This window comes from Branchiostoma belcheri, unplaced genomic scaffold (assembly GCF_001625305.1).
Source record: "Branchiostoma belcheri isolate BF01 breed outbred unplaced genomic scaffold, Haploidv18h27 scaffold141, whole genome shotgun sequence".
Classification (NCBI taxonomy): Eukaryota; Metazoa; Chordata; class Leptocardii; order Amphioxiformes; family Branchiostomatidae; genus Branchiostoma; species Branchiostoma belcheri.
The window spans coordinates 464,291-520,603 of record NW_017802836.1 but is presented as its reverse complement, the minus strand read 5'-3'; the positions used below and the strand labels follow the sequence as shown (position 1 = coordinate 520,603).

The following is a 56,313-nucleotide window of genomic DNA, read 5'->3' as shown; positions in this document are numbered from 1 at the left end:
ATTTTTCAAGCCAATGTTTCGATGACCTTCTGTCATCCTCATCAGGACAATTCTGACTGGTTTACTGTGCACTGACACTAGTGTTGTGATAGAAAGAACTTTGCTATTCAGTCGTTTACCAACCTGATGAAATTATTTACGGATATTTGCATTTTTTACCGAATTCTAGGATCCTTACCCCCGTAGGAAGGTCTGGTGGAGGCTAAGATTTATCACTAATAGTTCAAACGCTATCTTAATCATGCGGGCACCATTGATATGACTTATGCAAATGAAGATCTTAAATGCATGATCATTGAGAAACTTATAATTCATCAGTCATAAACGATAGCATTCTTTCGCGAAGGTATGCATAAAACTTATTAAGTTGCTTTCTATGGAAGGGTAGGAATTTCATACGTGTCTAATTTCTATAAAGGAGTCCACAAGTAAAATTATGAATATTTTTGTACACTGAAAATACAGAGAAATTGTTTAACAAAATTACATATAGGGATATATCGCGGCTGCAATTCATGAGCAACTCAAGGCTGCCAAAAGTCTGTTACACTCACATATACACCACTTGCCGGAATTTATAGTAACTTTGATCGTATCTGCACATCGCACATTGTTTGTTACATATCCGCTATTCAATTCAGCGTCATTCCGATACGGATGTTTTATCTATGCAAATGTACCTTTAGAAGTTGGCGCACGTAGTAACATACTAGTATATGTTCTGTATTTTCCTTTCATTGAGTATTAAAGTAAAATAATTTGGCTACACTTGACTGCATTGTTTTCTGGACTAACTTCTTGTCTTCTTCTTCTTTTTGTCCAGATATTTTGGCGCTGCAAGACAGTATCAAACCGGCAAGACAGTACTAGTATCATTGGCAGGGCCAATACGCGTTAAATTTGGCTGACCAAAGATACCATTGAAAGAAAAACGCCTGATAAAAGCGCCTAAAACGTGTCAAAATTAAGCCTATAACCTCAGCTCGTAGAGTAGTACCTGAAGTGGCTTAATTTCCTACTCTCCAAGCAGAGGTTTGGGTTTTGGCGTATATTTGGCGCGTTCTAGGCTTTCTTTTTTGCACTGGTATTTTCTTTTCGCAAATCACTCTCTCACTCTCTCCCATAGCTTAGTCAGCCGTCGGGGCAGCACGATACTAGTGTAAAAAAGAAAGCTCGATAAAAAAGTCTAAAACGCGCCAAAACTAAGCCAAAGCCTAAACCCCTGCTTGTACCTGAAGTGGGTTAATTTCCGGCATCATGACTTCACCGCAAAAGTTCGCGCGCACGAGCACCCTCAGGCAAACCGTCATTACATCCAGCCTTACAAAACCTGTTAGCCGATGGAACAGGTCTTTGTGCATGTTGTACGTGTCAAGATAGGCAAACGCACAAGGCCTAGGCCTTTCACGTCAGAGGGCTTTCTTCGAAGACGTAAGGAGGCAATATCCATGGCTTTGTCTGGTGATCTACGATAAGGAACGAATTTATGAATAAATTTCTGTCCCTAGTCCCTAGAATATGAATATGCAAGTGATTTTGACATACATATCATGGTCTTCTTCAATTAAAATTGACCATGGCCATGCACACGCACACGTACATGCACATGACATGCATCCGCGCATGCACACGCACACAAAAAGCACACGCGCGCGCACACACGCACACCAAGGGTTGTCCACGTAAGCATGATTTAGGCGATAATTAGGTAGCTCACAAGGCCATAATATCGCTCGAACACGCCTCAGTTCTCCTAAAGACCAGCCATTCTGCGCCTTGTCCGTTTCTTTTGTGACGCGTTTGCGGTTAACCGCCGCGAGCGACTGACAAGCCTGATTAGGCAGTTGACAGAACAAACTTAATTCCAGCCTGCTTAGAACTACTCCACGTTGCAATCTTTGCAATCTCGCTTGCGACAACTTCTACCCAACTGGCCGCTCGTCGTCGACTTCCCTGCATGCTTGTGAATGAAATCATTAAGTGGCGAGCTATATGATAGCCATACGTCACCGTGCAGTGAGTGAGAGCCTGCGTTCTGCTTTTCGGGGTCAGTGCTCAAGCACAGCCCGTGTGTTGGATAATTGACAGGCGGAGGCCCCGCCCACATATTGTGCATTTCCATTGTTGAGCTGTCAGGTATTGTGGATATTGGAACCACCGACGGAGGGAGGAGGCGGGCGATTGGCTGCCTGCGGGCGCGCTCGTCATTGGTGGCGCCACTAGGGGGTGAAGTTGACAAGTTTTGTCGCAGTAGAGAGGAGACTCCGCCCCGCCCAAGTCACACCGTGCGTGATTGTTGTTTTTATTGTCACTCACAGCCCGTAGTTTCCCGCGCTTTTGAGTAGGTTATCCTGGCCCTGCATCGTGGCTTTCTGCACGAGCGTTCTTCCTACGACTAGATGCATCAGCGTCGGCGAGGACTAGCTCCCCTGTGGGGGACGATCGCGGTTCTAGCGATATGGAGTGTGGCCGTTCCTGCGCGGGGAGCCGTGGTAGACATGTCGGAGACCGAGAGCACAGAGAGCCTGGGGGCGAATTCGAACAGAGAGCACCCTGTGCCGCAGCCTGACATCGAAGTCACGCCGCAAGAAAAGTACAATCCAGGTGGGTGAAAAGGGGCGTTAGGCTGCCACAGGAAAGGTAGAGAGAGCACCAGAAAGGTGTAGGTGTGTCGGGGACCCGTGGATTTTCCACTAGCGCTGGTGTATACCCACATGATTCTTGAGACCAGTGTGGAAATGGAGCCTTCTTTACGCAAACACTGGAAGCTAGCATATAAACAACTCCCCCCCCCCTCTCCTAAAAAGAGGAACGCGACTCGAAATGCGTGGGAGGTATGGTCTATTTCTTCCCTGTGAAAATACACTGTATTGTGTCCAGTTGCATAATATTTGCGTCTTGCAGGCGTTCCACTTCTGGAACATGATCCGAGCTCATGAAAGTAACATTACTACCGTTAGACTGCACACACCGGGTTATTTTTGTCACATCGCTAATGCGGTTTGGAGGGGAAAATACTTTCCATTGTGTGGCCTGTCAAATTTTCGTCTGTCACGTCAGCGACAATTGTGTTTAGACCACTTCTTACATAAGTCTAGCAAATACGCTAGCTAGCTAGATCTTTTTGAATAGGGAAGGGAAACATCAGGTAGGTAAAATGTGACAAAATGTCTGCATGCATGCTCAGGTCGCCCCAATTTGCATGGAGAAGTGCTTGAATTAAGGGGGGGGGGGCTTACAGGTGATACGAGCTAACCTCGTCCTACATTGCCTTTCGCAGGAGACCTGCAGATGGGGTGTCGCGAGCTCAAGAGTAAGAAATATATCTCTGACGGTTTCTGCACGAGTGTTCGCCCGATCAACGAGGTGGTTTGCGCAGGCCAGTGTCTCCCAACAAGGCTGCTTCCCGACTACGCCGAATTTGAGAAGTACTGGTCCACAAACAAGGTGCGCGAGTGGCGCTGTCTGAACGACCAGGTACGCACCAAGAAAGTAGACTTGATCTGTGAGAACGGCGAGATGAGGTCGTACCCGATCCGAGTGATCAGATCGTGCAAGTGTAAGCGGTACAACAGTCGGCACAACGAGTCCAGGCTAGAGGATCCCCGCACTACCCGTGGCAGGGGAGGGAAGCGGAAGAACCGGCGAAGGGGAGAGAAGGGAGAGAAGAAGTCGCAGAGACGACAGCGAAGGCGCCGGGGTCGTAGCGGGAAGAGAAAGAGGCAACAGAGCAGGGATTAGGACCGACGTTTATGCTAGGAACTGTACAGGGAAAGTGTGCATCGGTTGGGTTCTACACACGCCGAAAACAGCAGCTATTGAAGCATAGCTCACTGCCATGATAATATCTACTGACCTACAGATTATATAATTTTCAAGCAGATACATGGCTTCGCCATATTTTGTGCGTATTTTCGTCCGTTTTGTATGTCATTCAGCCTGTGCGTTCTTCCACTGGAGGTATTGGTTCGCACTCTGGTATCATGCTATGTTTACAAAACGAACGTAAAAACGCACAGAAGAACAAACCATGCATCTACTCGGAGATTGCAGTTTAGGTACAGGCGTGAAAAAAAACTTAGAAAGGCGTGAAGGAGAAAGAGACACGGCACATAATGACAGAGTGATACTAGAGACATGAGAGAGTGCCACAACACTGAGAGAAGTACATAGTAGCCGTGGAGCTGATTCAAATTAGTTGTCAGCTCAGTTTCATCTGTATTGCCAGTCTTGCTTCGATTGTAAATATGTTTCAAACGTATCGATAGAGTTTAAGTTTATCTTTTTACTTTTAAGTTTTATTAGGTGGATTACAACGATGGTGTATTATTTCATTTCCCACGGAACCGTGGGCTGGATGCTCGTATGATGTGAACTACTGTAGTCTAAAGCTACTCTTATTGTCAGGACCTGACGATCCATTTGCAGTGCCTCATTTGAAATCCGTTCACCTCAGCCAGTAGTATTAGATAGGAGTTGTCGTTACAGTTGATTTTTCTACCCTCGTTGTTTTTATTTTGTCTCTATGTTTTACTGTATGAACATATGGACCTGACTACTGTGTTCAGTGGTGTATGATAATGATCATGAAGTTACGTTCAACATTCAGCCTTGTAATTAATGATAATGTAAAATAACAGAGATAAGAATAGGCGAGGGAAAAATCACTACGTCCAACAACGTGTACCTTTTTGGTAAAACTGCAGACTTCATTGCAAAGTGCTCTGTACTATTTAAGGGGTGCAAGTCATGTGTCCATACCGCATGTTTGCCGGTGTATAGCGACTACAATACTGTACATGCACTACCGTATACCGGGGGTCTTATTTTTTTTTACCCCGTGTTTTTGCAAGCGTTGTGTAGTATATGCATTGTACGCAGGTGGTGGAATTGTACTGTGAACAATACAACCCCGGCTAAAACTGCCCTCCTTGACCTGAATACAAGGTTCAGAGCTTGTAGTATCTAAAAATCTAGCCTCCGTAGCAGGCTTATAGAACTGGAGGTTTCGTGGTCTTCGGCTGTTTTCTGATCAGCTCAGTTCTAACGGGGATAATTCAACCATGCCTATATGTAATCAGAAAATAGCACCTTTAAGATCCCAAAGACCCTGAAGACCCCCAGTTTTTGGCATGCTATGGAGGCTACTAAAATCTACCTGTACAATTTGCAAGGTGTACCTTAATGATTGCTACGCCAGTAAACCGACGTTCTGTATAAAGAGAGGTCACTCCGACTGCTAAACGTGTGCATGGTGTCGCCTAATGTATGGGAACTGAAGCGTGGATTATGTTTTGTCAGCCAATTTCAGCCACGCACGCGCAGAAGGTAAAATGACGTAATTGTGCAGGATGACAGCACCCTTTCTGAGCCTGAGGCAACGGTCTGTTGACGAGTAAACAAAAGCCCAGGCCGGTTGGCGTCCACAAGGGAAAAATAGCTCCCAGGGATGTATAGAATAGATGCAGTCCAGTTCAGTAACTGCACGACTAGCCTCTACCAGGCACCGCGGATACCTGTAAAAATAGTAGAAATTGACCTGTGGGTCGCGAATTGGATCTTCTCTGGCCGGCTACCTCCCCTGGTATATTATTCCTTTATTTCGGCCAATTTGTACAATTTTTCCAGCGATCCGCGGTGCCTGGTAGAGGCTATGCACGACAAGAACAAGCCTATTTGGGTTGAGGAGAGTGACGTATAGCCTTGTCACTTGGCTGGAGGCAGCGGTAAGGTGGCCGGCGACACGGGTCACGGAAGACCCAGAGTCCAGAAAGACGACCCCGCCAAACGCGACCCGGGGAGCACGGGAATAAAAGATGTACACCTTAACAAGTGACACGACTACAAAGAGGGCCTGTCGCGGCCCAATGTGACCGCGTCTCATTGGACAATGGACTAATTATGATTGACGTTTTGGCGCCATTCGTCCCTGGCAATGAGGCCGGCAAACAATCCCACTGTAAGGTGTACATGCCCACAGAACACAGGTGACCATTGCCCAACATCTCTTGTTTTCACTCCGCTGTTGTTTACAACTACGCAGACAATCCGACACACGGGGTGGGGGAGGGGGGTTGGATTTAACACCAGGCAGTGCATGGATTCGCGCCTGTAGTATCCATTTCTTTAGAATCCACAGGTGGCAGTGTGTTGCCTAGTTCATTGCGGTAACAGGTTGGTAAGGAGAGTGAATGCGGGCACATTTGTGTCAAGGGAAGGCGTAAAAAGGAACTTCTGCGTCGCAGATGTGACCATAGCTAGCCCATGACCCAGCCAGACTTTCGACATAAGCACCCCTAAGCCTTGCCTGGGGCCCAAATCCGCGGACAAACAGCCCTGCTTTGTTTCCCGAAAATCGTGTCGAGTGCGCCTGGCGCTAAATAAAGGCGGAGCACAGTGACAATTGGAACACGGGGTCTTCTGTTGTTATTAAGACCCCTTCCATAGGTAAGTGCAATACGGCACATTATGGATCATTCCAGGCTTTTAACACGGGTTACAATAATAGCCGTGCCAGCCAGGGATCAAATTTATCATTCAGAGCACAGTGCCGTGCTTCCGTTGTGGTGTAGGATGTCTGGCCTGCGCGCCAGGTAAAATATGCTTTGTACAGGAGGCCGAGAACACGACACGCGGAGCAAACTAGACAGCGTCAGAACATATTAAGTAGCGGCCTCTCCTGGCTCAAGCTGAGTGAAGGCACGTCAATCACTCCACTGGGCTGGAAATACTGGGTGCATGTGCACCTTAAGTTAGAGCCTTCCCGCGTCAAGTGACGCATAGGGCGGCGCCCATCTCCGTTCATTAGCCCTGGGCCACACACAGAAGTCACTACAGCAGGGGCTAGTCCACTGGTACTGGTGTGTGTTTAACTCCCATACTCTTTCCCAAATGCTGAGTGCTAAGCAGGGAAAGCAGTATGTACCATTTTTAAAGTCTTTGGTATGACTCGGCCGGGGATCAAACTCACGACCTACCGAATGCAAGGCGAACACTCTACCCACTTGGCCATTGCACCGGTCTTGTGCACCTTAGTGCACCCAAATTTGGAGCTGTGCATCCAAATTTTTCTGTGAACCAGTGCACCCAAATATTTTTTTTGTAGGTTTATAGGTATATGTCAAGATGTTAAACTTTAGAGTAGTAGTAGTATTCAGCATATTCTTAACATCTAAGTGTCAGAAAAATAGTAAAATCATTCTTGTAGTGCTTTTCTTTAGAAACAAAACATGATTAGTTTTCATTCTGACATTCTACTTATTTTATCTTATATGGTGCACCCACAGAAAATGCTGTACACCCAATTTTTAGGTTGAGTGCACCAGTGCACTTATTCCCAAAAATGAATTTCGAGCCCTGCCTCCAAAACCCACCTGACCAGGGCCAGGGTAGCAACACGCCACTGATATCACCTATTTACGGCATCGCCTGAAAACACTAGCCTCTACCAGGAACCGCGGATCGCTGGAAAATACTAAGTAGTAGAAATTGTCCGAAATAAAGGGATAGTATACCAGAGAAGGTCTCGAGCCATAGTCGCGAATTGGATCTTCTATGGCCCGGGATCTTCTCTGGCATACTATCCCTTTATTTCGGACTATTTTCCAGCGATCCGCGGTGCCTGGTAGAGGCTATGAAAGCACGCCCGTGTCCTGTACGGTATATCGCCCATTATATTGTTGTGCTGGATACTTAACATGCTCTTCTAGCCTACTTTCTGCAGGGTAAAATCTTTATTATCCATCTGTTGCACTGCAAAAAAAAATACATTCCTTACACACACACACCTGAAAGTCGTATAGTTCCGTTTCTTCCTTTGTGAATACGAACATTTACGCATGTTTTAAGACGGGTTTAAGGTTGGATTTCGTACAGAGTTGGTTTCTTCTAGCCTCCAGATTGGTACATATGTATGTTGCCGTTGCACAGACTTCACTGCGAAAATCTGCAGCACAAAGGAATGGACTGGAGATACCTGTGTCCGAAATACATGCCGCAATTGCTAATCTCTAAGCAGATCATACGGTGGCAAGGCAGTATCCATTGGCCAGGGTACGTAGTGTCCATTAGGTGGCTAATGAATCTGGCCAATGGATACTGCCTTGCCACCGTATGATCTGCTTGGAGATTAGCAACTTCTACTTCTTTACTTCCGTGAGGAACATGCGTCGCAAACTACTTATAGAACTTTATCAAATCAGCAGGAAAAAAGGTCTATGCCATGGTCAACACTACGTCAACTGCGAACATGTTTGGGAAACTTCAGGCTAAAATGATACTTCCTGTTTAGCCCCTTCAACGAAAGGTGCCTTCTCGAGACGGAAATGATCAAATGTGGTACCAATGAGAAGCAAACACATAAGGTGTATGGTGAGCAAGCAAAAACTAGCCTCTACCAGGCTTCAGAAGCGGCTCATAAGAGCGGCAAACTGTACACCTTTAGCGGACCAACTCCCCTGGCATGTTATCTGTCTATTTCGCCAATTTCTACTCTTTCCAGCCGCTTCTGAAGCCTGGTAGAGGCTAACTAAGCTAAAACAACTACTAGTAACTATACTTCGTAAGCCAGGTAGAGCCACTATAGAGAGCAGTCCCACGCGGTCCGATGTAGTTACGTCATACACACAGAACAACTAGCAGGGTCAGCAGAGGCCAGACCACCGCGGGCGCCGATTGTGTTCCCGTGGCTGTGGGGAGGGCTCGCTTTGTTGCTTGCAACCAAACGACGTGTTTTCCGACGGATGATGTTGTCAGCGAGCTAGGTGGGAGGCGGGGAGAGTAGGGAAGGGGTCAAGTTCGATCCGAACCTGATCTGGCTCTGGGTAACACCCCTTTGGTTGGGGTAAAGCGCCCAGGTAGTGGTACTGCAGTTACTGCTTGTTCCACAGGTTTTGGGATATCGCCTCAGCCCTGAACTAGCCTAGTCTCTACCAGACTAACCACGCTGGCTATATATAGGAGAATATTTGCCAGGGGAGTTTGGCCGCCTTGTAGGTTTGACTGGCCGCGGAGGGAAAGACTGTAGTCTCCTCCCCGCGGCCGGACTCCCTTGGCCAATTTTACTCTCTTTTTTGCCGTATTCTACAATCCGTATTCCCGTAGGAAGGCCTGGTGGAGGCTAGAACTAGCCAGTTCTGATTCAGGTTTGTTGTGATACATGGTAACATCCTTTCGGTTGAGTGATACTATAGTTATTGCCGGTTCCTCATGTGTTGGGAGACCTTCACCCAGAAATTAGCCGGTTGAACGTAGACATCGATCATCCGATACAGTTGCCGTACAGGTGGGAGAGTGAAGATGACCTAGCGTACGTGTAGCAAGGGGCTACTAGTACGTATTGCGTTTGGACAGGTAACGTTACATACTAGTATACAAGCGTGTAGCAAGGAACTACATGGCAACAGGTTGGAGGAAGCAGGTTCTACCAGGCTGTTCAGAAACGGCAAACGTACTTCAGCGGACCAACTTCCCCGGCATGTTATCTGTGATTTCTATTCTTCCCAGCCTCTTCTGAAGCCTGGTAGAGGCTAGCACTAAGAGCTACAGTGTGGCAACGTTATATAGTAGGTATACTCAAACTACTTTGAAAATGTAGTTACAATGATAGCTACTTTTGAAGAGAGTAATCATTAGTGTCCTTTTCAAGTTTAATTGTGACAGGGAAAAGGTACGAAAATAAATTATTTCTGAATGCACTGTGGTCAAAGTTGGGCTCCAAAGTTTCCACCTTTTTAGAACCCGAACTATGTTCGATCATGTTCGAACTGGGTAATTCGAACCGAACCCCTGTTCCATTATATATATTTGGGGTCACCTGCGGTCATTTACAATAAACCCGCCTATTCTGTTTCAATGCACCCCAATTTGGGACCAATTCTACGCTAAATATAGTTTCGTTAAGGTCAGCGCTTTTTCTGAGTGTTAGAGATATCCTATGACGACAGAAGATCTGACCATTGCAGTTTTTGGCAACGCCACTGGGACTATTTCTCATAGTATGACAATCCCATCTGAAAATATTTCAAATGCTCCAATTCTGGCCCAATGCATGGCACGACTGGGAAAAATTTATCTATAGCAACAAATTGACCTCCAGGAAGATTTGCAGTGTATAATGATATCTAATGGCGTCGGTAATGTATCCAAAGAATTTAGTACGGTTCTGGTCTCCCAAGAGTATGCACAATTTCCTGCCGTGTTACTGTGTGTATAAAAACGGTGAAACGTCTTCTACCTTATCCAGAATTGTGCCTTATCCAGAGCCATGCTCAGGCACGGTTCTGGATAGTCTCCGCGAATCTAACAACGTAGATTTGCCCCGGGCATGGTTCTGGATACGCGTGTACCATCCAGAACCGTTCTTGAGCAAGGTTCTGGATAAAGCACGGTTCTGAACACGCGTGGACTTTCCAGAATCGTACCTAAGCATGGTTCTGGATAAAGCACGATTCTGGATATAATAGTCTTGAGTAAGGTCATGTTTTGGACCGGTGTACAGTGACAGATCATTGCGTCAATCGGCATACTTCGCATATCTCCACGACCCATATTACATGTCCTCCCGTTAACTCGTACTTCGGCAAGTGACCTCTTCCCCAACAAGTCTATAGCTGGGGCGGGAACGTGCCTTGCTTTCCCATAGATCAAGTACGAGACAGAGTACTGTACAGTATGTTTACCACTTGTGAGGTAAGCCTCTCGTTGTATCGCCAAAAATAAACGGACACGCTCTTTCAAAATTCCGTCCAACTACGAAGGGGGTTAGATACCCACTTCAGTATAATGTGCGGATTCGGTTAAGTGGTGTCGAATGTTACCTTTGTTATGAAACTAAACAGGCCAAAAAATGGGCACATTCCATTACGGTGCCGTGCCGTGGACCTTTTTGCTGGGCCCTTGTGTCGTGGATCATTCTGTAATTCCGCATCATTTTGTTGTGTCCAGAACCGCGCTTTATCCAGAACCATGCTCAGACCACACGGTTCTGGATAGTCCACGCGTATCCAGAACCGTGCTTTATATCCAGAGCCATGCTCAGGTACGGTTCTGGATAGCCCACGTGTATCCAGAACCTTGCTTTATCCAGAACCACACACACAAAAAAACACATTAATGTACCTGTATGCTGTTTTCTTACTCTATCGCAATAGTTTTAGACACCTGAATTACAGAATCGTAGTCGGATTTTATTAAGCCCACTAGCCCCTTGCTGAGAATTATGAAGTCAGAATTATTATTATGAGAAATATATTCTCACGAGATCTGATATTGACATTAACTGCCCTTTCTTAGCCTGAACCTTTCGTCGTCATTTCATACATGAAGCGTTTGAAATAGCCCCAAAACAAGCTACGCGAGCAGACCCTTTACTTAGTTTTTTTGCTAGACAGATCTAGCCAACGATGCGAAATAAGCAACCGTTTTCCGGCAAAGACAACGCATTTTTGCCTCACAGATATCAGTATGCTATATATGAAATAGTAGTGATTTAACTTCTTACTATTACACTTAGGATGACGTTATCAATTTATCCACACATGTATTTAGATTTGTTAGATCTTCAGTTGTAGAAGACCATACAAAAGTCCCTGTACTTTTTGTTGCGTTAATAAAGAATCTCATACTTAAAAAAGGGCCAGTAAATTGACTTTTTAAAAAAATCCAGTTTTCACGCTTTGGCTGCCTTAATTCTGTCCGCTCTCTCTTGTTTCTATGTAGAACATCCTTGCTGGAACAATGTCCATTTCTTTGCTTATTTTGTATGTAGGTTCTATGTCCCTTTCTTTGCTTATTTCGTACGTAGGTTCTAGGTAGAACCTCCTTGGTCCCAGGGACCGTGTGGGTTTGTTTGGCCATGCCTTGACCCCTATGTGCTACGTTTTTCAACCGAGACTCAGTGCCACAATGCCCCGCGTTCGGTTGATTGACAGCTGTCATTGTTCCGCGGAATCACGGATTAGAAGCCTCGTACAATGGAGAACAATTAGAGGTGGAGACAAAAATTACCCTTCAAACAGGAAGCCTTGTTGGTCATTGAAAACCGTGTGCCTTATTAAGTAATGGTAATTAGGGACTGAGTGTGCCTTTTCTCCACGAATAGAGCCCTTTTGAATCGGTGCTGTCAATCATGTTCAGTTTGACATGGCAATTCTTGTCGAAAAGATTTCATTGAATTGGGGACAACAACACGAGTTTTTTCTTCCGTGCGTGGCCTACAATAGAGGCGTGGTTGTTAATGTAGTAATGGCTTTTCAGGGTGGGTAGGGAGGTGTGGCGTCGGGCCACTCATATGCCAAGCGTGCCTCCGTCAGGCTAGTACACAAACAGGCGTGTTGGTATTTTGAGTGGGCTTCTGCTTGCCTGAGTGTGTATTTGGCGTCCTAATGGGGGCCTATGCATTACTTACTATACGGTGTTTCCTTGTGAGTGATTTGGTTTGCCCAATTTATCACTCACTCGTGCGTTAGTTAGCGCAGTACGTTAGGCCATGTTGATTTCATTATATGGATGACATCCGCGCGCGCGGCCGGTCCAAAAATAAAGTTTTCGACCATACTGTAAATCGTAAAAAAAAACAACTGCAAAATTAGCAAATATATGCCGAAGATTTATGCAAAAAAAATATTTGAGAACAATACTAATGTCTTAGAATTGTACAATCAATTGAAGAAAGTGTTAAGAAATGAAAATAAAGATTCTATTATTCACCATACCATACTCTGTGTTTAGTCATTTGTTCAACCTTCATGACCACGCGGATTATGATGAAGGCAACTTTTTTTTGGCCGAACTTTTTTTTATTCGCACGCTCGCATCAGCTTTGAGGTTCCCAAGTGATGTCATCCATATAATCAAATCAACATGGCCTGACCAGTAACCCGCATGCCCTTTTCCACGTAGAGCGTAATCGGCCGTTTTAATTCCACGTAGAGCGTAGACGGACCACTCTTATTGAACATAGAGCGTAATTGGCGCATGTTTTTTGTAGAGCGTAATTCGCTGTTTTATTTCACGTAATGCGTTGTGGCTACCCGGAATTGACCGTAAAGCGTAATCGGGAGGGTTCCTGTGTGTAAGACGTAGTCGACTCTCAAAAGCGTTTGTCGGGACCCCCTATGCAGGCCCTTCCAGATCTCTCTTCCTCTAATTTATTTTCAGTTGGCTGCTTTGGTGTTGTAGTTAACAATACCGCCTATAAATTACAACTTAGCATGTTTACCCGCGTAAGTTGGAGAGACCTTAGCCCGTGTAAAAAAATTGCGTATCGGCGCCAAAAAACATAGAAGTTTGCGAAAGGATAGCTGCATTTTGGGCGGAAACCGCCAGAGGGCTCAACTTAAGACCTACAGTTTCAGAGTGGGAAATTGTACTCCTTAAGTTTAAGACTTTAAGCGGACCAATTCACCTGGCATGTTATCTGTCTATTTAGCCAACTTCTACTCTTTCCAGCCGCCTCTGAAGCCTAGTAGAGGCTACTTCTGTAGGGACTATTATAAAGACAGCCCAGAAAGAAAAAGTCTGGCTACAACATTAGAAGCACAGATGTATCTTATAATTAGTCAAACATACACTAGTAGTAGTCACAATCTACCGTGAAAAACTGCTTCAGTACAATTCTGTCAATTTCCTAAATACTCTAATACATCAAGCCACATTATTGTGGTAAGCAAAAAAACATTTGCCAGTACGTATATATACGTACTACAGATTTGCACCTTTGCTTGCTAGCTTCTTGGCTAGAAATTGTTACACTGACACTATATGCACCATACATATAGGATAATAAGTGTTCATTTCACTACAATTCTAGTATCCACCAGAATAACTGCATTTTCAAAAACAGTAAAATTTAGCCACATAGGGAGAATAATTGGCCAGGGGAGTTAAGCTAAGGTGGAGTTGAAATTAGTAACATTTGCAAAGTAAATGCATAATGTTTACCTTCACATATGGTCTGTTTCTTACTCAAACACATTCATATATATGGTGACAGGAGTCTAAATCCCTCCTGCTATAAAATTACAACATGATGTAACCCAACACTTGTTACCATGGTGACAGACGTCTGGTTCAGGTCATTGACCTTATTGGTTTGGAGAAGAAGAGGAAGAGAGCAAAAACAATATGTTTTCATTCGATGAACATAATGAAACTTTAAGAGTGGACCCATTCCCCTGGCCAGTCAGACTCTATTTTTGCCAAATTCTACCATCCCAACCCCCTAATATGAAGGCCTGGTGGAGGCTATAGCTACTACATTTCCACAACTAACTCTTCTAACTTGAAAAATGCACAACTTGCCTCTGGAATATACAGCATGTTAAACATAATAATCTTCATTTGATGCAACAACGAACAAACATTAAATGTTTTTTTACACTTAGTGCACAGACAATATATGATAATGTATGATAACATACATACTTAAAAAATCTTTTTGCAGATTAATATCAATATTGAAAGGCAGTTCCTACATATAGGAAGGCAGGTTTATCAATATCATAGTCTAGTGTGTTAGACTCAACTCCAGTAAGGCCTAGGAAGAAATGTTGTGTGACTGTCTAAGTTGACTGTCAAAATCAGAAAACACAACTTCTGTTCCTAGGTCTCACCAAAATGCTATCAGAATAAAGTAAGCTCTTTTATATTATAAGCATATGCTCATCCTAATATTGTATAATCATAGAACTTATATTGCACTTAAATAGCATAAATCTATAGTATATAATATATACATGAATGTTAGAATCTTGAGGCTTCAGCCAACTAGCAACCATTGCGAATATCATTACTGCATATCAAAACAATATAATAAAAATATAATATATGTGCCTATAACAATGTACAAAATAAGACGATTGTACTACACTGTGGTACACATAGAAATCTGTTACTGCTGCATTGCAAGCTGGCTGGATCAACATTTTGACTCTTCCTAATTTAGTCATGCTGGGTTACTTTGTGCACAAGTACCAATCTAGGAACATGGGGTAAAAGATGACAAAATTTTCAAAAGTTCTATCTAAGCAACAATGAAATGAAAGCATCCTCATGTACTCAGTATACTAACATGCACACCACACATACACAAATATGCTGAAGACACACACATCATACAAACACAAACACAGCAGACATACATGTGTACAATGTACACACACACACACACGCACACACACTCACTCACCCACCCACACACACACACACGCACTCCAAACACACGCATGCAAACATTCCACACACAAAGTATATAATCATTTATACAATGTACAGTAACACATACACCCCCTCAATCCTCAATGTGTATACACATCCATACAATGCACATACACTTGCACATACACACTGAATACATACACTACCTGCATTCAATTGCCAATATATACAGACCTCATACACAGGAGAAAAGTTACGCAAACGCTGACCTAACATAGCAATACTGTACCTAACCATCCTATTCCTTCACAACTGTTACTTACATAACTACTGTACTCAGGGCTCCAAATACTACCTGCATATTTAGGTACAATTGGAGCTGTGTCGGTATTACGGTACCTGTGAGACAATGCTGTACAATACGTAGCCTTTCAACCCTAGCCTCCATTTGCTAATGTTATTGAATGATTACATGCATAAGGAAGAAAAACAGTAGTAATTCTTAGATACACAGTACTGCATCACATGATTATCCTGGACAGCATAGCTACTAACTCACTGTAACATTGTTTCTCACTATACCTTAAAATCTACTTTCACCAAAGAGTTTGATCCACATCAAGAATTCAGCTATGCACATAAGCAATTCTTAACTGTACAGGATTGATTATGAATGCAATTATGCATTAATTAATACCATTACACACAGGATACCACAAATGCTTGCTGTGTTTCGTTGTCGACCATGCGGCTTCCATTGTCCAGTATTTCTAACTGGTGTCCTCTGCCTGACAGACCATTGAACATTCTGTCGTTCTCTTGCGAGCCGTAGGTCTCTCCGTTTCTTGTATAGAGCTCACGTTTCGCTGGCAACGTCGTACCATTGCTAAGCCTCTGCTCTCCTGTGCTTGTACCATTCCCAGTTTTCTTATTTTCATTTAGTACACTTACGATGGTTTTCCCGCTCACATAGTTGACCTTACAGGCAGACTTGTTTGCCCTTTTCTCTTTTGGAGGAGTGAAAACAGAAAAACTCATCAGGCCTTTCTTGGGAAGGGAGTACGGCGTCTTCGGCCGTTTCTTGATCTTCGCGCTCGGATCTTTCCCTCCTTCTCTTCCTTCTTCCAGTGCCACCTGGTCCATGCCAGACATTTCGCTGACGGCGCGCGGCGGTGGCTGCTCCTTCTGGCCTTGTTGGAAGCAGCTCAGGTCGAGCGATGTTGGTCTCTGAGGCCGACGTGACGTCGGGCACTTGCCAGCGTCAGTTTCGTCTGGCAAAACCAGACTGTTCGCCCGCTGCATTGCACCACCTTTGGTGGGTTTGGATTTCGCAGTTGTCTCTGCTGAATGGGGTGGTGCTTGGCTTTTGGGTTGTGTGGTAGAGTCAGTTGGAACTGTTTGGTTTGGAGCTACACTACTGCGGCTCTCTCTGCTAGCGCTGCTTTCTGTGTCGACTCTGTGCGCTGGCTTTGGTGGCCTGTCTCGGTTGTGAGTGCGTGGCGGACTCATTTTGATCTTTGACGGTTGGTGGCCGTTGGATTCAAGCTTTGCTATCCCCATTTCGATTTGTTCCGCCTGTGCTTTCTTGCATCTACTATTAGATGCTGCATCATGGGAGGAATGGCTACTCTGGCTGACTGCAGGGGCTGCTCTACCTCTCGCATGGTTGCTCTCGACGGGAGCTTTGACCAGCGTTTCTGGCCTAGCTGTTACGGTGTTGATTGACAGCGTTGTGGGACGCTGCGGGACGTTTTCGTGCTTCGCAAGCGGCCCTTGCTTGTTGGGATGTAGATGCTGAGTGTTCATCTCCGCTTCTGCGAGCATATGCTTCACTAGCAAATCCTCTTCATGAGTCAACCTGTCTACACTCATGTTAGGGGGTGCCTTACATGTCATATGGTCCACCGACCCCGATAGACTCTCGTCGCTAGTGTGGATGTTCACATTGTAGTTTCTGCTATGGCGAGCGCGCTCGTTTCTCTCGTACTTGTCCATGGAGCGTTTTTTAGGCAGTTCGTTCAAGTTTTTGCGGCAGGGTTGGGTGTTGGGTGCCTTTGGGTCGGTTGTATGCTTCTCCAGAGTTTCTGACATTTCTATCAGGGTGGTCGTGTTTGCAGTGCCAGAGATGAGATCAGGATAGTTTCCTAATCCAGAAGAGTACATATGTGTTAGTGTGGGTGTTAGTGACACTCCTGTTCTTTTGCAACTTATTACCATACTCAAGGTTGCGTCTGTGTGGTGTAGTGGATAGAACACCCAACTGTCAAGCAAGGGGACCCAGGTTCAATCCCCAGGGTTGGACCCAGACATGTCCAGATTTGCACCCAGACGTTGTGCCCTTGGAAAAGGCACTTAACACATATTTCCCTCCTCAGTTAGAGGGTTCCTGGGCCCTACTAGGGTTTGGGTTGGCGTTAGGAAGGGCATCCAGCCGTAAAAATCTTGCTTCAACAAAAAGACTTGTACTTCGTGCAAGCCCTAACCCCCGGTTCGTGGAAAAATGACGTTAAAACGGTAAAAAAAAAAGGTCCCTTTGCATCTTCTGTCACAGTATTTTTTCCAGGTGGTCAACCCTTTTGCAGGCACCGACATTTTTTTTGGAGGGGTGGAGGAGAAGAGCTGGGTTGGAAACTTAAGTTACTTTACTTACTATAGTGAAGTTTCCAAGTTTGTGCTTCAGACAGGAAGTAGGATTCAGACTTACATAACATTAACAGACCACCTTGTTTTGTGTTGGTATTTTGTACATTGTAGGGAGTAGCGTTCATACTAGCCCAACAGTTCATCTTGGGTTGTGTTGGTGTTTCTGACATTGTACGGAAGTGTAATTCATACTTACCTAAGAGATTTCCAGGGGCAGTGTTGGTGTGTAGGACATTATAGGAAGTAGAGTCCATACTTACCTAACAGATTGTCTTGTTTTGTGTTGCTATTTAATTCAGTGTGGGGAAGTACATGTACACTGAGTTCATACTTACTTAAGAGATCTTCAGGGGCAGTGTTGGTGTGTTCTGACAGTGTAGTAGTTGTAGTAGAGGGGGTGAGAGAGTTGGTGGACTCCATCTCTAAATTATTATAGTAGATATTTTGTTTGTATTTTAGATATTGTATGGAAGTATAGTCTATACTTACCAAATAGATCCTCAGGAGCAGTGTTGGTGTGTTCAGACAGTGTAGTAGTTGTAGTAGAGAGGGTGAGAGAGTTTGTAGTAGAGAGGGTGAGAGAGTTTGTAGTTTCCATCTCTAATTAAAGTAGATGTTTTCTGTTTGTATTTCAGACTTTGTATGGAAGTACATGTATAGTCCATATATATTACCTAAGAGATCCTCAGGGGCAGTGTTGGTGTGTTCAGACAGTGTTGTAGTGGTGGTGGAGGGGGTGAGAGAGTTGGTGGACTCCATCTCTAAATTATTATAGTAGATATTTTGTTTATGTATTTCAGACATTGTAAGGAAGTATATCTATACTTACCTAATAGATCTTCAGCAGCAGTGTTGGTGTGTTCAGACAGTGTTGTAGTAGTAGTAGAGGGGGTGAGAGAGTTCGTTGACTCCATCTCTAACAGAAGACTGGGGTTGGTGGACAGACTAGTGCTCACTGTGCTGGGAGATGCTATCCTCTGGTACCGGCTGCAGAACAACAGCAAATTCAACATGAAGATATCAATTCTCATGAATGCGTAGTCCCAACAAGGTTTCAGAAGAAATTATAGATTTTAAACTTTTAGTATATATATATTGTTGTTTTGTATTTGTTATGTATAATCCGTGACCCCCCCTCACCCTTCTAGAAAAACTGTACAAGAAATCGAGAATAAAGTATTCACTCACTCACTCTCACTCACTCACTCACTCACTCACTCACTCACTCACTCACTCACTCACTCACTCACTCACTCACTCACTCACTCACTCACTCACTCACTCACTCACTCACTCACTCACTCACTCACTCACTCACTCACTATGTAGGTATAGTTTGTGTTGTGTCATCTTTCCTCCTGAAAGTAGTGTGGTATAGCCTGGTGGACAACAACAGCTGTTGATAGACAATACCACACCACATACAGCACGGGGGTGTCAAATTACTATTAATAATATTTGAACACCTGAAAATACAGACACAAAAAACAACCCACATCATCTGGACCCCAATATCAACTTAATCATACACCAAAAATCAAAGAAATCTATCAAACCAATTAAGTTACAGCTGCGAACACATAAACATGAACAAAAACAATACCTTCCCACAGAAAGATATCTCCTTCCCCGGAGGTAGTTATATAATTACCTGATAGGATAGAGGAGTTTTCTTTTACACAAGAAAAATTTCTCACCTAAGTGCTGACATTTCGGTGTCTAACAGACACCTTCTTCAGAGCTCAGACTGGAGTTCTGTTTCTCGCTGCTACTAGTATACGTAGCCGATGTCAGAAGTTCTGAAGAAGGTGTCTGATAGACACCGAAATGTCAGCACTTATGTGAGAAATTTTGCTTGTGTAAAAGAAAACTCCTGTGTCCTATAATGTTACTTTACCAACCTGATGAAACTATTTTCGGGTATATAATTCCTTACCTGCTGCTCATGAAGGGAGGATCGCTACACGAGCTTGCCGACGTTTCCTGCCGCCCACGGTAAGTATTAACATGAACGTTTGTGTCCTTTACGTCCATCATCTCTGTACGCGAGGTACTGCCATCTGACGTGTCCAGCAGGTAGCCCATCCTGTGTAAGGGTTCGGTGGAGGAGTTCTCGTTGTAGAGGCTGCTCCAGCGGAACTGTGGGGCGCTCGAGCCTCCAGTAGACGTGCGGTTCAGTGTGGGGCTGACCTGGGGAAGGAGAATGTGTGTCAGATGTAACATCATGTGGAGGAAAACAGGCATCACATTACCGATACACAAAAGTTAGCTGACTTTTGTTAGATGAAAGGTTTCTGCTTTCAGTACTGTGAACATACAGGTATGTTGATGGCATTCCTGCACGGCCCATGTCAAACATTCCAGACCTTGAATGAGTGACTTTCTTTAGATATTTGTTGGTCTGCAATATTATTAGTAAAACAAAAAGACTCAAATTTTAGAAAAAAATTACATGACTACTTCAGTTTTTGCCCTGTTCTCTTGACTTATCCATCTGTCCATCCATACTATTATGACATTTTACGGAAACCACATTCTTCTGGTTACAGACTGCTCACTGGGAGTAAATGTCTGATTTACCGTTGAGTTTCGAGACCACATGGACATGAGTTCTGCCATGCGCTCCTCCACACACAGAGCTGTGAGCCGGGCCTCGGCATCCTGGTCCCAACAGTCCTCGATGGTCTCCTTTAACGACTTCACAGCCTGCAAAGGATGGATTTATAATTAGGGAAGTCAAAATCATACTTCCATGACTGTGTCAACTATCTACAAACACAAGTACAAGCCCAGGGCTCCAGACTAAGTTTTTTTACTTAGGAGCAGGGTGTTCCCAATTCAAAAAATGTGGGCGCACCACCAAAAATCTAGATGCACCAGAAAAGTGCAGAGTAGAAGGAGCTCCCATGAAAAATTTCTATGTGCACAACCTTATTTTTGGGGAGCATACACTCCTAAAATGAGAGCCAGGCATGTACAGGAACAAGTATGTCAATCATCACTTACAGGTACTATCTACATGTACATGTACATACCAAAAGTAACCACAACCCATCAAACTCTACAAGAGATATTAATGACACTTCCCTGTTGACTAAAGAGTAATAAGTCCAGGAAATGCTTGTACCTGAGGTGTTGTCAAATAGTATTAAACTCTTAGACTGACAAATGGAATGTAAAAGGGAGAGATTGTATTTGCTAGGCAATGATAGAACCGGATTGGCTAGAACTGCTAAGGTAAGATACTTGCATCTGAGGTATTGTCAAATAGTATCAAACCCTTGACACTGACTGATGATTGCCTGACTTGAACTTGACCTAAACTGACCTGGCTGTTCTCCCTCCATGCGTCAGACAGCAGGGGCCGTCTCTTCTCCCGGGACACGATGACCTGCAGCTCCTCAAACGTGGGGTGCTGGCCCAGCTCGGCCTGGAACGGCTGCATGTAGTCTGGAACTGGCTGGCCTGGGGAGACAGAGGAGAAGCTTGTATATATGTATGCAGGGCTGGAAATACTACCTGCATGTTCAGCTTAGTGCAAGAAAAATTGGAGCCTGGAATGACTGCATGCAGTCTGGCACCGGCTGGCCTGGGGAGATAGAGGAGGGGTTTTCCAGGATGTATAAATAGGGTTCAAAATGCCACCTGCACATGAAGGTTAGTGCACGTATAATTGGAGCTGTGCAGGTAAAATCGGTGTCTGATGTCTAACAAACCCTGATATGTCAGGGTCCCAATAGGAGTATCTGTCAATAGAAACTCTGATTGGTATCCCTTCCAATTGTACTGTAAATGTCATGTAATATCTACACTGACTATACTGCAACCATTTTTGGAAAAGGGGGCATGCTCTAACTTGAGATGCTTTTTCAGGTGCTTAAACTCACCATCCTCCATTGCTAGTTGCCACAAAATTGTTAAGGTGTGTACTATGCAATAGAAATGTAACAATACTTTGTAAGTTGTATGAATCACCTACCCATGTACAGATCCTGACACCTGGTGGCTATCTCCCACAGAATCAGTCCTACTGCGTACATGTCCACCTGCTTCAGGGCTGACTCAAAATCTCGCAGGTTTACTGCTCCCTCCAGCACCTCCGGGGCCATGTAGCGAACTGTACCCACCTGGATATAAAAACACAGGAAAGCATTGCATCACTCTGTGTTTACATTGTACATGTACATGTAGGAGGGAACATTGAGATATTGAATAAGTCAGTGTTATGGCTCTGTGTTTGTGTGTGTGTGTACTCAATGTATATATGTGAATGTATGTGTCTGTACATGTATGTGTGTGTGTGTCTGTGCATGAGTTTGTGTTTGCGTGTGCATGTGCATGTGTCTGTGTGTGTACTTGTGTGTATGTGCGTGTGTGGTTGGTTGTTGTAATTGTGTATGAATATAGGGGGAATATTTTGTCACACACACAATGACTCTAAGGCTAATGAGGCTGCTACTGATTTCAAATAAAACATGTATTAGTCATGTCTCCTTAAACTGGTCACACCCCTCACCTCAGTGATGTGTGCTGTGTCCTCCTGCCCAGGGTTACAGATCCTGTTGCCAGTCAGTCTCATGGCAAACCCCAGGTCTGACAGGGCACAGGAGCCGTCTGCCTTCACCAGGATGTTACGACTGGTCAAGTCACGGTGGGCAACTGCTGGTTTACTCTCACCTGGAGAAACAAATAATCAATTGATCAATCAATTAATCAACCAATCAGCCAACCAACCAATCAATCAATCAATCAATCAATTATACATGTACTGGCTCATCAAGACCTACACACCTATCAAATTTCATGACACTCTATCCAAAGCTTTTTGGGTTACAGTACTAAACCACATAATGTTACATACAAAGTACACACATACAAATGCTACGAGAAAACTTAACCTTTTTGGACATATTCATGCAGCTTGAATCAAAAACAGGGGGACATGCAACTGTGCATGTCAGCAGAACATACTGTATCTGCACCAAACCCGTAAAGTATTGCGTCATATTCGTGTATCAAAAGAATGTGTTGGAAAAGTGGAAAACATATTGTGAAACGAGCAAAATTCTGATGCAGCGTTGACCAAACATCCAACAAAAACCATGAAAAATCTTCAGTTTCAAGCAGGCCCAGTTTGTTCTGCTGACACGCTCTGCCACTGTAGCATACTGACAACCACGTACCTCCTTTGACAAAGTCAGAGTGCAGGTGAGCCAGTCCCCTGGCCAGGGAGTGACCTAACCGACACATGCCTGTCCAGTTCACCATGTAGGTCTTCAGGTAGTGGTACAGGGAACCATGGTGGGCGTAGTCCATCACTAGTAAGTACTCCACTGTACCCTCCATACCAATTCTCTCCTCAGCACCTGGTTCATACAAGATGTACAAAATGTTACAGTTTCTAAAACCAGCTTGGTAAAGAGCTAGAAATAGTCATGCCTTCAAGTACCAGAGTTATCAACCACGGATTGAGGTGTTCAAAAACCCATTCTTTCCTAGAAATATCACAGAGTGCAACTCGCTGTCACCAAGTACTGTTTACAGTAAGATGTGCAAAAATCAGGTGTAACAGGTCGTTTGGTGTAACATAGCCAGCTACCACCACACTGTGCATGCATGCCTGCAAATAAAGTTGGTGTGTTTTTTAATACAACTTCTGGCAAAATCTATCATATTGTTAGACTAACCAGTGGCAAGTGCCTACCTATAAACCTGATGACATTCTCATGTTCCATGTGTGGTGTTGTGTAGATGTCTCTCTCATTCAGGAAGTTTTGCTTATGGCAGGGGTTGAACACTTTTACCGCCACTTCTTTCTCATTCAGGGAACCTTTCCAGACACATCCATATCGACCACGATCTGTAGGGAAGCACAGAAACAAACATATTTGACTTGTGATGACTACATTATTATATTATGTAAAATCTAATGCCAGTCATAGGAGTACAAGTTTGCCTTTATACACAGCCAGAATGATGAAAAGAAAGTGCCACCTGGCATGTGTCTCCTGAACTGCAGCAATGTGCAGGCTCACAACAAACTGTCTACTGGGTTTACAAAATATTAGAAATGAAGGATTATGTGGACTTCGTTTGCTAGATTGACCACCTATAAAGTACAACAGAATTAATGGCAATGGTTATGAAAAGTGTTCAGTTAGATCCATTCTTCTCAAAGTCTGAATGGTGCAGCTAAAATATGTCTGGTGCCAGTAATTTTCAATGTTACCTGAAAAGTGTCTAAGATCCTTACCCAGAACTTGTAGCAGTTTTAGATTGTCCATGTCCAGACTAGGAGTAATGGAGATATCGTCTGTCAGGTGCATGGTGTGGTGGACCTCACTCTGGGACCCTGAATGGAGCAGTACAATAAATTGTTAGAAAATGCTTGACAAATGTTACACTATAACTTCTGCAAAACTTAGACATTTTAAACGGTATAATGAAAACATACACCTTTTGGATGCTACTGAACATGATATACATTTGTACATGTGTAATAACCAATCTAAAATCATACTTGAATACTGCCACCAGGTAATAATCTTTCATTTGTATGTAATGACAAAATAATGAAGCATTTGAAAGTCTGAGTAATAATGCAAAGGTCGTATCATGACCTTTGTATTATTATGACTTGTTATCTTCATCTAAACAGTAAACAAATGATAATGGATAGAAACAAAACTCACCTCTTTCTGTCTGTATAAAGGAACAATTAAAATCCATTTTCTTTGCTGCTACATGAATATACATATGCATGCGCATGGTTCAAGCTAGAAGGTCTGACTTACCATGCCAGACTCTGATGAGGAAGTAGACAGCTGAGATAATGATGGCTGTAGAACACACCACAGTCATCACAATGATGGTGGTCTCCTCCTTGTAGGTACTGTGATGGGCGTATGCTGCGGAGAGGAACAAAAATGACACTTCAAGTCAATAAAATAAGCTTCTACTACAACAGTTTAGTGTAATTTCTCATCAGAAATAATGAAAATGTCCAGACACCCTTTAGGACTCGAAGTCCCACCTGCGAATGTAGGTAAAATTGGAGCTGTGTGGGTATTTCTGATGTCTAACGGGGGGTGTCCTAATTCCGACCTACCCCTAATTCCGTACTAGTTTGAAAAATCCTTGTCGCCGCGCTATGCATGGGAGCACGTGCCTATAAATAACCACAAGAATGGACAAAGTTTCTGTGTTGATATCGGTATTCTCACAAAGTTTGTTCCAGTTCGCACGCTCCGATAACAGACGATTGAAAAATCTGTATAAATTCGACGCTTGCTCGGGGGTTGACGAGCGTGTTAAAAAACGCAGCTTTGATTTTGAAACAGCCGCTTTGGAGCAAGTAGCGTAATGGTACAAAGAAGACTTGTTTGGGACAGAAAAATAGTTATAGATTGTTTTAGTCATAATTTGTGTATTTTAGATACCTAACTCTCTCCTCAGATTGGCCTTTGTTAGATACTAGGTCGGAATTAGGGCACCCCTTTTGCGATAGAACGTTCCACCGGCAGAATGACGAAAAACCTGCCGTAAGTTTCGCGAACCATTACGCTTGGGTGCAAGGCGCCACACTAAAGTGAAATACACAGCTATTTAGCTTTAATCGTTGTTATCTTTATCTGTAAATATTATAGCTCGTATTAGGCGGGTTTTTGGTGAGACAAACCATTACCAAAGGTATGTGCGTTTGCATGGAACATAGGTCGGAATTAGGACCCCTCCCATTACTGTACCTTCACCTAAAACCTGCACTGCACAGCTATGGAGAATAAAAGAAATGGTTTCTGGACAATTTTTAGCATGGTCAATGCGTCCCAAATTGAGTGGTGCAGGTAAAATTTGTCTGGTGATTTTCAGTGTTACTTGTAACAGTGCATGTGTGCAGAAAAACATATTTTTAGCCCTGACATCAATAATTTCCCAATTTATGCTTCAGTAAAACTACAATGTAAAGGACAACAAATTACAGTTACAGCGATGTTCTCACCTGGAGTGGGGTAAGGTGGTGCGCTGGTAACAGGAGCAACGTACAGGTCTGTCACATTCCCGTTACACATGTTCCCCTTACAGCAGCAGAACTTGGTTTTGTTCATGGATGGCGGGGAGGGGCCACGGGTGAAGCACTCAGGCTCTCCACAGGCATGCTCCTTACCGGGGTGGTTCCAACAACCTGAAACATATACCAAGTCTTACATGCTATTTCAGCATTTCATGAACATTCAGTGTTACAAATCCTTTGAAAATCATGCATGAAATCAAGTGCACTAAAATGTCTACTGAAAAATCCTAAGCCTCGTTCTTCATTGTATTTAACTGAGGATATTTGAACAATGCCATTTTCACAAGTTCTTTATTCACATTCACACACAACCACTTGTTTATCAAGAGCCCATGTTTCGTAGATGACTGTCTGTCATCTTCATCGGGGCAACTACAACTGGTTTGCAGTGCACTGAAGCTAGGTGTTACTGCTTCACAGTACAATGTGAACAAGTCATTATAGTCCTAATGAAGATGACAGATAGTTATCAAAACGTCAACTCTTCAAAATGGTTGTGAATAAACAACTTTCATATTCCATCATTCACCAACCTGATGAAATTATTTACAATCTCAGTACCTTGTTTGAGTATCTTGATCTGGTCTCCCCCCATAGGAGCCTCCCAGAGTGCGAAACAGATGTCCTTGTCCTGGGAACACTTCATGGTCTTGTTGTCAGCCAGGACCTCGTCTTGTGGGATGGGTTCTCCATAGTCATCCACATCATCCTCATATGTGTAGTCATGGGCCCGCTGGTCTGGGTCGTAGTACGCACAGTATGTGGCTGTCACTGTGGAGACTGCTGCAAAAAAACATGTACAACGCGGTTAGGGTGAAATGCGTTCAAATCATTCTATGGAAGCCATGGAAGCCCGGGCCAATACCGGAAAGTACTGCCCGGTCCAAAACACCGTTATCGAAGATTATCACCGCCAGGGTATGAAATAAAAAAGCTTATTACTAGGTCTAAGACGGAATCATCCACATCATCTTCATATGTGTAGTCATGGGCGCGCTGGTCTGGGTCATAGTACGCACAGTATGTGGCTGTCGCTGTGGAGACTGCTGTAAAAATAACATGTACACGAGGCCACACCAAATTAATTTTATGGATGACAACCACGCGCGCATTGATTTTCGCCTGTTCTCAAAACAAACAAAAAAGATCACGTCTTCGGAGGTTCTAGGCCTGGGTAGTCAGTCCATGGTGGTCAGCGACAATACGGAGCTGGTGGTAACTCTGGAGGATGGCACCTAGATCACCGAAGCTCATCGATGGCAAGAACTCAGTACGCACAGTGCCGATTTATAAATTCCACAGAAAAGCCATCATGTGCCGGCTTGTCGTATACGTCGCTATGCACTGCCACAAATTCACAATACCAGCTTTGTATTCCTGTGGTTAAGCAGCATTTTTATTCTTGGCCGGAATTTTTTTATTCGCTTTGTGGCCTGTTCCACATGACCAAATAACCTATAGAAACGGCACTCCTTTGCGCACTACAATTATCTAAGCGTAACACCTTAACACACCTTACATATCATACATACTTAGGGTCTTATCTGATACGTTTTTCACAATAAACAACAGAAAGTCACGCGTCCGTATTGGAGGGATCTTCGCTTGCGAGAATTTGCATGTGTAGGCCAGTAATTGACGTAACCAAAAACGCAATCACATCAATATATCTTACTCTTATGCCCTTATGTGTTGCTAGGTCCCCCCATTCAGAGCCTCAAGCCATATTGACAGGGTTAGAAGGTTACCAGGGTTTGTGGGTAAAACTCAAAACAACCAACAAACCAAGGATAAGTTCTGTTGCATTCTGCATGTTACTAGCCCTTCTAAATCTTACAGTAGTATAATGGCAATTTGCCAGGTCCCCCCATGCAGACCCTCATGCCACATTGACAGGGTTTAGAAGGTCAGTAGGTAACATATTAAATGACAAACCAAGGATCAGGATTAAATCTAGCTGCATTTCAGCTGAGCAAATATCCACCTCGATTTATTATTGGGATTATCATATTATTGTACTCGCGTAAATCTTACCTTTGTGTGTTGCCAGGCCCCCCATTAATTAGGTTAACCTACATCCAGATACCCAGGTCCCCCATGCAGACCCTCATTCTATATAAGAAGGTTAGTAGGTGATATATGATACAACAAACCATGGAATTGACGAATTCTGTCTACATTTCTTCAAGAAAAACATTAAATTCATGTTTAAAGGACAGAAATATAATCGTAACCTACATCCAGATACCCAGGTCCCACACGCAGACCCTCATGCTACACTTACAGGGTATTAGATAATATAACAACAAAACAGGGAATATAACAACAAACCGTCTACATTTCTTTCAAGAAAAACATTAAAATTATGTATAAAGGACAGAAATAATCGTAACCTACATCCAGATACCCAGGTCCCACATGCAGACCCTCATGCTATATTGACAGGGTTAGAAGGTTTAATAGTAGGTAATATAACAACAAAGCAGGGACCAATTCTGTCTACAAATTTCTTCAGAAAAACATTAACATTATGTATAAAGGACAGAAATAAAATCGTAACCTACATCCAGATATCCAGGTCCCCCATGCAGACCCTCATGCTACATAATTTGACATGTACAGAGTTATAAGGTTAGTACTGGTGATACATGAAACAACAAACCATGGAATTGACGAATTTCTTTCAAGCAAAAACATTAACATCATGTATAAAGGACAGAAATAAAATCGTAACCTACATCTAGATATCCACGTCCCCCATGCAGACCCTCATGCTATATAATTTGACATGTACAGAGTTGTAAGGTTAGTAGGTGATACATGAAACAACAAACCATGGAATTGACGAATTTCTTTCAAGCAAAAACATCAACCTTATGTATAAAGGACAGAAATAATCATAACCTACATTCAGATATTCAGGTCCCACATGCAGGCCCTCATGCTACATAATTTGACAGGGTTAGAAGGTTTAATAGTAGGTAATATAACAACAAAACAGGGATCAATTCTCTCTACATTTCTTCAAGAAAAACATTAACATTATGTATAAAGGACAGAAATAAAATCGTAACCTACATCCAGATACCCAGGTCCCACATGCAGACCCTCATGTACATTGACAGAAGGTTTATATAACAAACCAGGGATCCATTCTGTCTACATTTCTTCAAGAAAAACATTAACATCATGCATAAAGTAGAGAAATAAAATCGTAACCTACATCCAGCAATCCAGGCGATCGCTATGAACAGCGCAGCGGCCCAGACGATAGGGGAGGGCCCAGCAGACATGTTTGGTTGTACCGCCCCTAACAGCAGCCTCCAAAATCTAACGTCAGTCACTGGGAATCACTGTAGTATGACGTCCATCTGTCAAAATATCATCACAAAAATTCGTCAACATTCTCTCGTTTAAAAATACTACTAGCTGGAGTATAATTCCGCACACCGAGCGTACAGTATTTGTGTTAAAATTGAAAGGTAAACATTATAATGGCATTGAACGAACGGCCCCTTTTTACACAAAACCCAGACGCAAACCCAGACAGAGGTTGGCCCCTTGTCCGATACGTTGCAAATTACGTGCCTTCTACAGCCGTTCTGGTGGAATTCTGATTGGCATAATGTGAAAATTCTATTCTAGGAGCTTGCAAAGAGTGAATGTTCAGGAAATGAAGGTTAAGGGGTTGATACGTACGGTATAGACATGGTTTAAACGGCAGTAGACGAGAGCCAACCCTTCCGCAGAGCCTCCACATCAGTGCGTCTGCGTAATGACGTCATCTCATAGTCCCGAATCACGGCCGCAGCCGTGCGATTTAAAATAGCCTCTATCAGGCTTCGTGAAGCGGCTACATTTAGATCTTAAGTAAAGAGATGAGAAATTGGCCAATTCCAAATAGACAGATTATGTACCAGGAGGGTTGTTCCGCGCTATTTTAATAGCGCGGAACAACAGAACAAAAGAGAACAGGGCGGTAAACTCGTCAATTCATAGCGAGGACCAATTTAATTCTCCTGGCCTAAAAAAAAAAGGATGTTTTGGCCAGCTTCTTCTCTTTACATCCGCTTCCCGAAGCCTGGTTAAAAACTATAGAGGCTAGCTTCGGACTCATGGATTTATATGTCTGATATAGCTTCCAATGGCAAAGAAAATTCGTATTCATCATGCAACTAGCTAGTATTGTAAGCTCCACCTGTTCTTCAACAACATAGGGCAACGTTTTGGGATTTTCTTATGGACTGAAGTTATACACTACCAGTACTTCTCCCACCTTGCTTACGTTTCTATGCCTATCAGACATCTTCCTCAGAGCTTCTGACTGGAGTACTGCTTCTGGCCGCTATATGTAGCCGATATAGGTGGCGCTTAAGCAAGGTACATGTAAATAGCCGGCAAATCCCAATATCACATGTTCTACAATCAGTCTAGCAACCTGATGAATTATCTTCCGTAATTGAGTACATTTAGTGGCTATTTGTCCAACTTCTATTCTTTCCAGCCGTCTCTGAAGCCTGGTGGAGGCTAGGGTGAGTGTGTCTGGACAGATTTAGAAGGTTGGACTCATGGAATTTTGTATATTCCATGGATGACGCGTCCTCCATTACTCACACATCGATCGCTGTAAGAAACAATTGATCGGAGAATTATTCAAACCGTTATGCGATTGCCCTATTGTGTATCCGGAATCGAGCTTATATAATTCCTCAGCGTTTCCTAGAACGATCATGAGGTATATTGTAGAGGGAATTCATTCCTCAAGCTACGTATACCGACATCTCAAGGAACCGTCCTGGGGCCATTGCTCTTTCTCTTGTATATAAATGACCTACCAGATCAGCTTGACTCAAATGTGAGGTTATTTGCCGATGACTGTCTATTGTATGTAGAGCTTTCTACACAGACCGACTCACAACTTCTCCAAAAAGACCTGAACACCCTGGAAGAATGGCAAAGCAAATGGCTCATGCAGTTTAATCCCGAAAAATGCTACATTATGCACATAACAAACAAACGAACACCACATGCAACTAGCTACCAGTTTTGTGGTCAGGCTTTAGCAACCACAAAAATCCATCCGTATCTGGGCGTCACGCTGACAAGCGGACTGAAGTGGGGTGCACATGTTAATAATATCACAACTAAGGCGAAACAGACATTGGGAGTGATTAAACGTAATCTGTGGGCATGTCCAACGAGAGTAAAATCACTTGCATACACGTCACTTGTAAGACCGAACCTAGAATACGCTGCGACAGTATGGGATCCATATACAAAGAAAGACAAAGACAAATTGGAAAGGGTACAGAATCAAGCTGCAAGATTCTGTATGAACAACTATGTAAGAGGTGCTAGTGTCACGGAAATGAAAAGAAACCTACAGTGGACCTCACTTGAAGACAGAAGAAAGATGTCTAGACTATGCATGATGTACAAAATGACTAATAAACTGGTGGATGTCCCAACTACTAAGTACCTAATACCAGCCCAGAAGAGAACAAGAAATAGCCACGCATTCAAGTACCAGAGTTATCAACCAAGGATTGAGGTGTTCAAGAATTCATTCTTTCCTAGAGCTATCGCAGAGTGGAACTCACTGTCACCAAGTACAGTAGGGGCACTGTCAATAGATAGCTTTAAACAATGTCTAGAGCTAGAAGTTCAAGGGTTAGGTGTAACAAGTCGATCGGTGTAATATAGCCAGCTGCCGCCGCGCCGCGTGCCTGCGAAGCTGGTGTGTTACGCCGAAAGGCGGTTATACCGGCTATACAGATACAGATACAGATACAGATCTCGCATGCGCAGTCGTCCCTCAGTAAGACTAGTCTCCGCCAGACTCCTTTGCAGGCTTAATAAATAGTAGAAATCGGTTAAGGGGGACATCATTGGCCAGAGGAGTTGGCCCTCTATGGCCGACCAACTCCTCTGGCCAATGATGTCGCCCTTAGCCGCTTTCTTCTATTTATTCAGCCTGCAAAGGAGTCTGGTGGAGACTACAGTAAGACATCTGGAGCCGGCCGCCGCTTTTACTCAGCCTGTCATGTATTAAAAAGATGACTGCGTGTGCGAGATGTCGGTTAGCTTGAGGAATGAATCCACTCTACAATACTAGAACGATTATGAGATTTGCTCTAGCCTCCACCAGGACTTTCTACGAGGGCACAGATCGTAGAATTCGGCAAAAAGGGAAGAATAATTGGCAGGGAGAGGCAGTCCGCTGGAAGGTTGATTTCCCGCCTAACTACGTTGGCAAACGAACACTATGTTGGCCAAAATCGTCTGGCCAATTATTCTCCTTTTTGTCAAAATTTTACTAATTTTTGAGCCCACTTTTTCCTGTCTGGTGGAGACTACTGTAGCTAGATTTTTCGAGTCACGATAACTCGAGAAAGCTTCATTTTTTGGTGGATTGTCTTGATATTTTGTATGTGGATACCGAATAGGTCTTGATGAGACCTGGAAATTATTAGATTCACGAGGCCCCCATAACATCCTGATATGGTACTGCAGCAGAACGTCTGGCCGTTTAACTTTCTTTCGGTGAATCTTAAGCTTACTAGGCAATTTTAATGTTTATTTTGCCTACCAACATTGTACCATATTTCTTCCTTACCTTCTTATCAAATGCACTCAATCATCCTTCTGGCAGGTTGTCAGACACTGTGCTTGTGCCTCCGAGTTATAGATTTATGTGTAATGTACTAATGACCCAATGTGACTCAAAATGTGGGGCATGTGATCCCAATCATGGGTTACGTGACCCGGAGGTGGCGTAATGAAGGCAGTGTGACTTGTACGATCTCCTCCCACATTTAACTTTAATAATCTCCATGCAGATTTCGTCGGGGGCATGACACTATTAAATTGGCCACCAGCATCCATTGATCTACGGTGACCAGTGATTACTGGCGGCCAATTTGAAAGTGTCATGGCCCGTCCCGAAATGACGATGGCGAATGGATATCGGTGGACAATTTGACAGTGTTATGCCCGGACGAAATCAGCGCTTGGAGATCAAACTTTGAAATCTAACTCTTGTATCATATGGTGGCCCACGATGCTCGGTTGACATTTGACAGATGCTTGTGGGAAAGATCTAGATCTGGCCTCTACTACCAGGCTTCAGAAGCGGCTGGAAAGAATACAATTTGGCCAGAAAGACAAATAACGTGCCAGGGAAGTTGGTCCGCTAAAGGATCAGGAGCGGCGAATCATAATCCTTTAGCTTTACCGGAACAACTCCCCTGGCATGTTATCTGTCTCTTTGACCAATGTCTCCTCTTTCCAGCCGCTTCTGAAGCCTGGTAGTAGAGGCCAGATCTAGGTCTTGCCCACAAACATCTGTCAACACCATCGTGAGCCACCATATGATACAAGAGTTTGTTTAGATTTAATCTCCAAGCGCTAACACTGTCAACTTGTCCAAGATCGGCTTGAGGAAACTTGAAACTGTCAGCCAACTTTTTTCTTCCTCGATACGCGCAAGCTATCAACTTGGCATCGCCACTTTCTCATTCTCCCACGCACACCTATGCAGCGATAATGGTTTTACCACGGAATGGAGCTGCGTGGGAGAATGTACGTACTTTCTTTGATGTACAATATATAAGACGACGTAGGCGGGATGATTCAGATCTTTTTTTACTACATCAGTCTTCTCTTAACATGCATAGACACGCTCGTGTGTTAATTCGTCATAAATCCAGTTACTTATTCCCGTCCACGACTGTTCATGTTTTCTAGTTTTCTGATTACGAATGCTGCTGCGGCTGCAGTAGATGTTCTTGAATATTTATCATGACAAAACATGCTGTTCCCAAGATATCTCTCTCGATACTCTTGTAAAATATCCTTAGATGTTGCACATCATGAGTAGAATGTACGATTCATGACTTCATCATCACCAATCGTGACTCATGAACTATGGTATATATGCAGCAAACTTCGTCCATCAAATGCATGAAAACAAGCACATTTTTCATACACATTCGGATGCTGCCATATTTCTTCGAGTTCCGCATATGTTGAGGCAGAAATCTCCGTTACTTTGAAAGGTTTAAGTAATACGTTACGTCTATGACTTGAATAACAATACATTTTTTTTATATCTGACGTCTCTCATGATTCACATGAGGTCATTATTGCTAGTACATCGAGATCCGTATTGGGAACACACTTACACAAGAAGCACACGATTACACAAGCACACTTAATAAAACCAATATCCAATACAGTCAGCATAGAGTCAAATCTTGCAGATTTCCGCTGAAGTATATATATATACATATCGTTATACATATATCATCAGCAATGGCCTGGTTCTGTGTCTTAAACCGATGTGATCGATGAACTGCCTGCAAAGAACAAGATAAAGTGTTAGATAAGTGTTAGATAAGTGTTGGTTATGTGTTAGATAAGAGTTAGGTAAGTGGCATCCAATGCGATTTCAGGGCAGCAAAACTGGAAATATTCTGAATAAGGCAATCTTTGTGATATTGATACATACTGCTTCACATTGGCACATTTGAGTCAGCATTTCACACTTTTGGCTTTTAAAACTGCAGAAACAAGCCCCCAAGATGAGTCCTTTATTTTCTGGGTGGTACCCTAAAAATCAGCCCAGGGCCCTTCCAGTAACCATTTTCCGTCAGAATTTTGGGAATTTTTGCTCCACGAGGGTCAAATATACATTGGGATGGTGTGGTTTCAACTCAGTATGAAGATAAATGAGTAGAATATTGGCTCTGAAAAATTGGGTTTCCAAGCCCTAAAAACTGCATTGGATGCCTTTAAGGTACTAAATAACCCACCCTGAGGCATATTTTGACGATATATTTTGTTTCTCTCACATGGTTGACTTGTAGGTCTATTTTTATTGTCCGTAATCATATTTTTTCATCAGTGTCACATTTTAGCGCCTAAATTGAACTGTAAAGTTGACGATTTTGACCCCTGAGTTGGTTACAGGCATTAGTAAGAAGGGCCTACTCCGCCTCTTTGGGGACCCCAGGTGGTCCCATGGGGGGACAACAAGAGGCAGCTGGGCCACTCAGGCTATCTTGTTTGGATGACGTGTTAGATAGGTGTTGTTAAGTGTACGATAAGTGTACGATAAAGTATCAGATTATCCTTAATACACCAGTTGCAGCAAGTTTAGGTGGAATTGCTCGCCAACACAATTACAAGAACCGAGAAAGACCAGAGAGGCAATCATCGCAAGCACGGTCCAATTTGGCCCCCGGTAATTGTGATTGCCCCCCTGCTGGTGGTCAATTTGATCGTGTCTGGCCTCGGATGGAATCTGCTTCGAGATTAATCAGCGCGATTCAATGTCACGTTCAATGTCGTGAGGTCGTGTTGGTTGCGTAACTGCAGAGTGCTCGACTCAGAATCAAGAGGTCCCGAGTTCGAGTCCTGACATACCACCAATACAATTGTGCCCTTGGGAAAGGCACTTTACACGACTTTCCCCTCATAACCCATGTGAAAATGAGTATTGTCCTGTCCTGTATTTGTCCTCTGTGATGGTGGCGGTATAAAAATAAGTTGAAAAAACTTGAGTATGCCATGTGTTGTCCTGAATTGTTGTAATAAAAAAGCCACAACTCTCTTGGGAGCATTTTTTTTATAGCTGTGCGTCTACATGCTCATGAAAGATCACTCTGAACACATTCGTTAAGTGTATGAGGATACTAGTAATCGTGAAAGATCTTGTGACAAATGCAAGTGGACTGGTTAACTGGTGCAGGTGGACATATTAGAAATACTTAATCTCCAAGCAGATTCTGAGGGACAAGGGAGTCTACATTGGCAACCTGTAACTGCTACTCTCTGAAAAGCAGCAAGGAAATAATCTCCAACCTAGTACTGTGGTCCTCAGCACATGGGAGAGGGAAGCCTGAAAGGCCGCCCCTCACCTACGTAGATGTGTTGCAAAGGGACATCAGTCTTCAGGCTGATGGCATGGGGAAGGCTATGCAGGACTACTGGGCAGCCAGGGTGGTTCGGGTGGCAGAGGAGGACTGGCACCCGACAAAAATCAAGTAAGTAAGTCAAGTAACCGCTGGTCGCCCTACGTGGTTAGAAGAGGCCAAAAGTATACAGGCGACCAATATAGACTCCCCTTGTCCCACAGAATCTGCTTGGAGATTAATGAATGAATGAAAGACCTTTATTGTGCTCTAACAAGCTAAGTACAGGTCATGGATAAACAGGGAAAAGAATACAGCAATGACACTTACAAACTATACATACTAATGTGATCTACTATTTACAGGTTAATACTTACGTAAGTTTCAGTAGAATTGTTCAGCTGCTTGTCTACATGCCGATACAGCGGGAAGACAACGGGAAGGTCAGGTGCTTGAAACAGTACCTGCCGCCTCTCTTCCTGCAGTCACGGTCATCCAGACACTCTGAAATCAGCACAAAAAAGCACAACAAAGAGTCAACGTAAACCACACGGACTGACTTGGGTGACGAGCTATCACAGATCTAGAGTTTGGGAGAGCAGGCAAAAATTTATGAGCGCGCGGATGTCACAATCAGCACAGAAATGCACACCAAAGAGTCAACGTAAACCACACGGACTTGGGCGACGAGCTATCACAGATCTAGAGTTTGGGAGAACAGGCAAAAATTTATGAGCTGACAGATGCTTGTGGGGAAGATCTAGATCTGGCCTCTACTACCAGGCTTCAGAAGCGGCTGGAAAGAATACAAATTGACCAAATAGACGAATAACGTGCCAGGGAAGTTGGTCCGCTAAAGGATCAGGAGCGGCGAATCATAATCCTTTAGCTTTAGCGGAACAACTCCCCTGGCATGTTATCTGTCTCTTTGACCAATGTCTACTCTTTCCAGCAGCTTCTGATTTGGGAGAACAGGCAAAAATGTATGAGCTGCGGTTGTATTTTTCTTATTCTTCATTCAAAACAGTGGTCAGACACTCTGAAATCAGCACAAAAATGCACACCAAAGAGTCAACGTAAACCACACGAACTTGGACGATGAGATATCACAGATCTAGAGTTTGGGAGAACAGGCAAAAATTCATGAGCGCGCGGATGCCCTCCATAAAATCATGTCATGGCCTGATCATAGGACATAAATATGACATACAGTTTATGGCCTGTTCGTGACTTAGCAGAGTTTGAAGGCCATTTTTACAGTCAAGCAGCGGACATATGGACCAAATAAAACTGCATTTAGATGTGATTAAACCTTCCTACACCAAGTTAGAATTAGTCTCTACCAGACTAACTACGCTGAGTATATATATAGGAGAATATTTGCCGGGGAGTTTGGCCGCCCTGTAGGTTTGACTGGGCCGCGCAGTTAGTCTGTAGAAACTCGGTGCGATGTTAGTCTGTGGAAACTCGGATCATTTTCTGTACACGTACAAAGGGAGGGAAAGAAACAACCTCACCGCGGCCGGACTCCCTTGGCCAATTCTATTCTCTTTTTTGCCGAATTCTATGATCCGTATTCCCGTAGAAAAGCCTGGTGGAGGCTAAGTTCGAATGATTGCAACTCTTTAATAGTGCTAGTCGAACTAATCGGCTTCCCCCGTACATGTAGCCAGCAGGATCACTTAACATGGACAGAGCACACGCGATGTGATCGATACAAACACTATAACGTTACATCTTCACCATTACACAAATCTCCTATGTGCTCAATTACGTGTGAAGTGAAATATATATACGCCATTATCCTGGCAAAACAGCTTATCGACTTAATTGCTGCCATTAAGATAAACGGAAGATAATATCAAGCAATATCTGCCAAAACAGACTGTTTTAGATTTTCTTTATTTCGAAGAACAATAAATGAGTAGAATAAGCTGCCGGGCCAGTTAGTAAAAGCCCAGACAGTGGAGGCCTTTAAGGCCGGACCCCTGGCCGCGCAGCCATAGTCCGTCGCACCCCCCCTCTCAGTGATACCCCAGTAGGGGTTGTTAGAGAGTATACAAGAAGAAGAAGGAAGATCTGAGGTGCCGCAGCACATCCACATAGAATCACCGGGACATACAGTGGATCTGGAGGGGGTTAGAATCTTGGATACCGAACAGGATTACTTCAAGAGAGACATAAAAGAGGCCATGTACATCAGGGCACTTCAACCATCGCTCAGCCGGGACGGGGGCGATATGGACTTGAGACAACCTTTGACCTTTTCTGACGCCACACGTGGGAAAAATCAGGTGTCCACAGCATTTGGGTCAGATAGCTAGCTGAGGAAGACTGAGTGATTCAGTCGAAAATTCCGGTGAGTCAAATTTATGAGTTGGAGAACAGTTTAACATTTTCCATAATAAACGGAAGATGATATGTACCTAACTTACCCAAGTGGCCCCTGGCTTCTCGTGCTGAGAATTGCTTGTCGCACACGAAGCGGATTTTGCCTCCCTGCACGACGTCGCTGCATCTCAGGCCCTGCGGACACGAACAGAACACGCAGCTGTCTCCTTCCCGCATGTCTTACAGGTGGGCATGCAATAGCCTGTGGAGACACGAAGGGGGGGGGGATGAGCCTTTGACACTAAGTATGTAACGTTACATGTACATGTACATGAAATATTATCTCAATGGACCTTCTCGGATAGATAGCGGATCATATTTGCATAATATGTTGCAAAGAGACAAGATAAAACAGCCTAAATCCAGAACACTGAAAAATATCCAGGACAAAATCCGGAAATTCCCCTTCAGTACCAAGGACAGCTGCCGGGAGGTCCACAATTAACCTTGACCTTCGTCTTGCCACATTCCAAATATCATTACAATAAATACAGGTCTTTTTCGTCTGCAGAAATACACACACACACACACACACACGATAGCCTTACTAATGCTAAGGTCACAATTCTCAATCCGGGGCCGGCCGGGCAGTTTGCGGGGATGAAGCGTATGATACAAACGGCAACAAAACACACAAAAAGTTTAAAATGAGCACCAATAGCCCGTGGAGACACAAAGGGGTAACTATTAGACATAAATACAAACCATGTACAAGACAGGAACCACCTCAGTTAGTGACAGACAGATAGTGGATCATATTTGCATAATAATGATATAACTGTTGTTATTCCACCATATATTCAGTACCAAGGACAGCGGCCGGGAGATCCACAATTAAACTTCGTCTTCCCAAGACACCTACGCCACATACTAAATATCATTACAATCCATCCTTCTTGAGTTATACTCAAAATCTGACAATTATACTCACAAAATCTGCGGAAACACAGACACAGATACACACAGAGAGAGAGAGAGAGAGAGAGAGAGAGAGAGAGAGAGAGAAAGAGGGAGAGAGCAAAAACAATGAAAATAATTATAGGCTTACCCTCACGGCGATAATATGAGTTCTGCACGGGGACACACTCGCTCTTGGAGCAGCAGTCAGCGTTGCTCTTGCAGCTTCCTCCGACTCCCGCACAGCCCTGAACAAAATTTTTCACAATTATATATCATCAAAACCCTGTAATTTTAAAAGGGCAAAATAACTAGAAAGGCAGCATTTGAACAGCAAATGCACAATGTACCTCGTCTAGCCTAACAAACCACTGCTCTGTTTATTCTTCCTCAAGCACATTCATATGGTGACCAGCCCTTCCAACTCAGTTCTGCCACTTGCTACATAATGTAATCCAACACCAAAGGGCGTCTGCTACAGCATCAGTTACCATGGTGACAGACGTCTAGTTCAGGTCATATGGTGACTAGCCCCTCCAAATCTGTCCTGCAACTTGCTATATAATGTAATCCAACACCACAGGATGTCTGCTACAACATCAGTTACCATGGTGACAGACATCTAGTTCAGGGCATATGGTGACAAGCCGTTCCAGATCTGTGCTGCAACGTGCTACTTAATGTAATCCAACACCAAAGGGCGTCTGCTACAGCACCATTTACCATGGTGACAGACATCTGGTCCAGGCAATTGACCTTATTTACTTGGAGAAGAACAAACAGAGCAAAAACTGTGCGTTTTTCTTCTGAATATAACATAATTAAAAGTGGACTCACCCCGTTGCTGCCAAACTGCGTTTTCCCTCCACTCCACCATCCCTTCTTCACCTCTTCAAGCGCCTCTCTCACTCCGCCATCTTCGAACACAGATAAATAAATTCCACATTATGTCGTGTAGGCATCTTCAAGGATTCATAGGTCTGAAAAGACCATATGATACCCTAGTCTTCACAAGAATTCAAACACGGGTTCAAAAACAAGTAAAATTTAGCCAAATAGGGAGAATAATTGGCCAGAGGAATTTGGCCACCGTAGAGTTCATTTGCCTGCGCTTCGAAGGGAGAAATCAACCTTCCTGTGGACTGACTCTCCTGGCCAATTGTTTCCCTTTTCTGTCGAATTCTAAGATCCGTACTCCCGTAGAAAGGCCTAGTGGAGGGTAATGCCACTCCCAAACTTTTGCGAGTTACACATACTCCTGTAGGCACAGGCTTACTTTGTATCTCTACATCATAACATAGTCACAATCCTTGCAACATCATCTTGTAATTATAAAGTAGAGTGGATTCATTCCTCAACCTAACCACGATCTATCACACCGCAGTCGTCCCTCAGTAAGACGTCTGGACGTGCAAAGTTCCCGTTAACTACCCACCTTGTAACATCAACTTGATGGATTGTTTAATAAGAAGTACGTCGAGATAAGAATTGGGCGCGAACCGGCAATACGTACTTGACATTTGCACAATCCAATACCGGATTTCCAATCTACGTAGCTGCCCGATATACCAGCAGAGACTTACATAGATTACGATCGCAAACTCTGCCTCTACGAATTGCAAAAATCGATCATACTAGTACTAGCAATATATGTCTAAGGAGTTTCATATTCTTCATATTCCAAAACGACATGAGCTAGCGTTTCAGATTAAAGTTTGTCTACTTGATCATGGAGAAATATCATTCATGGGCAGGTTTGCTTAACACCACTTAAAAATTAATCAAATTTTGTCTGGAATGTCATCTACATGTACCATTACGATTACGATTTAGTTTATCTGAAATTCATCCTTTTTATGCTCACCTCCAGCTTCGTCTTGTCTACGATATATCTCTGATAGGTCTTCTTTGTGCCTCTTCCGCTTTTCCTCTCGTTTTTCCAGAAGCTTGCGGAGCTCCTCCAATTCCTCCGCTTCCTCACTTCCTCTTTTGTACATGGGCTCAAATTCTTCTTCTTTGTGTCGCTTTCGCTCGTCTCCTTCTTCCTCTTCTTCTTCTTCTTCACTTCCCCTCTTGTACGTGGGCTCGAATTCTTCCTCCTTGTTTCTCTTTCTCTCCTCCTCTTCCTCTTCCTCGTCTCCTTTCTTGTACATGGGTTCATATTCCTCCTCGTTGTGTCTCTTTCGTTCCTCTTCTTCGTCTTCTTCTTCACTACTGCCTCTCTTGTACGCGGGTTCGAATTCCTCCTCCTTGTGTCTCTTCCGCTCCTCTTCCTCTTCTTCCTCACTTCCCCTCTTGTACATAGGTTCGTATTCCCCCTCTTTATGTCGCTTTCGCTCCTCTTCCTGTTCTTCTTCTTCACTTCCTTTCTTGTACATGGGTTCGTACTCCCTCTCCTTGTTTCTTTTTCGTTCCTCTTCCTCTTCACTTCCCCTCTTGTACATCGGCTCGTATTCTTCTTCTTTGTGTCTCTTCCGCTCCTCACCTTCCTCGTCACTTCCCTTCTTGTACATGGGCTCATATTCCTCCTCTTTGTGTCTCTTTCTCTCCTCTTCGTCTTCCTCTTCTTCACTTCCCCGCTTGTACATGGGTTCGTATTCCTCCTCTTTGTGTCTCTTTTGCTCCTCCTCCTCTTCTTCTTCCTCGTCTCCTTTCTTGTACATGGCCTCGAATTCTTCCTCTTTGTGTCGCTTTCGTTCTTCCTCCTCTTCACTTCCCCTCTTGTACATGGGTTCGTACTCGCTCTCCTTGTTTCTCTTACGCTCCTCTTCTTCTTCCTCTCTGTGTCTCTTTCGTTCCCCCTCCTCCTCCTCGTCCTCTTCTTCCTCACTTCCCCTCTTGTACACGGGTTCGAATTCCTCCTCTTTGTGTCTCTTTCGCTCCTCTCCTTCTTCACTTCCCCGCTTGTACATGGCTTCATATTCCTCTTCTTTGTGGCGCTTTCGCTCCTCGCCTTCCTCTTCTTCTTCCTCACTTCCTCTCTTGTACATTGGTTCGAATTCCTCCTCTTTGTGTCTCTTTCTCTCTTCTTCTTCTTCACTGCTTCTCTTGTACATTGGTTCGTACTCCTTTTCCTTGTTTCTCTTTCGCTCTTCCTCTTCGTCACTTCCTCTCTTGTACATTGGCTCATATTCCTCCTCTTTGTACCTCTTTCGCTCCCCCTCGTCAACCTGTAAAATATCCAAATGACCAGGTTGAGGTTAATAATAGATTAATGATAAATATGGTCTTCTCTGTTAATTCTTACTCAAGCACATTCACATATATGGTGACAGGAGTCTACATCCCTCCTACTATAAAATTGCAACATGATGTAACCCAACACCAGTTACCATGGTGAGAGACGGTCTGGTTCAGGTAATTGTCCAGGTCAGAGGTCAGTGTTTGGAACGGAAGAAGAATGGAGCAAAAACAATATGTTTTCCATCGGTAAACATAACAATAACATCCTGATTTCAAGAAGGCCACTTTCGTGGTGTTTTTAATACATTCCTCAAACACCATTAACGTGGAAATTGTAATTGTCCTGCACCTTTCTTGGCTGATATATTTGATTTATGTCTTTTTTGTACGTGCAGAAATGTCTTATTAGTACATTAGTTGTCTACGCCATCTGTATTCACCGGAAAACCCTACATGCAGGCCTTCTGCAGCATAGAGACGTCATAATACGTTATCCTGGGTCCGCCGGGGCCAATATTAATAAATCTTGCACGCCTCGAACTTCAGGAACACATTTTTCATCTACCCGTTGCGGGGCACAATGACGTGAATCGTATTTTGTTTCGACTTTGAGTTTACTCCCATGGACCCCGCTCCTGCAATATTAATGATCAGTGAGAACACGTCGGTGAGCAATGAAGCGCCATGCGAGGAAGTACAATTCAGTATGGTATAGTGTGCTGTGCAATGCAATAAGAGACAAATAGAAACACAGATTTTTAATCCCTTCTTTGTGTCTCTTGAGATTCTTAAGTAATGTTTTTGAAGAATGAAGCCACATGCGAGCGAGCACATTATAGTCAAGGCCGTCTGTGGTATAGTGTGCTGTCCTGGGCGCATCAAATAGTTACCCTGTACTGGCGTGATAGATGCATGCCGTGCAATTAAAGCACATTCTGAGATTGATATGCAATGTTTTTGAGGAATGAATCCCAATATGAGAGTAGAAGCCGCCTGTGGTTTAGTGTGCTGCCATGGGTGCATCAAAGTGACCCTCCTGTGCTGGCATGATAGATGCATGCAGTGCAATTTCGTACATGTTCTAATCCCTTCGACATGTCTCCTGAGCTTCATATGTAATGTTTTTGACCAATGAAGCTCATGCGAGGGAGCGAAGTACGGGAAAAGCCTCCTGTGGTTTAGTGTGTTGTCAAGGCCTCATCAAGCTGTTTCCCTTGCATGTATACAAGAGGAGCCAAATGAACTACACATGGTTATTCCTCTCTCCTGAGCTTCATATATGTTTTTGAGGAATGTAGCCTCATGCGAGGGAGCAAAGTACAGTAAGAGCCGCATGTGGTATGGTGTGCAGCCACGAGCACTTTAAAGTGTTCCCCTTGTGCTGGCATGATAGATGCATCCACTGCAATAAGAGCCGAACGGAAGCATACATGTTTAATCCCTTCGACATCTCTCCTGAGCTTCAGATGTAATGTTTTGAGCGATGAAGCTCCATGTGAGAGATCAAAGTAGAGTAAGAGCAACCTGCAGTGTACTGTGCTGTCATGGACTCATCAAACTGTTCCCCTTGCATGTACATGTAGGCAATAAGAAACAAATGGACACGTCTCTGATCCATTCGTCTTGTCTCCGGAGCTTCAGTGCGACGTTACTAAATTACTCTCTGTCCTGACAGCAGAACAGTGTGCGTTGAGAAGGAAGAGAGAGTGTTGGAAATATTAATGAAGATGTGCGAATTGTGGACATCCCTACTTCGTGTGCACGTAAGACAGGCGTATGAAAGATTTGCCGTCCAGACAATGTATTGACACGACTACCTCAAAAGGGAACATTATGTAACTGGCAAAACCAATAATCCCTCTGAGAGCAGATTTTTACAGTGGGGCTTAACATCGAAACAACGGTCAATGGCGAGACAACAGAGGTAGCTTTGCACCGAGTTCAAACCTTATCCACTGACGGCATAATATCCTTGTCACAATCCGCGAAAAGCAACAGACAGAAGAGTTTCAGGCGATTTTAAGGAGCTAGCTGATGATCGCTGTTAATACGATGATAGATGAATGACTAAAATAAACAATCCGCTTAAAAGGCAATTAAAAGCATTACCCGTTAGGCTCATAGCGTGTGGCAAATTTGTAGCATAGCAGACTGGATTGATGGGTTGTTGCCTGCTATTCGTATCCCACGGGTGCTTTTGGTAGCAATATTACTGGCCTTCTCAGAAATGCCAGAGTTCTCTCCGACAGTCACCACATTACGAGAAACGGGCGCCAACCGGCAGCTTATATGCCAGACTGTTCCCAGAGGCCAATACACAGGCCAGCCCAATTGTAGTTATAAGTCAAGCTGATGGTGTAAATTACATCATTAATGAGTGCCAGCTATGTGACTCTTTCTGTGGTGGAAAATACAGTTCCCTATGTTCCTTGCTACCTCGAGGGTCCACATCACTTTCACACCTACAAAGCTGTTATGTTTTTGATGTACTTCAAAACTTCATTTACTGTACGGGTAGATTCTCGTAATTGATATAGATCACCAACTTGTTTGTATTTATCTTGGTTTTATCCACCTTGTAACTATGCATGTATCTTGTCAATGTGTTATATTCTCATTGTATGTTTTTTGGTAGAAGGTGTTATATAAGCAACTCCTTCTTTTTGCCCAAAACTCAATAAATATATGTGAATAAAATAAAATACAGACATCTCCGTGCTACTAATCCTCTGAATAAATCATACAGAAACTCTACAATTGATTGCGGAGGTATGACATCACTGACTTCAGCTTGTAAAAGAGAGCAGGCTTGAGGCTAATCTCCATGCAGATCTCTTGGGGCTAGACAATATCAAACCGGCTAGACAGTATATCCAGCCGGCCCCGCCCAGGTACGTTCTGTAGCAGATCCTACTGGAGCCATTGTATCCTGAATCGCGCCTATCTAGCTCTCTGCCTGAATGGGTTAGCAATAGGATCAGGCACAGTTTTGGATAGTCTCCGCGAATCCAAGAACGTAGACTTGCCTCAAACACGGTTCTGGATACGCATGGGCTATCCAGAACCGTGCCTTATCATGGTGATGGATTAAGCAAGGTTCTGGATCCAAGAATGTAGATTTGCCCCAGGCACGGTTCTGGATATGCGTGGACTATCCAGAACCGTGCCTGAGCATGGTTCTGGATAAAGCACGGTTCTTGATCCTACAAGGGCCAATTGGACACTGTATGGCCGGTTGGATTGATCTCCAAGCAGATCCTACGGTGGCTAGACAGTATCCACTGGCCAGAGGAGTGTCCATTAGCCATCTCCAAGCAGATCCTACGGTGGCAAGACTGTTTCCACTGGCCAGAGGAGTGACCATTAGCCACCGGACAGGGTCATGGGCCTGGGGAAATCAGCAACTACTTGGCAACAATCGGGTGTTAATAGCCTTGGAACGGTTTGATCTTCAGTGGCTAATGGTGTAGCCAATGGATACTGCCTTGCCACGGTAGGATCTATGTGGATATTAGGTTGGATTGTGTGTTGCCCCCCAGAGATCTGTTTGGAGATAAGGCTGGAGCCATACATGTGTGTCTTATGGTAGAGATGGGTCCACGGTAGCTTACGAGGATAAATAAGAAATCCACTGCTTTCCACGGCAAGCCGTGAATAATTTCATCAGGTTGCTGAATAGTTGAAAAGTACGGTTAAGTGCACAACCAGAAGAGAAGGCATTTTGCTAGCCGTCTGTCACCTTCATCAGGGCAATTATGACTGGTTTACCATACCACCATTTTTCCATAATAGGGCCTTCAAACATTTATAGATTGACTTCGTTTGCATAATTAATGAGGAATCTCTGTAATACGCCCTGGTAAATTATGGGATTTCATACTTGTTACACACGTCACGTAGCTTGAGGTTAACATCATCATTTAGACATATTCTTCACGGTTAATGAGCCAGAGATTATTTGGCAAACATACGAGGTCGCGGAAATTAAATGTAATTTGTGTCTATTATGATAAGAAAATTGACTGGCTCATTACGAAATGCTGCGACTGCATTGTGCTTGATGAGGAAAATGGCGCGATCACGACATTCATCTGCCTCAAGCAGTGAGCGTGGGTGGATGGTGAAATTATGTCTCTTACCCAAGATTTCATTTCCAAAAGTAACCGTGTCGAACTTTCTTGATTTATAACATTTAGCACATTTCTTGAAATGTTACGGGAACGGGGGAGTGGGGGTGGGACAGCGCATTTAGGTCAGTTATATTAAAATTTGTCCCCAATAATGTCTGGTTTGCATTGTTTGCTTGTGTGTAATTTTCATGTAGAATTATGTCTTGTTAAGTATTTTCTGTTCGATGGCGGTGCTTATGCAAGTGTAATCAACTTGAGTGCGTCGTGATCGTAGTCTTGTATTTTCTTATACATGTGCTTTAAAGGCATCCAATGCGATTTTATGGCAGCAAAAATGGAAATTTTTAGAATAAGGCAATCTTCGTCATATTCACACATACTGCTGCACATTAGCACATTTGAGTCAGTGTTTCAAACCGTGGGCTTTTAAAGCTGCAGAAACAAGCCCCAAGATCAGTCCTTTATTTTCTGGGAGGTGCCCCAAAAATCAGCCAAGAGCCCTTCCAGTAACCATTTTCCGTCAGACTTTTGGGAATTTTTGCTCCAAGAGGGTCAATATACATTGGGACAGTGTGGTTTCAACTCAGTATGTAGATAAACAACTAGAAAATTGACTTTGAAAAATCGGGTTTCCAAGCCCTAAAAACTTGATGCCTTTAATAATAAAAAAGGCCGTGGGTGGATAGACGGCGAATAATCACTTGCACAGCGCAGCGCCAGACGTTATGCAGTCCTTGTGCAAATTAAATTCCGTTTGAATGCAGGGTTATTGCCTCTTTTTCTACCATAACGACTTATTCTGTGAGGCAATTGAGACTTCCATTGATTTTTGTTGTATCCAGTTAAACGTGTTTTCTCCTGAACCATTGTCAGGCACGGTTCTGGATAGTCTACGCGTATCCTGAACAGAGCTTGTGACGTTTTTGAATCCATGTGGGGTATCCAGAACCGTGCCTGATCCTAATTCTAACCCATTCAGGAACGGAACTAGATAGACACCTTCTGGATACGATATATAGTGTCCTCAATGAGAAATGATTTTGGGGACTGACTTGTCTGTATGTCTGTCTGTGTTCCCACATATTTGTGCCCAATGTAAGAAGACTTGTGAGTGACGATATTTGGTATGTGCATAGGCTTTGGGAATGCAAAGGTAAATGGTAGATTGCTGGTGGCTGTCCTTGGTACTGAAGCAGAACGTCCCTTTTTTGTATCTTTTGACCTGGACACGCCAGGGTTTTGATATGTTGGTGGCAGATAGCAATTTCATGAGAAACAAAAAAATGGTGCAGTGCAGATTTGGCCCCCCTAGCAGTTTGTTGTGGAACTGCAGGGGGTACTTTGGCCAAAATCTTCATATGCAGGTTAGTGCAGATAGAATTAGAGCTGTGCAGGTATTTCTATGTCTACCTGCACCTAACCTGCACTGGTCCATGTACTGGGAGGTAGTCATATGTGGGCTTATATTTGCTGCGTTAGCTGTAACCATCTATGAAGTGTAAAATAAATTTGTATGATTTTTTTATTTGTAGTATGATAAATTGTGGTATGATAAATAAATAAATACATCCAATTTTGTATGTTGCAGGTAATTTTGATGTTACCCGCACCAGTGCAGAGATGCAGAAAAAATGTCTGCAGTATAACCTCTTCAACGACCAGTGCTCCTTAGTGCTGACTCATCATTGTTCATAACATATTAGATCCACATTTCATATCCCAGGCTACAAAGGCGCTGATATGAGTTATATGTGATGGATGGTAGGCGACCAGCAGTTCAGAGCTGCGTTTTCTCACATGATTCCATTTAGGAAGATGCTGCTGTCAAATTTTGTTGTGCGTTTCGATTTATTGAAGATGTATAATGTTGTTATCAGAGAAATTCTTCACACAATTTTCCCACGACTGATCAAGTGATTGATGCTTCGTTATGCCCCCTACAATTATAATATAGATTTGATATAAATTTTATAGTGTTAAATTGACTATTTTGATTTACATTCAGTCATAGGCCGTCAGTTTGGATGAGATTAAACCACGGCTTCTGTAAATATATTTCATGTGCACGTAGTGACCCTTCTCATACATCTTATTATGCCTAGCTATATGTATAAACTGCCACGATTCCTCGATAGAAAGAATAGCTCTTGATTTCTTCTTAAATTCTAAATTAGATAGTTTCCGCTTAAGGATAGATGAATTAACTGTTTATTTATACAACTCTCTGAAACAGAAATGTAGATATGCTAGATATGTTACATGCCAGGTACATCGGAAGAAATGATAACGTCGTTTTCTTATTTCTGCTAAACTTTCATTCTTTACTTGGACGATTCTCGTAAACAAAAAGCAGATATGCTAAACAGCATGTTACGCACCAAGTACAGAAGAAGAAATGCTAATTGTTTCCCTAAATGATTCTGTTGCTTTCCTATTTTTGCCAAAATAAACATTATTTTATGAAATTTATGAAAATATTCATCCTTACGCCGATACTCACAGTTTGCATAGTCGTTCAGAAAGGGGAAAAGATTACAGCAATTTTGAGATTGAGTCTTTTCTTACAGCATAAGAAATGCTAATTGTTTTCCTAATTGTTCTGTTGTTTTCCTTTTTTCTGAAATTAACGCAAGTCCTCACACATGCACTTATTACAACATTTACAGTTTGCCTAGCCCTTCTGAAAGACAAAAATTACAAATGCTGAAAATTACAGCAATTTTTAAATTGAGTCTTTCCTTACACCAGACGAAATGCTAATTGTTTTCCTAATTGTTCTGTTGTTTTCCTTTTTTCTGAAATGAACGCAAGTCCTCATACATGTACTTATTACAACATTTACAGTTTGCCTAGCCTTTCTGCAAGACAAAAATTACAAATGCTGAAAATTACAGCAATTTTGAGATTGTCTTTCCTTACACCACAAGAAATGCTAATTGTTCTGTTGTTTTCCTTTTTCTCTGACGCAAGTCCTCACACATTTACAGTTTGCCTAGCCTTTCTGAAAGACAAAAATTGAAGATTCTGAAAGACGCAAATGCTGAAAATTACAGCAATTTTGAGATTGAGTCTTCCTCACCTTGGGCAGCCTTTCAAGGAGTTGGCTCAGTTCGCGTAGCGCCGCCATGTCTTCTTCCCGTACCGATTCTTCCATTTCCCGCTTAACGGGAACCCTGTGCCCGTCGGCGCACAGGAGAAGAGCTCCTACCACGAAAATTATGGCGATCCGCATTATGCTAGGCTCTCCTCATCAGTAGAACCACACAAAAAGCAAGACGCGGTTGTCAGAGCTCCGCAAGGCACCGCCTATTGTTCGCCAACGCGATGGCTCCCGCGAATGTCTCTCCGATGTAATCTACATACTCGTAATGCTACTAGCATAAATATGGAATGGCGAAACCATGGCAACGGGAAATTGTTATGGGACCTAGGTGTGAATTTGGTAGAACGCCATAGGATAAAATCAATCACAAGACATGCATTATTATCAGATAGGAACGGGGATTGAGGTGCCCACCATACGTGATTCGACTGGCTTGGGGATTATAAAGCTGTGAACATGAATTTCCCTATTACGTGTTAGTGATGATGCAATTTGCGCGGAGAAAAAAATCGAACCTAATTCAATCAACGCCCACTACGGTATAGATTAAAGGTCTCTGTAAATTTGACGCCTTCCTCGGAGGCTCAATTTAGATGGGATACACGGATTCACACGGTACAATCGCTACCTTTCATCATTTACAAAACTGATAACGTTGAAACAAAAGCACGACATTTTTATGTGAACATGAGATTAGAGTCCAGGGATTTTGGAATCCTGTTGTGGGTGGGGTATTCGTATTGCGCCACTCCCACATATACACGCCTCGCATCATTTAGAAAACTGATACTTTGGAACAAAATCATGACATTTTTATGAAAAAAATGAGAATGAGATTAGAGTCCAGGGATTTTGGTAATTCCTAGATCCTGTTGTTGACGTAAGGGGATATTCGTATTGCGCCACTCCAACATACACACACGCCTCGCATCATTAGAAAACTGATAACTTTGGAACAAAATCATGACATTTTTATGTGAACATGAGATTAGAGTCCAGGGATTTCCTCTTGATGATGGGTAGGGTATTCGTATTGCGCCACTCCCACACACACTCCTCGCATCATTTAGAAAACTGATAACTTTGAAACAAAATCATGACATTTTTATGAAAAAAAATGAGATTAGAGCTCAGGGATTTTGGTAATTCCTAGATCCTGTTGTTGACGTAAGGGGATATTCGTATTGCGCCACTCCCACACATACACACGCCTCGCATCATTTAGAAAACTGATAAGGTTGGAGCAAAATCGCGACATTTTTTATGCGAACATGAGATTAGAGTCCAGGGATTGTGCCACTCATACATATACACGCCTCGCATAACTTAGAAAACTGATAGCACTGAAACAAAATCATGACATTTTTATGAGATTAGAACTCAGGGATTTTGATAACTCCTATTGTTGACGTGAGGGGATATTCGTACTGCGCCACTCCCCGTCACTCCCACACATACACACGCCTCGCATCATTTAGAAAACTGATAACGTTGAAGCAAAATCATGACATTTTTGTCATGAGATTAGAGTCTAGGGATTGTGCCACTCATACATATACACGCCTCGCATAACTTAGAAAACTGATAGCACTGAAAGAAAATCATGACATTCTTATAAAAAAAAGGAGATTAGAGCTCAGGGATTCTGATAATGCCTGTTGCTGACGGGTAGGATATTCGTACTGCGCCACTCCCACATACACACACCTCGCATCGTTTACAAAACTGATAACGTTGGAACAAAATCATGACATTTTTATGTGAACATGAGATTAGAGTCTAGGGATTCTGATAGTTCCTGTTGTTGACGTTACGAAATATTCGTATATAGCCCCCCCCCCCACGCCTCGCATCATTTAGAAAACTGATAACGTTGAGACAAAATCATGACATTTTTATGAGATTAGAACTCAGGGATTTTGATAATTCCTGTTGTTGACGGGTAGGATATTCGTACTGCGCCACTCCTACATACACACACGCCTTGCATCATTCAGAAAAAATAACGTTGGAACACTTTCATGTGAGATGAGATTAATTCCAGATAACTCCTGTTGTTGACGTGACCGGTGGGATATTCGTACTGCGCCACTCCCACATACACATACACACGCCTTCGCGTGACAGGCCTCCACTTATCTAGCGAAATCCCACCGGGGCTGGTGGGAGATCGCAGGCCGGCCGTCAGGACCATTACCGCGATCTCAGATATTCCGTACAGAGTCCCCGCGGAGAGCAGATCTGCTGACCTCTGCCCACAGGTCCGCAGCTTGTTGTGTGAAATATCGGCGGAGGATATAACAGTGAACGCTGCAAAATGGCTCTGTGCGCTCCCGTTCGGTCGGACGTGCTCAGCATACGTGTACCAAGCATGAATCAGATTTAGTCATCAAGTATGACTTAAAATGATCCAAGAATGTTCAATGATGAGTTGCTTCGACTTTCGTCCTAAAGTCGGTAGAAGGATAATTTTGGGCTGGAGAGATTCAAAGATATTTACTATAATTCCACAATTTCCTATCGTTCATGGTAATTAAACACGTCAACTACATAACGAGTAGAATTTGTTTAAATGATTCAAGTATGTTCAATAATGAGTAGCTTCGATTATTCGTCATTGTTGCATAAAAGTTGATACAAAGATACTTTTAGGAAGGATTACAATGCATTTACTATATTTTTGCAATTTCCTATCGCTCATGTCAACACGTCAACTAGGTAATGAGGAGAATGTGTTTATATGTGCCTCTATTTACTACAGAACTCTAAATTGCCATATTCGACCATCATTGCTGTTTGCGTAGAAATTGAGTTGGGATCAAGGGTTCATTTGAGAATAACTGTTTGGTCAAAATGATTGACTGAAAAGAATATATATAATAAAAAGAGTAGATGGGTAGTAGATAGCTAAATTGGCTGAGTGCATGTGTACAGCTACGTCTGTATAAACAGAGGCAATCCCTCATTAATGTATGATGTATGTATCTTGTGATATCACGATAAGCCTTATTTTTATTGCCGTTCAAATCATCAGTGCATCATCTGTACCAAGATATAATCTTTCTATGATTACACAGCAAGTGAAACAGTGTGTGGGGGCCTAATTCATAATAGCTAAATTAATTGGCTGGTACACTACGTCTGTATGTCGAAGAAATATCTCTCGTAATTTATGTATCTTGTGATATAACGATATGTCCTAGTTGTATTGCCGTTCAAATCATCATCCGTTCCAAAATAAGCTTGCTATGATTATACAGAAAGTTAACAGCCTAGCGGGGGCCTAATTTATAATAAATAAATGAATTGGTACACTACGTCTAGTGTATGTCGAAGGAATATCTCCCGTAATGTATGTATCTTATGATATCACGATGTGTCCTATTTGTATTGCCGTTCAAATCATCATCCGTTCCAAGATGAGCTTGCCATGATTATACAGAAAGTTAAACAGCCCGGACGGGGGCCAGCGTTGTAATGTTCTCCAGCTCATTAAACACTCCAACTATCTGCGGATAACGTTATCAAAAGGTTGTTGGCATTCTCGGTAGGGTAATTATGGACACAACGGGACTGCATGGGCAATAAAACATACCACTCCCATGCTGGTTCAAAGGCTCAGGACGCGAATCCAGTGTACAAAGCTGAAAAGCTGCATTTGAGACAACCGAACGTTCCTTTGGGGAGAGCCGCAACGCTTTCTAAGACAGAGAACAAGGACACGCCTGCCTTCCAAATGTGAAATGATGACGAAAGAAATGCTAAGAAATGACAGAGAATCTCAGTATCAAACAGATTCGCTCTTCCGGTATATATTTTTGCTGACCGAAAGCGGTTGCTTGATTCGTATCATAGTCTGGTTCTAACTATTTATTGGTGGTACCAAAAAATAATGGTACTCCTTACACGGCTTGTGTTGGGGCTAGTTCAAACGCTTTAAGTATGAAACGACGAAAGCTGACGAAAATATGCTGACAGTATGAAATGACAGTAAATGTGAATATCAGACAGATTTCCTCATCCGGAATATTTCCTCATCCGGAATATATTTTTGCCTGGCCGCCCAGATTGCAATGGACGCCAGTTCTCTATTTTGTCCCTTCATATGGTTATAAGCTGAAAGGTTGCATTTGAGACAACCGAAAGTCCTTTGGGGGAAACCGCAACGCTTTCAAAGATAGAGAGCGAGGAGACGTCTCGCGTAGGCGTGATCAAGGAGCTTCTAGGCGTGATGAGGCAAGAGTAATGGATGGCTTTATGGCCCGGAGCGACTAAATGGGAAAACCAAAAAACAGTTACTCAAGCAACTGGATATGATTTTGAAAACGTCAGACGTTTCAGCTAGTATCCACTAGCTTTCGTCAGTGACTGAGAGACCAGAGGGGAAATGCAGGTTTATAAGCACAAACTATTGATTGATATGCAAAAATTTGTCTTCATTTTCAACTTTCAACTTCAACTTTATTTGTTCAACCAGGTATAACACTCAGGCCACTCTGGCCTGTTTTTCAGGAAATCCTGCATATCAATCAATAGTTTGTGCTTATAAACCTGCATTTCCCCTCTGGTCTCTCAGTCACTGACGAAAGCTAGTGGATACTAGCTGAAACGTCTGACGTTTTCAAAATCATATCCAGTTGCTTGAGTAACTGTTTTTTGGCGTATCGTATTACCTGGATGTCTAACCTTCATCGACGTAAATGGGAAAACCATATGAAAGTGCAAAATACAGAACCGGCGTCCAATGCAATATAGGCAGCAAAGCAAAAATATTCCGGATGAAAAAAATCTGTCTGATATTCACATTTACTGTCATTTATTAACACATTTTAATCAATCATGTCACATGTGCGTACTTGAGTTGTTTGAAACAGCCTTAGAACGAGCTATGTGACGTGTCCCATTATTTTGATATTGACATTTATTTGCCAGTTCTTAGCCCATTTTCGCATCATTTCATACTTGAAGCGTTTGAAATAGCCCCCAAACAAGCTACACGAGAGGTCCAATTATTTTTGATACCACCAATAAATAGTTAGAACCACCCTACAATACAAAACAAGCAACAGTTTTCGGTCAGTGACTTCGCATTTACCTCACAGATAGCAGTATTTTATGATATAGGGTGATTCAGCTTACTACATTAAAACGAAATGAGATGAAAAATGACCATAAAATAAATTGACACTGCCCTGAAATCATTCTGTGTGGCCTTAATGCCAACTATTATCACATTATTCAACAATAGGCCTAAATCAGGGAGAAATCGCCAGAGGCTAGTTTGTCGAATTCATTGATTTTCTACGGAGCAAGGAGGTCCTATAACCTCCTAGTACAGGGAAACTCCCAACCTCTGGGGATACCTGTATAAATGCATTTCCATTCTGCGCACATACCCAACCTTGAAAATGTCGAAATGCTCACGCTGTTTGTGGCATTTTATTGCACAAAATTTGTATATAAAATGGGAGGATATATAGTATAAGACCATTGTTGAGAAAATCTGCTTTGCAATTTTTATTTGCCTGGATTTGCGTGCGTTTCGACTAAAGCTTCAGAATATTTGAACAATATTACTAAAATTACTAGCACTTCTTCTTTTATTGCACAGAATCAGTAGAATTTGAGTGTTAGACCATTGTTAAGAAAATCTGTATTGCCATTTTCGCCTGGATTTGCGTGCGTTTCGATTAAAGCTTTAGGATATTTCAACAACATTAATAAAATACTAATAATGGTAATTTTTCTTATTTTTTTTAAAATGTTGTTGAGGGAGATTTCAACGTAAATCTACAAGGATATAGTGTTTGTAATCTGACGTCGTATATGGTCATATTCTTTGTAAACTATCAAGGCATTTTTTAGACACTATTTTCAGTCTGCTATTTGCTAATATTATCTTATTATCGTGTCGAGTCACTACTTCAGTCTGCTACATATATATTATTACACTCTCTCGCACCACGCCCTTTCTCTGGGGGACCTTTTTTATTTGAACATTTGAACAAAATGATACATAGTAGTGGTGACGAACTCAGACGAAATAGGTTATATCAACGCCACAACTGGACATAAAGTAATAATAACAACAACACAAGACAAAAATATAAAATAGATAAGGTCCGAAGAACAGGAATTAAGCAATCAAGGTGATGTTATCTGAACATCAGAGTTATATTCACGGATTTATATCAGTATAAATCAGTAGAGAAACCGCTGTGTGTGGAATGGAAATATTACATTCATACAAGTGTCCCTAGAGATAGGAAGTTACTCAGGTTCAAAGCTTTCAGATCCTCCTTGGTGCAAGTATTGCACAAAATCAGTAGAATGTGAGAATATCTAGCATTAGACTATCTGTATTGCCACGTTTACCTGAGTTTGCGTGCGTTTCGATTAAATCTTCAGGATAATTAAACAAAATACTAGTACTAGTAATTCTTCTTCCTCTCGAGTCACCAAAAGAGTCATTCACTGTACTGTTGACACACGCATTGTTTTGAGGCGAAAATTGAAATTAATAATAAAAAAAACACAGCAATCTCAGTGAAATACTGGTAATGGCAATTCTTCTTCTTCTCGAGTTGTCAATTCAGTATACTCTCTCGCACCAGAGATAACACGCCCTTCCTCTGGGGGTTTAGAACTTCCCTATCCTCCCCGGTACAAGGTGGATGGTGATGATTCACTGTTCTGTTGACACATGACTTGTTTTGAGGTGAAAATTTAAATAGATGAATAAAAACACAGCAATCTCAGTGAAATACTGGTAATGGCAATTATTCTTCTTCAGTATACTCTCCCGCACTACAGCTCCGTAAACGC

General features: G+C 42.9%; 3 protein-coding genes across 4 annotated transcripts; 1 reads left to right on the top strand and 2 right to left on the bottom strand.

Moving 5' to 3' along the window:
• The first annotated feature begins 2,253 nt into the window (after positions 1-2,253).
• Positions 2,254-3,976, top strand: LOC109464838 (sclerostin domain-containing protein 1-like). Its single transcript, XM_019761920.1, has 2 exons — positions 2,254-2,604; positions 3,281-3,976. Exons 1-2 carry the CDS (start codon positions 2,400-2,402, stop codon positions 3,739-3,741), a joined length of 666 nt encoding a protein of 221 aa, XP_019617479.1. The 5' UTR covers positions 2,254-2,399; the 3' UTR covers positions 3,742-3,976.
• Positions 3,977-15,855: 11,879 nt separating this feature from the next.
• Positions 15,856-26,652, bottom strand: LOC109464809 (bone morphogenetic protein receptor type-2-like). Its single transcript, XM_019761882.1, has 13 exons — positions 26,432-26,652; positions 25,799-25,981; positions 24,594-24,707; positions 24,053-24,151; positions 23,504-23,659; positions 22,983-23,165; positions 22,316-22,476; positions 21,779-21,926; positions 21,128-21,264; positions 20,380-20,505; positions 19,736-19,989; positions 18,629-18,786; positions 15,856-17,300 (listed from the first exon to the last, which is right to left on the bottom strand). The coding sequence occupies exons 1-13, from the start codon at positions 26,514-26,516 to the stop codon at positions 15,856-15,858; spliced, it is 3,249 nt and encodes a 1,082-aa protein (XP_019617441.1). The 5' UTR covers positions 26,517-26,652.
• Positions 26,653-33,498: 6,846 nt separating this feature from the next.
• On the bottom strand, positions 33,499-49,924 carry LOC109464846 (golgin subfamily A member 6-like protein 22). 2 transcript variants are annotated; one of them, XM_019761935.1, is made up of 7 exons: positions 49,465-49,924; positions 40,937-42,242; positions 39,910-39,989; positions 39,224-39,320; positions 38,211-38,377; positions 36,162-36,288; positions 33,499-34,227 (listed from the first exon to the last, which is right to left on the bottom strand). In XM_019761935.1, exons 1-5 carry the CDS (start codon positions 49,615-49,617, stop codon positions 38,304-38,306), a joined length of 1,710 nt encoding a protein of 569 aa, XP_019617494.1. In that variant the 5' UTR covers positions 49,618-49,924; the 3' UTR covers positions 33,499-34,227; positions 36,162-36,288; positions 38,211-38,303. The 2 variants fall into 2 exon arrangements, with proteins under 2 accessions (XP_019617494.1, XP_019617493.1); XM_019761934.1 differs by having other exon boundaries at positions 38,220-38,377.
• Between the last annotated feature and the right edge of the window lie 6,389 nt (positions 49,925-56,313).

Coding starts and splice junctions, on each gene's coding strand:
- LOC109464838 (XM_019761920.1), top strand. CDS start 2,400: ATGCATCAGCGTCGGCGAGGACTAGCTCCCCTGTGGGGGACGATCGCG. Junction 2,605..3,280: donor GCAAGAAAAGTACAATCCAG/GTGGGTGAAAAG, acceptor TGCCTTTCGCAG/GAGACCTGCAGATGGGGTGT.
- LOC109464809 (XM_019761882.1), bottom strand. CDS start 26,516: ATGAAGTGTTCCCAGGACAAGGACATCTGTTTCGCACTCTGGGAGGCT. Junction 22,477..22,982: donor CTCTGACTTTGTCAAAGGAG/GTACGTGGTTGT, acceptor TTGTTTCTCCAG/GTGAGAGTAAACCAGCAGTT. Junction 20,506..21,127: donor CATGGAGGGAGAACAGCCAG/GTCAGTTTAGGT, acceptor CATCCTTTGCAG/GCTGTGAAGTCGTTAAAGGA.
- LOC109464846 (XM_019761935.1), bottom strand. CDS start 49,617: ATGCGGATCGCCATAATTTTCGTGGTAGGAGCTCTTCTCCTGTGCGCC. Junction 39,321..39,909: donor CGCAGTTTGGCAGCAACGGG/GTGAGTCCACTT, acceptor AATTTTGTTCAG/GGCTGTGCGGGAGTCGGAGG. Junction 38,378..39,223: donor CTCATATTATCGCCGTGAGG/GTAAGCCTATAA, acceptor GTGTCTCCACAG/GCTATTGCATGCCCACCTGT.